The sequence below is a fragment of the Cupressus sempervirens genome, chromosome 3 (assembly GCF_028749045.1).
Source record: "Cupressus sempervirens isolate cs-2001-9-10 chromosome 3, ASM2874904v1, whole genome shotgun sequence".
Taxonomy (NCBI): Eukaryota; Viridiplantae; Streptophyta; class Pinopsida; order Cupressales; family Cupressaceae; genus Cupressus; species Cupressus sempervirens.
This window is the reverse complement of record NC_143120.1, coordinates 334,982,057-335,054,145: the sequence shown is the minus strand read 5'-3', so window position 1 is coordinate 335,054,145 and position 72,089 is coordinate 334,982,057. Positions and strand designations below refer to the sequence as shown.

The window sequence follows — 72,089 nt, the reverse complement described above, 5'->3', positions numbered from 1 at the left end:
CTTGTACAAATTCATATATTGATCAAAAGAGTCCTTATATGGAGGAGTTGGATTGAATATTAGTACTTAAAAACTATTCCTTGCACTAGGATTATTCGAAAATGCAGTAGATCCTAAAAATAAAATCACAATCAAAGCTTTTGATGAATAAAAAAGGACATCTAAAGGGTCGGTTGTGTTACCTATTAGATTTGGTCTTGTGGTCAAAGATGTGCCTTGTCAAGTCCTAGATATGGAACTAGCCTACAATATTCTTTTAACGTGTCCTTGGATTCACTTTATGCAAGCAATACCTTCAACATTTTAGTAGTGTCTAAAATTCCCTTATGATGGACAAGAGATACAAATTAAAGAGGATCCCAATTCTTTTCAATATTGCAATACCTTGAAGTCATCAACAAATTATCTAATAACATACAATTAGGTTGTATCCACATCTCTCAGTCAGGATCCTAGAAATATAACATCTACTCTAAAGTCATCAAATGTAAAATTTGATGTCAAAAAACATAGCATGGGAGAATATACCTTGGGGAAAATTTTTTGCATCACAGAATTACCCCTATCTCCTAGGTCATATGGAAGATCCTTGATAAAAAAAACAATAGTTATAACCACCTCCCACTACTATCTTTAGAACTTTTGTGATTTGGGGCACCTTAACTGAAGAAGCAAATGAAAAAAATGTTGAACACTTCCTTTACAAAGAAAATAAATAAGAGATCATCAAGTATGAACATATATCTCCTAAACATTATGGGAGAGGATATGTTATTTTAGTAAGAATGAGATATAAAAGAAGAAGACCTCTTAGCTTGCAAATAGAAGGTGTATTACTACCCATTTTGATAAATCCAAATTATCAAAGAGATACCATAGGATTGGGATACAAATCAGATGAAATATATGAAACAAAAGGGAAACAAAAGGTCACCCTAGAGTTTATAAATCAAATTAAAAATAAACAAGAAGATATTGATGAAGAAGAAATTGATTCCAATATCCTTATTGAAGATAAGAAAATTGATATTGTTAAGACTTATAGTGACACGTACCATGGGGGAGAAGGTTCACAGTCAAACTCATTAGAGTTAATCCCATATTATGTTAGTCGTGATGATCATCAAGAAGAGATTTATCAAGAACGAGACATTCCAGATGAGAGTATGGAAATTAACCTTGTTGATTCATTCCTAAACCTTGAAAACTTCTCTATTAATACCATTATCACCTTTGAACATAACCTAAATGATCCCTTACCACTAGTGCATCCTGAACTTATCGAGTGGGCTTCACCTCTTATTCCCGAACTTGATGTTTTCCATGATGATGACATAGTCATAGATTATATTGAGATTAGAGATCATATACCATGGGGAGATCCTAGGAAATTCTCATTCTGTGTTACATCTAGAAAATTGTTGAGATTTTTAGTTTTTGCAAAAGGAATAGAAGTAGACCCTGATAAGGTTAAGACAATCATGGAAATGCCACCACCAAAAAACATAAGTTAGTCAAGATCATTACAAGGAAGATTGCAATCCACTAGGAGATTTGTCTCACAATTGGAGGATAGAAGTCATCTTTTCATGCACTTGTGACATACGAATGTGTCATTTCACTGGGATGTCATGTTGGAAGAATATTTTGACAAGATCAAATAGTACTTGACAAATCCACCAAAGTTGATGTCACATATTCATGGAAAACCACTTTTGTTATACATACCAGTGATTGAAAATTCTTTGGGAGCATTATTAGCACAAAAAGACCATGAAGTAAAAGACAAAGCTATTTATTATATCAGTCGCACTCTAGTGGGATATGAAATTAATTATTCATCAATTGAAGGAATATGCCTTGAAGTGTATTTGCTACACAAAAATTGAGACACTACATGTTATCTCACAAAGTTATGCTAGTTGCAAAGATAGACCCTCTGAAATATTTTCTTAGCAAATCATCATTGGCAGGTAGACTAGAAAAGTGGGTTATGGTACTAAGTGAATTTGACATTGAGTATGTGGATTGAAAATCCATAAAGAGGCAAGTTATATAAGATCACTTAGCAACTACTTCACTTTCATATGACCATCCAATACATGTTGAGCTTCTGAATGCCAAGATCATGCAAATATCAACACAATCCTAGAAATTATATTTTGATGGTTCATTTACCCAAAATGGTTCGGGGGTTGGAGAATTATTTGTTACACTACAAGGATGCACAATACCTAAGTCCTACAGATTTTTATTTCCTTGTATGAATAATATGGCTAAATATGAAGCATTGCTCATAAGATTCAAACTGGCAATACAATGGAAAGTAACAGAGTTGCATGTTTACAGAGGCTCCAAGTTGATCATTAATCAAGTTAATGATGAATGCCAGACCAAATATGATAATTTATTACCATATAATTTGATCATTAATCAAGTTAATGATGAATGCCAGACCAAATATGATAATTTATTGCCATATAAGTACATGGCATATGGATTCAAACAATATTTCATAATGATCACATTTGAATAGATTCCCCGACATGACAACAACGTTGTTGATGCCATGGTCATGATTTCTTCCTTGCTCGATATGGAAAACACACAAGCTCATTTTGAGTTCTTAGTAGAACCTTATCTTATCCTTCTTGTGATGATCTCAAATCTTCAATCATATATCATCTGGTGAATCAAGATTCCCCAATTTATGGAAGAATCTAGACCTATCTAAAAAAGAATACCCTACCACATGATTTATCCCAAAACCAAAAGAGAAACTTCCTTCGCCAAACAACTTGCTACACATTAATTATTGATACCTTGTATCAATGAGGTCTTGATGGCACTCTCTTACATTGTCTTTAATATAATGAATCTCAAACTACTTTACAAGAATTACATGACGGTATATGTGGGTCACACTTGAGTGGTCTTTCTTTGGCTAAGAGACTTATGTGTATGGGTTATTATTGGCCTACAATGGACTCAGATTCCTTTTGATATGCCAAGAAATGAAAAAAGTGCCAGATACATGGGAATATAATTCATGCACCAACTTAGGAGCTTCATCCTTTTACAATTATATGTCCATTTCAGCCAATGGGGACTCGACCTCATTGGGGAAATTCATCCATCTTCTTCCAATGACCATAGATTTATCATTATAGAAACTAAATATTTTACCAAATGGGTTGAGGCCATTCCACTCATAACCGTTACAGATAAACAATTCTCCATTTTCATCCTTAACTATATCATCCGTTGATACGATATTCCAACATCCATAATCACAAATCATGGTAAATAATTCCAAAATAAGGACATCAAAGAACTATGCGAGAAGTTCATGTCACCCATCATTCTTCCTCCATATATTCCCCACAAGGAAATGGTCAAGCTAGGGCATCTAATAAAACCATTGTCAAGATCCTTAAAAAGATTGTCAATGATGTTTGTTGTGACTGACATGTTCAACTTAGTCCAGCACCATGGGCTTATTGCACATCCATTCACACACCTACTGGAGCCACTCCATATTCCCTTGTCTTCAATAATGAAGCTATACTTCCCCTTGAGGTTGAGTTAACATCTCTCTGAGTGACATTAATGGATCTTATTCCAGATGAAGACTACAGAGTATTACGCTTGCAAGAACTGGAATTGCTAGATGAAAAGAGATAGAAAGCTTTTGACCATTTGAAAGTGTATCAACAGAAGATGTCTCATCAATACAATAACAAAGTGAAACCTAAAGACTTTCAAGTGGGTGACCTAGTCCTAAGAGAAAATCCAATGAATCAAGCTAATAGAGAAAAGAAAGGCAAATTTGAAACAAATTGGCTAGGTCCTTTTGTGATCAAAATAGTATTTGGAGATGGGGCATATCAATTATCAACTTTTGACGAGGAGTTGTTGGATAAACCTATCAAAACCATACACCTTAAGAAATTCTATGCCTAAAATCCTAGTACAAGGGACAAAAAATATAGAAAAATCATTTTTTTTGAAAAATACCAAAAAGAAAACCCAAGAAAATAGTGGAAACCTAGCAACAAGCATCATCTGTGACAAATTAGCTCTTCTATCTCTTAGGATTGTTCTAGTTTCTCCATCACCTGGTCTATCCATCATCCCTTTATCCAAACTCATCATTTATCTTGTACATATCCATAATAAATCATCTACCATGTACAATATCCATAATAGAGTTTTATCATAGCTTGGTCTGGTTTGATCTTCATCCATATCTCCTTTCAAGTCTTTCTCCATCAATAAGTTAGTCCAATACCTAATTTGGGGCATGTCCTCAACCTAGTTCTAGAAGTGGATCTTTGAAAAACCATGTCTCAAATGAGGATGAAAAAGGATTCTATTTTAAGATTCTTCAGACAAACAAATAACAACCAACAATCCTTATCATTGGATTCAAATTGTTGACTCATAATTTGTAATGCTCAATCAAACTATTACCTACATCAAAAGCTTTGACTTATCCACAAAATATAAATGAATCCATCAAACAATAACATGATCTTTGGTAAGATATTTGTACATCTAGTGACATTTTTGATTGATTATTAGAGTAAATGCATTCATCAATTTGATTTCATTAGTATCATGCTCTTATGTTATTCCAGGATGTCTCACTGGTATGAGTTAATCACTCCCATTTACCATAGTGACTAGAATAACCAGGATAGAACATTATATTTTTCTTTGTTTGTTGTTTGTGGGGTGTTTTCTATTGTACTTGTTGAACATTTATTTTTGGATATCTGTGCCTAATGACCTTCATGCATCTATTGAGCACTCCATATTGACAACTTTGATTGTCACACTATTACGTCGATCATAAAGAGTCACACATATCTTTACCAAAAATCTCGATTCAATTATACATATATGCTTATCAACTTTGCAATATTAAAATCCATGTGAGGAATGCTCTGGTCATCTTGGTTTTATTATACCATGATGCTTGTGTTCTCTTACAATAATAAAGAGCCTAACGATGAAAACAATTCATGTTACCTTTAGAATCAAGATGTTTCAAGAAAATGAAGAATGTAAACTTTAGTGATACATTTATTGTTTGCATTTTACCTATCCATATTCATTTTCCATATTCATCCATATTCATTTCATTGTGTATGTGAGGTTCCTTTTATAGATTACGAGTCCATTCTTATAGGTCTTTTAATCATCTTTCATTAGGTGTTTTAAGGTGAGACTTTGTTATTATCATATTGAAGCCACTGGACATTAATCAAAACATTTTCATTTCTTATAGATTTTGTCATTATAAGATTCATTCGCTTTTTACATTTTGTATGTATCCATTTGTCAATTTTAGGTTAAGTCATCATTAACATTCGTTATCACTCATTTTCCATTAACACTTTCATTTTAGGCATCCATACATGGTAAAATAAAATGCATTCACAAATCACATAACACCTATCATTAACCATTTAGAAACACTGCATAACATGTATTTTATTTACCATATTTTGATCTCATCACAATAAAACATATAGAACATTAGAAAATCCAATTTCATACATCATAAACCATGTTATAGCTACAAATAGAATCATGACAAATCATATCACATCACATCCTACATGGTAAAGTGTTAGCACCCATCATATATAAGCATCATAAATCCATAAAGATCACAAAAATAATAAGTGTCCAATGGCCATAATTCCTACGTCTATAGATGATAAACAATAATACAATGTCCAATAGTTGATGACATACCATAATAATAGCACCATGTCTTGAAATACATAATCTGTCAAAGTACAAAATGTTTGTCCATGGTGTATACACAATGTTTGCTTATCTCACCATTGAGGTATAGATGATCTTGCCCCACCAGTATCCCTACCAGTCTCTGTGTGTCCTTCGGTCTCTGGCCTTGATGGTCTCAAGGCTACAACCTCATTATCTCTCTACAGCTTGGATGATGGTCTCCCATAATATGAACTCTCTTTGAAGCTCCCCATCCATCGATCCTCGGGAACAACTCTCTCATAAGCCTCCCTCCAATAGGTAATCTCCTTGTCTGCTCTCAACATAAGCCTCATGCTCTCTGCATTCAAACCCAAGTCACGAGTCCTCTCCATCTAATCCAAAAAGGTATCTTCCCTCTCTAATCTCTCTAATGCCCTATCTCACTCCATCAGAGCCTCCATCAGTTGTCCCTCCAATCTCTCTATCCGCTACTCTGCCTGCCTCTCTACCTCTACAAATGCCTCTACAACTTGATCCATCTCATCCTCTATGCCCACACCCTAAACATATACATCATCTCCCACCATCTCCTCATCCTAAGGCTGACCCTACACTAGATCATCCTGTCTAGGCCTCTCTACCTCCTCTACCTCTTTGGCTACTCTCGACATCTATAAGGACCCTGTCTCTGTATTGAATGAAGATGAGGAGTTAGTCTCTCTCCTAAACCTCATACCAACCCTCCACATGTTAGGACTCCCCCTGTCCGCTACCATCATCACCATCACCACCATCTCCACCACCATCATCTCCCCCCCACCTCTACCTTTGGCATCTCTCCTAACCCACCTCCTCCTCCTTTTTCCTCTTCGATCAACTCTCACTATTAGGGGTGGCTCATCTAGAGATGATATCTGCAGAATTAGGTGTCTTTACAATTACCTCTCATACTCCCCTGTCATGCCCAGATCCACCACATACCTCCTAATAGTCCAAGCTTGGAATGGTATGTACAAAAACTCGTGTCTCACCACTTCATAGGATGCCATCAGTCCCAAGTCCCTCCTCTCTTTATGTGTCCAGGAAAACTTAGTCATGCCTTGGGGCATCCGTTGTAGTCATCCAAACTGTCTCTAGATACCACCCGCTAAGTGTCTCTCTAGGATATGTGGTGTCTAACCAATCAACCATCTCATCTAGAAAAATATTCCCAACTCCATCTCATCATCCCATGCCTCACAATCCAATTAAGGTCTCCATGTAACCCCATCCAATGTGTCCAGTACATATCTCCAATACTTTAAGTGTTGCAACCTAGGTTGAGACTGTATCAAAGCATACAAATGAACATACGACTTCCCCACACCTCTAAATCTCATATGAATGGGACATGTCATTGCTATATGCTCCCACACCCGTACATGTAACAGAGTCACCCCAACTGATAATGATGCATCTCCATGGTAAAACACCTGATGAAAATCATGATATAGTTGGGCTAATACACACACTCCCTAAGAAAATTGGGTACCCTCCTCCAACATCTACTGCAATGTCTGTCCCCATCCCATGGGGAATCCTCTCGATCTCCTGTCAAGGAAAATATACCCTACTATCATACCTGCTAGTACTATAGGTAATGGAGCATAAGCCTCTACCATGAAGTCCCAACCAATCTCATAGTCCTCTAATTCCTCATCCCCAAAAACATCACGACACTCCTCTAATCCCCCACACTGATCATATTGAACCAAATCTCTATTAATCAAGAGTTCAAGGATCCTGTATACATCCTCTAGCATCACACTCATCTCCCCTGTCAACAGATGAAAGGTGCTCGTCTTTGAATACCACCTCTCTGCAAGCACTATCAATAAGCCAAGGTTGGCCCTGATCACGGGCCAAAACATAGCATGATATAGCCTACGTGCAACGATCAATATATGTGATCGCTCTTAGTCAATAGTGGCCTCAAAAACTGTGTTTGAGAATCTCTGTCTCTTGACATCAGAATATCTGACAGATCCTCCTACAGACAACAACATAATACGATATTAGCTATCCTGGAATACTTTTTTCTGCATGTTGTATCAAACAACTGATCCTATCACATGTTCATCAACAAATTAATAATTTTTCTATACCTATTGGGCTTTCTAACTAACATTGCTACAATGACTCCTACATGGGTCACATTAGTTTTTCTACCTAAACATTGTTTTATCCTATCAATTAACTCATTTTCTTCACATTCTTAATGCTTTCTATTCATTTCTACTAGCATTTAATGATGCGCAACACTATTTCACATATGCACTGTATTGCTTAACGCTTGCACATATACAATATTTATGCCAATATCAAACACAAATGTGCACAACCCTTACATGCATGGACATTTTTAACAAATGCACGTAATCCCTGAACCAAAGTGCAGGAGCCAAACATGCTTGCACTTTTTTAACAAATACGCAATATCTCTAAACATATGTGCTTAACCAATCTACAAATATGTATATTTATCATATGCAAGATTTTAATCTACCTATGTGCAACTTAATCCTACAAATGCACATAATCATCACTAAATGCGTAAACATGTAGTATACTTGCGCATTTATGCGTCGCAATTGCGCATCTATCCATCAAAATTGGAAAATTAATTTTTTTTCTAAACTAGCCTACCAACCTAACACAAATCAATCAAAATATATCAATCTATAAAAAATTATTGCTAATCTATAACTGACTAAGAGGGATCGACTACCTGCCAACTCTCCATAGTTGGTTGGTCACTGATATCTTCAGACTCGCTCAAATCAGTGCTCCGTGACTAGGAACGACATCTTCACTCTACTCACTCTCCACCAATCTCCTATTGCCAAGTCTGCAAATGACACATCTTCCATTTTGTCCACATCCTACTTATACCTATGGGACCCCTTACTTAGAAGTTAAACTGTTCATCCCCCCATTTGCATACTTCTTTTGACACCTTCACCATACATAATTCTTCTATTGAAAGTCTAAGCAAATTACTTTTCTCAATCTTTTGACGGGGCATCTCATTGAGTCCAAGTTGTTCAAAACATTGGGACATGGGCAATAGGGTTAAGATCTAGCTATCTTTGAAACAATGTGTTGTCCACACATTACTCCAAAGATGGGCAAAATGTATACACTTAAAAATTGTCAAGTCAATTAATTAAATATCTCAATATTTAATTAATAAAATTTCCTCTATTAAATTTAGTAAATTATTTAATTTATTAAGTTGATGTTAGGATAAAACAACAAACAAAAATAATAATTACATGCAAATATAACCAATAACAAAAAATAATAGATCTCACAAAAGAGAACACAAGACACCAAGATTTAACGTGGTTCACCCAATCCCTAGGTTACATCCACCAAATAGCAAGTCCAATATTATTACGATCTAGTGATTACAACCTGATTACAATCCATAATCCCTTACAACTCAATATTGCCACAAGAAGCAATTTTCGCATCACACCTTATAAAAAAATCCCTAACCCTAAGCCCTTTTATACAAGTATTTTGTCGCTTTAGGGTTAAAATTAGTTACAACATGTCAACCATAAAATGTCGATAAAATAGCCCTGAACCTCGCCAAGGAATTATGGAGTATGTAGAGTACTTCCCTGATTAGTCACCACAATCTAACAGTTGATTCACCTCTTTCTCAATTAATTTAATATTTTTATATATTTAAATAATAAGTATTCCTCTATTGACTTTAATAAATTATTTAGTTTATTAAGTTAATTCACTTTCTAGTAATTAATTAAATATTTCCTATATTTAATTAATATTATTTCACTATTAGTATTAATAAATTATTTAATTTATTAAACTAATTCACCTAAGTCACACTATCCTAAGTCTTCTAAATAACCCTATTAAGTAATTTATTTAAATTGCTTAATTATCCATTCACATAAATGACTAAGTCTTCCAGTCCATATAGTCAGTCCATGTCATGTGCCACCTCATGGTTGCACCAATAATTAATTTTAATTAACGATTAAAAATCCTATTTATCCTCACCCATGTGTCCTATTTAATGGGGCAAAGAGAGGAGATGCGACCTTAACTAAACCTCTAAGACACATGTCTCTGGGTCACTAAATCCTCTTTTACTTCCTCTACCAACTTGGAGTTAGCCAATCTACCTCATGAAGTCAATAGAGGCTCACAAAACACTTGTCCATGGAGTCCTCCCTAAAGTTGGAGTCCTCTTAAGAGGTCTTGATGAGATGTTTGCCAAGTATCTTTCCTCTCCCTAACTTTTCTCTCACAACTCAACTAAACCCTTGATCTCCAACCAAGTCAATCTCATTCGTCCATGTGTCCTTAATCATCTTTCCACCATCGGATGTTGCCATGTAGACTAGAGTCTTCCCAGAATTTATAAAATGAATCTCTATCTCCCCATTCCATCATCTAGAATTATATTCAAATTTCAAATTTAGAATCAGCATTAGAAGCATTTTCAAGAAATTAGCCATCAATTCCATAAACTCATTTGCATCTCAATTCTTTCATCATTCATCTCCATCTTGATTTAGCTATTTTAGGATCATTCTATTTGATCTTACATTGAAGTTCACAATCTCCAACACCTTGAAGCAATCTTGAAGAAGGGAGTTGATCACAATCTGAGGGCTCACGAATACCAAGAAACTCCAGACTAGGAGGACAATGGAGACACGTTACAACTTGGTAAGGAAAAGGTAAAAAATCTATTTTGATTTGTAATCCTTCATTATGTATGCATTTATTAGCTTAGATTAGTTGTTTAGGCATGGTTACATAATTCTGCATACAAAGTTCATAGTAAGATAAGCCACAACCCTAAACATGTACCAAGAGTTAGTAACTACAAGAATTATTTGATGAAAAGAAATGAATAATATACTCTAAAAGCAAAAGAATGAAAACATTTTGACATACCTTGTACAATTGTAGGAAGATCCAAAAGTCTTGAGTAGATTGAAATAAAATAGGGTGAGGCAATCCTATAAATAAACAATTCAACTCTAGGGGAATAAGCGACTTTTGTCCTATGAAAAGATATTCAATTCAATAGGGAACATATATCTTCTAAAATCATGCATTCCCACCATCATTATCTTGTACAATACAAGAAAATGGATTCCAATAGAGGAAGACCACAATAAAGGACAAAAGGAGTAAAGTTGACATATTCCCAATAGAGGAAGACCACAATAAAGGACAAAAGGAGTGAAGTTGACATATTCCAATGATCAAAAGATTTTTGCAATGCATAAAGTTTAGAACAAAAGATTTAGAAAATGCATACATTTCAGAAGAAAATTTGATTGATTTTTTTGAAGAAGCAAACAAAATACTCATTTACGAGTGTCGCATATCACAACCAATCATATAGGAGATTAACATCTTGTTTAGAATTATGAAAAATACTAAACATATCAAAATCATATATTTACAAAAAGATGAAGAAAAATGTAGCATTCTCATAGACAATGAAAATAAGCACTTGCTTTTGAAGAATGCAATAGTTTATTGCCATAGCACCAACTATAAATGTGTACAATTAAAATAAATTAAAAATTAAATGTTTAGAAATATATGTAAATGAATAAAAAATAGAAAACAAAATATTATGTTACACCTCAAACTTATATTATTTTATAAGAAAAAAAGAAAAAAAAAACTCGTTTCGTACTTATAAACACATGCGTGTGATGTGTTGGCAAGTAATTAATAGCAGTAGCTATCACTAATCCATAAAATCAAGATAGTTTATCGAATTTACAGAAGCTTGTGTCGCAACATATCTACGTGCTCACTCATATTTTGACGACCATTGACAATATTTGTTGAGCGGCTGGAAACCCAAAAATCACAGAGCGGTTGGAAACCCAGAGTTTAACGAAACTTTCGAAAGCGAAGGAGTCTCGACTTAAAATCAAAACGGGTCAATGTTGGTTTTGGTTTATTGATCAAAACGTCAGATTCCCCCTTCCCATGCGGTTGGCCGAAGGACAGCTCGGTGATATTGATCTTACACAATAGCAGACCAGAATCAGTACGGGGTCCACAAGGCATGGGATCAATGCAGGGGCTGATTTAAGGGTTTGGTCGGTAGTCTTAGCAACCGATGGGACCATCCAGTACTAAAGTCTTTGATATTGGCGGGCTTCTAGATGATGATTTTTCTTGATATGGTGTCCATCTCTTTCAGTGGGCTCCAGCTCGATTCCATTTGAAGACAACATTATGTGCCTCCAATAGGCGGACAGGCAGATCCCAGGTACGCCTTTTCCCTTTTTCTTGCATCTGATTTTGCATCTGCTCAGGCTTCCTTTGTTACTTCTCTTGGCATTGGTAAATTTACAACAGTAAAACACCATTAAAAACATATAAACAAGGCACCAGTGGGAATGATATGGTCCGCATGGACGGAACAAACGGGAAATCACAGAAACATCTGTAGAGAAGATACTTGTAAAAGTATCATTGACTGATCAACCTAAGATAAGAGAGGAACAGTCAGAACTTGATGGGTCCACCTTGCATAACACAGGATCTGATAGTAACAGGGTGGCAGAGAATCAGATAGTCAGGGCACCCGTAACAGCAGAACAGAAAACTAGTCTGGAAGAAGCTACGAAACACAATGACATCTCTAGCAATAGTGGCTTGGTCCTGACATACGGGGATAGTTTAATGCACAGCAACATCATCAAGTGGAATCAAGGGAGCTTCCTCATTCTTCCAAGACCCTTAGCCGGACACACGAGTTCATTCAATCTTGGAGGGACAAATGGTAATTTACCCAAAAACACTCTAAGCTTATCACAAGCCAACGAATCACCCACAGGAGGAAACTACATCTATGTGAATGCCAAACAATATAAAAGAATAATTAGGTGGAGAAAGATACGAAAGTTTTAAAATGCAAAAAGAGGGAAGTTAGCAGCTTTACTTCCGAAACCGATTCCACAAACCCTAGACAGCGCAAGGGAGGGAGAACAAAGTCTGAGGCTGACTGAAATCTATAAAACAATTAAGCAGTTTGATAATATCAGAGATATTAACGGTAAAGGGAAGCTAGATAATTCTCAGGTAATAGACACAGTGGAGGATGGGCTACCGAATAATTACAGCCCCACAAGGACACTTAAGACGTGGTATCCAGACATCTTTGTGAACGATTTAGTAGCTATGAAGGAAAGGGTGTGGGCACTTGAAGAGAGGAGCCAAATAGAAAGTGTCACAATGAAAAGAGTTACTGAGGATAACTGGAAGTTGGCAGTGGAGGTCAAGTCACTTAGAGAACAAATTCAAAAATTGCAATTTAATATGGAAAAAGGAGAGTATGAATTAATATTGTTAAAGAAAGAAGTAGGGGAAAAGAGGACAGCAGCAAGTACTACGAGAGAAGGAGAGGCTACAGAAGCAGACAAAAACTCGCAAATGAAAAATATACAAGATGCCATGGCCAATATGGAAATAAAAGAAAATCAACTCAGAGAACAGATCGAAGAAGTTAGATCATGGACTAACATAGTAAAGGGGCCAGCAAACACTCCTATTGACAACATAGAAAAACAAGTTCGGAGACAGATTAGAGAGGAAAAAGAAAGAAATGAGAAAGCAACAAATATCATTGTCAAAGGGCTACGAGACTATGGAGAACAGGAGAAAATAACGGATTTAGTTAAAGACATCTTTAAAGACCAATTAGACTGGCATGGAACAACCATACAAGCTCAAAGAATCAGAAAATGGATTAGAGGAGGCAAAGATAGACATGTTAGAGTGACAATGAGGAATATAGGAGATAAAAATAACATTTTCAGCAAGAGAAAGTTTCTTAGAGGCACACACTTATATCTTGATGATGACCTCACCGGAACTCAGCAAGAAGAAAGGAGGAAGGAATGGGAAAAAGTGTTCAAACAGCAAGAGGAAACAGCAAGTGGGCGTGGCTACAAAATGGCAAAGCCCAAATCAGCGACAAAATCACACAAAATAAATAGGAACTTGGGCCCACCCAGGAACATTTAACTATAGTTAGCTGGAACTGTAGAGGTTATCCTTGGAGAAGAGGACCTGGGTTAGGGCCGATAGCTAAAGATAATGACATCATTATGCTTACTGAGACTCATGAACATGATGGATGTAGGGTTCCAAATTTTGAAGGGTATAAGAAGGTATCATTGTGGAATGAAAAGATAGATAATGGTAAGGGGCATGGAGGCATCATCATTCTAATAAAAGAAACTTGGAGCAGATTTGTAAACTTAGAGAAAGAAGATGTAAACAAGCAGTATATTTGGATAAAAATAACAGAGAATCAGATTTTTACAAGGGTGGCTATATGTTACTTCGCTCCAAAAGGCTCAAAAATATATAAAAAACATAGATTGGATCGAGAAGACCCGTTCATTGCACTAAAAAAAGACATTGCAGCCTTTAGCTCTTTAGGGGAAATAATGATAATAGGGGATTTCAATGCTAGAACAGCAAACAACCAAACTCTCAATCTTAAGGAGAGTTACAATGAAAGCAGAGATCCAATTTGGCTCGAAGAAGAAGGGACACAAAAATGGGAAAGATCTTCACAGGATAGCATGGGAAAGATTAATCATTTTGGTGTTGAATTACTAGGCTTATGCTGCCTATACAACATGGTTATATGCAATGGTATGGAAAAGTGGCCTAAATCAGGTGGAATCACATGCAAAAGATACAATGGACAAAGTGTTGTTGATAATGTTATATGCTCGCAAGACTATGTCGCAAAGATAATTAACTTTGAGATAGAAGATTGCCCCATAGAGTTAAAATCTGATCATAACCCCATCTTGATAAGGGTGGCCACTCACTTTAAAGATCAACATATTGTCCCAAAACCTTTACAGAAGAGGAAGATGATTCTGACTGGCAAAGTTTTGATGACACAAGAAAACCATGATACTTTTCAAGACTCTCTTTTGTGGCTATTTAGGGTTCCGGAAAACCATCTTGAGTCTGAAAAACAACATTTCATGGACAAGGATAATCTTGTTCTTACTATCATTAAAGCATTGGAGGAGTGTAAAAGATCTAGGGCCACAAAAGAAGCCAAGAACACTTTTCCGACCAATCCTTGGTTTGATGAAGAGTGCAAAATGGCAAAAAGGAATTGGAAAAAGAACATGAACAAAGAAAGTAGAAAGGAGTATGATCAACTGATTAAAAAGAAGAAAGAAGAGCATGTGAACAAGAGAAGAATAGAGTTTATTAATCTTGGTAAAAACAACCCCAAAAAATTTTGGAAAGAGCTTCAGCAGAGAAAAACTCAGATAGAGAATAACATAACAGGAACCAAATGGCTGGAATATGCCAAGACTCTCTACGAATGTGATCTAAGAGAACGTAGTACCATGGAAACAGAGACTACAGGGGAGTTATTCAGCGAAAATGATATTATTCAAGGCATAAGGAGTTTAGCTGCTGGTAAAGCGCAAGATATAGATGGGCTACAGGCAGAATACTCAAAAGGGGGGTTGAAATCCTCACACCACACATCACTAAGATTTTCAACAGTGTCAATAGAGAAGGTTTCCCTGTAAAATGGACTACAAGTGTGGTGATCCCACTCCACAAAAGTGGAGATATAAACAATCTTTCTAATTACCGAACCATCATGATCAATCCACTATTTGGCAAGTTATTTGGCAGCTTGGTAGAACAAAAAATCAACAACTGAGCTGAAACAGAAGGCAAACGTGCAAAAGGGCAAGCAGGCTTTAGACCGAAACACTCTACTATAGATCACGGCATCACTCTCAGACATTTGATAGAGAAAGTTTGGGACACTCCGGGGAACGAGGCTTTTTGTTGTTTCGTGGACTTTAAAACAGCTTTCAACACAGTGCCACATAATAAACTATGGGATAGAATGGTAGAGCTGGAAGTCCCTAAAGAACTTAGGTCAGCGGTTTACAGATTATATGAGCAGGTCAAAGCTAAAATCAGAACGACAGAAGGGATTTCAGAAGATTTTGACATCAACATCGGGGTTAAGCAAGGGTGTCCGCTTTCCCCAACATTATTCGGGCTCTACATTGACAAGTTAGAAGAATGGATAAACAAGACCAATGGTGAGGGGGTGCAGCTGGCCCACTTCGTGATAAGATTGCTCTTATATGCAGATGATCTCATAATTCTTGCTAGAACAGCTAAAGGTTTGAAAGAGCACTTGAAAGCACTAGAAATTTTTTGTCATGATGTAGGAATGCAAGTTAACACTAGCAAAACCAAAATTATGATCTTCTCACTAAAGAAGAATAGGGGCATACAAGACAAGTTTCTGTTTGAAAATAGCCCCCTTGAGATTGTGGAAGAGTACAAATACTTGGGCATCGATTTTCATAACAAACTCAACTGGTATACTTGCAGATCGAAAAGGATACAAGGGGGCTGGAAGGCGTTATACTCTTTACAAAACAAGTGCAGGAACACAGAATTATGGGATTGGATGACCATGAAAACTCTGTTTGGTTTGCTGGTCACTCCGGTTATTCTATACGGATGTGAAGTGTGGGGCGGTAGTATGTCCAAACAGAAATGGCGGCAAGTAGAAAGAATTCAAAAACACTTCATCACATGCAATTTGAAATGTCCCTTTACTAATTTTAAATGATATTTCATGCCTCTAATCAAATTTTCAAAATCAAACAACCAATATCACAAAGATCCACCAAATTTCTCAAGAAACCCCAATTCGGGTATGCTAGAAATAGTGCCAAAAGCTTCACAGCTTCACCTATTATTAATAAATCTGAAAGTGAAAATTTTTACAGAAATTTGAGCAGCATAACAGCCTATAAAATGACATTTCCAGATCTAACATACACACAATAGCTCCCAAATGGAGGACAAAAACAATGCTCATCGGGCTCTCGAAAATAGCACAAAATAGCCCAGAATCACCACAAAAACTTAATAATCTATCACAGAAGTATAATCATATCCAAATACATATTTTCAGCTCTATTTTAACATTTAAAAGTCTGATATACAGCAGCAACCCAAACTGATATGAAATACTCAACCGAAAACACCAAACTCTTACAAAAAATACACCTGAAAACTCACAAATCTGCACTGTTCAGCACAAAGGCAAACTCTGCATGAGCATGCACATGGAATGGCTTCAAACTCCATTCCTTAGCCTTCCTGGAAATCTACAAACTCCCGTTCTTGGGTCTCCCTGGAAACCTGCAAACTCGCGTTCTTGGGTCTTCTTCTCCATAGGTTTGGCAGCCTCAGAAGAATAACAAAAAAATGAGCAAAAATCAAGTTTTGGAATGAGCCCAAAATGCCTCCAAACCCCTTAAAAGAGGGCATAACCCTAACTGATGTCCAAGAGGGGTTAATAAAACATATTTTAATAATAATTTTCATTTATTAGTCCATTCGCTTCCAAAGATTATCCCCCTTTGCTGAAACTTCACCTTTTTGGGCCTGCCTGCCTTAGCAAAGATTATTATTTTTAATTATTTGAAAAGGGGACATGACACAATCTTAAAGTCAAGACCACAGTTCCGTATGAAATCCTTTTGACGGAGGTGGGTTCCTTTCCATTAGAAGCCGTCGCATTGATCCGAATGCTAAGCTATTTAAAGAAAACCCAAGGTTTGGAAACACATCGTTGGCCCAAGTTGGTAATAGAGGAAAAACTTGTGAGGCGGAAAAGCACATGGATGAAACAAAATGACAAATGGATGCAAAAATGGGATATCAACATCCAAACTTGCCTGGATAACATTAAAGAAATAAAGAAGTTTGTCAATGAAAAATTTCGCAATATTCTGTGGACAAGGCACATAGGGCAGAAAAAATCTTATTACATTAAAGAATTTAATCCCACTTCTAGTCATGATGAAAAGGCCTATATAAGGGCACCTATTAATTGGAAAGCAAAAATGTTGATGACACAAATTAGAACTAGTTCACATCAACTGTGATGTGAAACTGGTAGATGGCAAGTTACAAAGGAAGAGTGGGCAGACAGAACATGTTTATTCTGCAATACGAGAACAGTTGAGACAGAGCAACACTTTGTCAAGGAATGCTTGGCTTACAACGACATCAGATCTGGTTATACAAAAATTTTGCAGAACAAGGACTTCAACTATTTATTCGAGGAAGATCAAGTGAAGAGAATAGTGGATTTGATTATCAAAATTCAGAAAAGAAGAGACAAGTTAACCAAAACTTTGCAACTGACTAGTTGGGCTCTTGACTCGGGAGGGTGATTGCATGGGTTCCATAGACTACTTTAGTCTCGTAAACGTCATTAAAATCTATCATATCATATCATATCATCGATATTTTTCAAGCTGCCTTCTTTCCGGACGAGACTGGTAATGGGAAGGTGAGTAGTCAAACTTCCAACTAGCACGAATTTTTTAATTTCATGTTTAAAGCTGCCCAAATTCTGTTTGCATTTTGATTGATCCTTTGTCTCCGACCAATTTTCTGAAAACCCCACTCTTTCAGTACTTCTTTTCTAATTTTAATTTTCAATTGTTTTCCCTGAAAATAACAAGAAAATTTGTATATAATTTTCTTGTCAGCATATTTTTCGCTCCTCCACGGAACCCCACATAGAGGTCTGCATTTCTTTTGGGTAATGTTAGCGTTATGGTGTTGCTGGGAAGAGCATAAACTCTGGAATGGCTTTTCTGGCAAAACGATTCCGAGCGGCAGGTGATGATTTTAACGAATTTTCGCTTAGGCTATGAAGCATGTTGGTATCTAAACAAATTAATCTACCTTGTTCTAGCAAGCAAATTTTAATTTCATGTACGCGATGGCTTATCGACGTCCACAGCATTTAAGAGTGGCGTTGGAGGAATTTTACATTTTGAAAAAAAAACACCCTTTCATTTCGTAGCTTTTCAACCAATTTTCAAGAAACCCCTCTTGAGGATTTCTTAATTTTTTAAATTTCAATTTTCTAAATTTTACCTGAAAATAAAAATTAAGTTTGTGGATGATGTTTATTTCAAACTCTTTTCCCCTTTCTTTATAGAACCCCATATTGCGGTCTGCGTTTTTTTTGGTGTCGTTAGCGTTATGGTGTTGCCGCAAGGGGCAGAAACACTGAAAGGGCTTTGCTGGCACAACGCACCCGAGTGGCAGGTAAGGATTTTAACGAATCCTTGCTTAGGCTATGAAACTTGTCCGTGTCTAGACAAATCCATCCACTTTGTCATTCATTCTTTGTCGTTAAAAGTCTTTGATTTTCTTCTCTTCTCTTCTTGAAAATGCCATGCACCTTTCATTATTGATATTCTCAATACTTTTCATGACTATAGTTAGGATTGCGTTCTATATATGCACATCATTTCAAAATAAGCGAGGCACATTTATGGCTGAATAAGTTATGTTTCTTTAGTTAGTGGATATCGACATCTAAACTTTAGTTATAATTTAAATGAAAATGCCTTGATAAATTTAGGCACTTGTAGCTTTCCCATGTCTTGCCTGCATCCTCATTCACAACTCACCTCCTCGTTTATTCATCAGTCCTATCCCTGGAGCAAGTAGGCCACATTGTTTTATATATGGTTCTCAGTGGCTATTTTCACTTTCAGTTAAATGCTTCTTATAAAATCTTCAAATAAATTCTTCTGTAAATGCATTTTCTGATACCATTAAAGTTATTCCATTCGATGGAAAATTGACGCAGTAACATTAGATCATATTTTAAATTTATCATTTTTTGGTTTAGACTGTAAAACACATGTTATTGCATGACAGAAATATACATGAATTTTTCAAAATATATCAATATGTTATATATAACTTATAATGACAACATTTATTTATGGTGAAATCGGAGATTGTCCGGTCTGAGACACAAAATAAGCATGCAACTCTTAACACTTCCGATGCTGCATGAAACATAGATTCAGCTTATGCCAGCTTAGAACCATTAGTTAATGTCAAAGTCTACTTGGATTTGTATCTACTTTGTTTCTTAAGAAAAACTGCATTACACTGACTTGTTTTTTATTTGGCCAATAATGTAGCATCCCTGAATGATTGCTTTCTGAAAAACATCTCTTAATGGGTATAATGTTCAGAGTCTGATAGAGAAGTTTAGTGTGATCCATATTTGATATTCACAAATCTTGGTCAGAAAATTCAACCCAATATAGAGTGTTTACAGATTGTTAAACTTGGTCCAGTGCATTTTATATGTGCAACTTCTAATGATAAGTTCTTTAAAGTTTTAATGTTTCCCAAGTTGGAAGTGTTCCTGTCTCCCGAGGTTGAAATGTTCCCTTTTAGATGGGGGCGGCTGCTGTCCCCAGTTGTGGGGGATGTTTTCTGTTGTCTCAAAGCGCATACGCTAGCATCTACCCAGCCATCAGAACCATAAATCCTATGAGTCATCTATCTAGCTATTAGAAATCTAAATTTTACCAAGGAGGGCCTTGGTTTTCTTAGTTTTTTTCATCCAACTTTCTTTGATAAGATTTTTTTTTTGATGGCTGGATAGATGCTTTTGACACAAAGGGGACAACAACTGTCCCCAATTGAAAGGGAACACTTTCATCTTGGGAATGGTGAAGCATCCCTTGATTGTTCCAAAACGGCAGGAAACACTTCCAACTTGGGGAGTCCTTAAATGGACAGGAACACTAAGTCCCTCCTTGGTAAAATTTAGGTTTTTGATGGCCGGATAGACGACTTGCTTTGCCTCCTATGAAATAAAAAGCCTCCTTGAATTTGTTTAGGTTTCTGATGGTCGGACGTCTCCCTTCACCTCTCCATTTGGGGGTATTAAAAAAACTTAGTCCCCCTTGGTAAAAATTGAGGTTTTTGATGGCTGGCTAGATGGATCATCCTCTTGTGTCCCCAATTTGGGATTTTTCACATTGTTTTGCTTAGTAAGCTCGAGCCAATTTCCCCTCATTTGATGTTCAGAAGCATTCTTGATACGAAAAGTGAACCTTGAATGTGATGGCCACCCCTACCCCTACCTATCATATGTATTTTTAATAATGGTTTGGCCATTTTAATAATGGAGAACTTTTGTAACTTTTTTTTCTTTTTTTCTGATAACTTTTTTAAGGTCTCAACCTTTTACTAGTAAAAAATCCTTCCTAGATAAGAGGCTCACAATTTATTGTTGTGTTGTAGGTTCTTGCCTAAAGATTATTTATTATTTATTATTATTTGTTTAGATTAATTATTATTGTGTAAAGCTCAAGTAGACTCGAGCTTGACACCTTCGAGATGAGAGACTCACAATAACTGTTGTGTTGTAGGCACTTGCCTCAAATTAATAATAATTTACAATAAATTATATAGAAACTTTTATTTGTAATAAAAATTATAAAAATAATCATAAATTAGTAATCTATGTAAAATTATCAAAAACAATTGAGCATTTTTCGAAGTTAATATCTTAATATGATTTTAAAAAAAAGGATTTTAAATTAATATAAATATTTAATGAATAATATAAAAATATGTATGTTGAATAGTAATATTGTAAATCGGCAAAGCAAGTTTCAAAAAGTCATATAATATAATTTAAAATAAATAAATAAATATTAATATATAATAATTAAAATAGAAGCGTATAAAGGTTTCCGATGGCTGGCTTCTTGTCTCCCATTCAGGATGTTCGCATTGTTTTGCAAATCGAGTTTCAACCAATTTCCCCTTATCTCATTTCTATAAATGAACAAGGGGACAAGGACAGGGGATTGGGCATAGAGGTTGCATGATTGGGTTTAGAGGATGCATCATCTTCTATTCTTGACGCGAAAAACAAACTTGGAATTTGATGGTCCCCTCACTTGTTGCATGAATTTTTTTTGATGGTTTGGCCATTTTAATGCCTTTTATTTTACATTTTAAGATTTGTTTTAGATTGTGATGGGCCGAAGCGTAGATTAATTATTTTTTTTGTTGAAATTAATTATAATTATGTGTTAAGCTAGAGTGAACTTGAATTCCTGCCTCGTTTTAAGAAAAATATTGATGGTTAAGTATGTTAATATATAAATTAATATAAATATATAATAAACAAAATAAATATTAAAACCTTTTACCAGTAAAAAATCCTTCCTAGGTAAGAGGCTCACAATTTACTGTTGTGTTGTAGGCTCTTGCCTGAAGATTATTTATTATTTATTATTATTTGAAGATTATTTATTATTTATTATTATTTGTTTAGATTAATTATTATTTGTAAAGCTCAAGTAGACTCGAACTTGACACCTCCGAGATGAGAGACTCACAAAAACTGTTGTGTTGCAAGTGCTTGCCTCAAATTAATAATAATTTACAATAAATTATATAGAAACTTTTATTTGTAATAAAAATTATAAAAATTAGAAAAATAATCATAAATTAGTAATCTATGTAAAATTATCAAAAACAATTGAGCATTTTTCGAAGTTGATAACTTAATATGATTTTTTTAAAAAGGATTTTAAATTAATATAAATATTTAATGAATAATATAAAAATATGTATGTTGAATAGTAATATTGTAAATCAGCAAAGCAAGTTTCAAAAATTCATATAATCTAATTTAAAATAAATAAATAAAAATTAATATATAATAATTAAAATAGAAGCGTATAAAGGTTTTCGATGGCTGGCCTCTTGTCTCCCATTCAGGATGTTTCGCATTGTTCTGCAAATCGAGTTTCAGCCAATTTCCACTTATCTTATTTCTATAAATGAACAAGGGGACAAGGACGGGGGATTGAGCATAGAGGTTGCATGATTGGGTTTAGAGGATGCATCATCTTGTATTCTTGACACGAAAAACAAACTTGGAATTTGATGGTCCACTCACTTGTTGTATGAATTTTTTTTTTGATGGTTTGGCCATTTTAATGCCTTTTATTTTACATTTTAAGATTTGTTTTAGATTGTGATGGGCCGAAGCGTAGATTAATTATTATTTTTTTGTTAAAATTAATTATAATTATGTGTCAAGCTAGAGTGGACTCAAATTCTTGCCTCATTTTAAGAAAAATATTGATGGTTAAGTATGTTAATATATAAATTAATATAAATATATAATAAACAAAATAAATATTAAAACCTTTTACTAGTAAAAAAATCCTTCCTAGATAAGAGGCTCACAATTTACTGTTGTGTTGTAGGCTCTTGCTTGAAGATTATTTATTATTTATTATTATTTGTTTAGATTAATTATTATTATGTAAAGCTCAAGTAGACTCGAACTTGACACCTCCGAGATGAGAGACTCACAATAACTGTTGTGTTGCAGGTGCTTGCCTCAAATTAATAATAATTTACAATAAATTATATAGAAACTTTTATTTGTAATAAAATTATAAAAATTAGAAAAATAATCATAAATTAGTAATCTATGCAAAATTATCAAAAACAATTGAGCATTTTTCGAAGTTGATAACTTAATATGATTTAAAAAAAAAGGATTTTAAATTAATATAAATATTTAATGAATAATATAAAATTATGTATGTTGAATAGTAATATTGTAAATCAGCAAAGCAAGTTTCGAAAATTCATATAATCTAATTTAAAATAAATAAATAAATATTAATATATAATAATTAAAATAGAAGCGTATAAAGGTTTTCGATGGCTGGCCTCTTGTCTCCCATTCAAGATGTTTCACATTGTTCTGCAAATCGAGTTTCAACCAATTTCCCCTTATCTCATTTCTATAAATGAACAAGTGGACAAGGACGGGGGATTGAGCATAGAGGTTGCATGATTGGGTTTAGGGGATGCATCATCTTGTATTCTTGACACAAAAAACAAACTTTGAATTTGATGGTCCCCTTGCTTGTTGTATGAATTTTTTTTTGATGGTTTGGCCATTTTAATGCTTTTTATTTTACATTTTAAGATTTGTTTTAGATTGTGATGGGCTGAAGTGTAGATTAATTATTATTTTTTGTTAAAATTAATTATAATTATGTGTTAAGCTAGAGTGGACTCGAATTCTTGCCTCGTCTTAAGAAAAATATTGATGGTCAAGTATGTTAATATATAAATTAATAGAAATATATAATAAACAAAATAAATATTAAAACCTTTTACTAGTAAAAAAAATCCTTCCTAGATAAGAGGCTCACAATTTACTGTTGTGTTGTAGGCTCTTGCCTAAAGATTATTTATCATTTATTATTATTTGAAGATTATTTATTATTTATTATTATTTGTTTAGATTAATTATTATTGTGTAGAGCTTAAGTAGACTTGAACTTGACACCTTCGAGATGAGAGACTCACAATAACTATTGTGTTGCAGGCGCTTGCCTCAAATTAATAATAATTTACAATAAATTATATAGAAAAATTAATTTGTAATAAAAATTATAAAAATTAGAAAAATAATCATAAATTAGTAATCGATGTAAAATTATCAAAAGCAATTGAGCATTTTTCGAAGTTGATAACTTAATATGATTTTGTAAAAAAGGATTTTAAATTAATATAAATATTTAATGAATAATATAAAAATATGTATGTTGAATAGTAATATTGTAAATCAGCAAAGCAAGTTTCAAAAATTCATATAATCTAATTTAAAATAAATAAATAAATATTAATATATAATAATTAAAATAGAAGTGTATAAAGGTTTCCAATGGCTGGCCTCTTGTCTCCCATTCAGGATGTTTCGCATTGTTCTGCAAATCGAGTTTCAACCAATTTCCTCTTATCTCATTTTATAAATGAACAAGGGGACGAGGATGGGGGATTGGGCATAGAGGTTGCATGATTGGGTTTAGGGGATGCATTATCTTGTATTCTTGACACGAGAAACAAACTTGGAACTTGATGGTCCCCTCACTTGTTGTATGAATTTTTTTTGATGGTTTGGCCATTTTAATGCCTTTTATTTAACATTTTAAGATTTGTTTTAGATTGTGATGGGCCGAAGCCTAGATTAATTATTATTTTTTGTTGAAATTAATTATAGTTATGTGTTAAGCTAGAGTGGACTTGAATTCTTGCCTCGTTTTAAGAAAAATATTGATGGTTAAGTATGTTAATATATAAATTAATAGAAATATATAATAAACAAAATAAATATTAAAAATTAGCTTAAGAAGTTTCTAAATTTATATCTTTTATTTGTAAAAGATTGTAAAATAATAATACAAGATAAACTATATAGAAACTTTTATTTGTAATAAAAATAATAAATTAGTAATCCATACAAATATGTCCAAATAATTAAGCAATTTTCTAAGTTGATAACTTCATATGATTTATTCTAAAGGGATTCTAAATTAATATATATACTAAATAATATAAAAATATGTATATTGAAAACTAGTATCGTAAATCAGCAAAGCAAGTTCCTAAAATTCATATAGTCTATTTTAAATCAATATTAAAATATAATAATCAAAATAGAAACAAGCAAGAGCTTATAACACAACAATAAATTGTGAGAATCTCATCCGGGATGTCTTGAGTTTGAGTCTACTTGAGCTTGACAAGTAATAATAATTAAATTGAATAACTAATAATATTAAATAAATAACAAATAATCTAGGCTTCAGCCCATTACCTATCAAAAAAAAATCAAAATAGAAACATATATATATATATATATATATATATATATATATATATATATATATATATATCGGTAAAAGGCAAAGAGCCTATATATTATATTCAAAATATATTACAAATTGTTCCCGTTCAAGGTGCAGGCACTAGAGGGAAAAGAACAGGGAAGAAAATCTCCAGTGTAGTCGGGGACATTTATGTTCTGATTTCATGCAAATTCATTCGCATTTGTGACTTAACAAAGGTCTTTGAGAGGGCATGCCCTCCCTTACATTTAAATCAGTTTAGAAGTATCTTTTTTTTGGAAAATATACAATCACCCAATATTAGGGTCCAGGATAGGCAATTCTTTCCTCTTACATAATTGAATATCATACAATTGGTGTTTCTCTTGCATGGATTTAAAGGAGGTTCATGGGCTCTGAATTGCATTCTTTGAAATGTTGGTGCTTTTTATTTGCAGCTGTTAACATGTTTAGATTGTCTTCTTTATGCTTCTGTTTCACATCAGCCAACAATAACACTGCAACTTCATTTACGCTTCAAGCTCACAAAAAAAGTTAGTCTCAAAATTCTATAATCATGGGTTCTTTATCCTTCGTTTAAGAGTTTCATTAAATGAATTAAACTTTCCTAATTATAATATGGTAATGATTGCTAATTTTTAAATTTTTGGTTTCTTTAGCTTAGTTTTTGAGGATGAAATGTGAAATGCCTTATTAAGATATTTTTTGGAAATTTCAGATTATGATTGTAGAATATTTAGCATATTTGTCTTTTTTATTGTGTTGGATGGTTCTTTACTTTCAAAAATTCGAATTTAAATTCTAAAAATTGAAGCACAGACACAAAAACTTATATGCGATCTATCTATCTAGAATATAAGAATTTTAGAGTTGGTAGATGTGCTAAGCTTTAGTCAGTCATGGATAACTAGATCACTATGTATATTATAAAATAACATATTTATATAATTCAATAAAATAGTATATTGGCATATTGCTTGTAACAAATTGACTGATTATTAATAAATTTAAGTGTCAGTATTTATGATTTTATAATAATTTAGCCAGTTAGTTTATACGTCGATTGAGTTTCCAGCTTGTGTACAGTTCAAAAGTGGAAATAAAAATTCAAATGTAAAGCTTGGGATAAAGGTCAACCAAAAAATAACGTTATCCAACTCTCAGTATTGCAAGAGTGAAAAATATTACGTAATGAGTTCAAATAAGAAAATAACAGTATCCTACCCAAAATCTGTTGGCCATTGAAATAACAGAATTGTTAGCTGACGACCCAAATAACAATAAAAGAATAGTCGATTCTGCACACAAAACAAACACATGTTTATCCAAAGGCGTTCTGTTGCATAAATTTACAAAAGTGAAAAGTGTAGATTCAATTAAGGGAGCTTAGAGTGCACTATGTAGAGGGTAGAGTACATTGACGATGTTTTTGATAGCAAATGTGCACTGCTTCTGGCGAATTATACTGCAAACATGCTTAAATTTGATGGTCGACCCTGCTTGAAGCAAATTTTTTTTATAATAGTAATTCATTTGATGTTGCCCTCTTAATAATAAGGAATGCCATATTTTGAATTATGTACACAGGTTAAAGAAAGGGGAATAGAGAGAAGTAGGTGAGGCATCAATGATGCTAAATGAAATACCCAATACATGTCTTCTGTAAATTTTTGAAAAGGTTCTTCCTGCACGTGCCATCATTTCTCTTTCCTTCTTTAATATTACAGTCAATTAGGATGCTGAACGTTTAAATATACTGTCATTCAAATTGGGGTATATACCATGACAAGTTTTATGCCACCTTCTCTATCATGTGAGCTGTAGTTCTTACCAAATTCTATGAACATCAGTTGTACACATACACATACACACATACATGTGTACGTGTATGTCTATATACGTGTATTTGTTGTTAATGTATACATGTTTGTATGTGTATGCGTGCATGTGTGTTTATATATATATATATAAAAGTTGCATATACACAAATATGGATACAGATAAAAATATGGATACTGCCATTTTTAAAGACTCCCAATATAGATATGGTTGTATACAACATTAATAAAAAATACATTCACATATATTTAACACAATCTTCTAACCAAATAGAGGATATTTTCACTACTTAAAAAGCAATATAGAGATATACATGCTACATAAATATTTATAAGTTAGTTTAACACTTTACAGTATGCAAACTAGTGGAAACTAGCCCCCCAAAATGGGTTACTGAAATAGAAAATCATTTACTTTGTCTTTCTCATTTGGAGTGGGTTTTGTTTAGACCTATTGCTTTTTCACAAATCTCTTGAATATAAATGCTACATTAGTGTTATAATTTACTTCAACTCTTTGCAATAGCAAAATATTAGAGTTGTGTTGGAAATTAGTCCCAAATACACTGAAATAGAAAGCATTTCCTTTGTCTTTCTCATTTGGTGTGAGTTTTGTTTATACCATTTTAAAAAAATTGCATGTAAATCAGTGCTACGTAAATAATTATAATTTAATGTGACTCTTCACAATATGCAAAATAGTGGAGTTGCATTAGAAATTAGCCCCCCAAGATTGGGACTAAAATAGAAAAACATTTCCTCGTTTTTCTCATTTGGTGCGGTTTGTTTATACCTTTTCAAAAAAAATTGTATGAATGATTTTTTTTATAAATTTATTTTAGGAAGATTTACATTAAAATTTCAATCGCATAGTATTTGGCACAATTGGAAATTCAAGGCTTTTAGGGCACACATGGGTATAATATTGGATGCGAGTCTTGACAATATCTTATACATATCCAAATCGGAAATGGGAATATGAGTGCTTGAGCAGCGACAAAGGAGTTCCTGACTACTCTGGTGTTTACATCTATTTTTTGACAGTGTGGTGGCTTTCTGTACATGCATGTGTTTGCAATGTATATGTATGTTAATGCACAAACATATACACATACATATATGCATGTACACATTTGTATGTGCATTTATATGCATGCATTCATTTATTTGATATGCCATTTGAAATAAGTCTTATGCTATTAGAATAGCTACTAGGTTGCCATTAAACCCTACTAGTTTTTGGCAATGTTGCTTGGACATTGTGAAGGATACAATTTTAAGTATTGCTATGGTCATTTATGAAAACTTCCAATATAAATATTGCTGGTTACAATAGTCATAGAAAACATAGACAATGCATTTAATTTTTGTATTAGCCTTCTGTACTCTAATAGCATGGAATTTGGGTCACCATTCCATCCCCTAGTCCACCTTGGATGTTGGCAAACATCCTTGATCAAGCCCACAAGCATGGATGGTAGGTTGTCCATTCCACGTCTTGGCCTATTGGCATGGAAGATTGGTCATCCATTTCATCTCTAGGCAACATACTTGATAAGAGCATGAAGGTTGGTTGTCCTTTCACCACTTCTGGACCAAGGAGGCTCAATGTCCTTTTTATTTGCATGTCCTTTTTATTTGCAAGAACTTTGATGAATGTTGAATTGATTGTTTACGAAATTTGCCATATCATTGCTAAAAAAATCTCTTGGCACTTTTACATTATGGAACATTTTTTGACAAATGTTTGTTGGAATTCAGACGATAAACTGTCGATGGCGCGATGTAATGCTTATCTTTTTATCACCCAATTTTTGTCAAAGGCTTCGACAAACATTTCAGTGTCTTTTATCCAATGATATTGTAGTCGAAAGTCTGATAACCACTTTGTCGAAACTTGTGGGCCAAAACTTGACATTTCACAATGTTGGAATATCGACAACAATCTGTAACAATGTTCAACGAAAATGTTGAAACCGCGACACACTTCTTCGTCGCAGGTTCAAACATTCTCGTTGGAGATTATTTGTGGGTATTGTTGGAATTTCGACGACATGTTGCATGGAGATTTTAGGGCCTTAGGGACCAAAATAGTTGCTTTGAGTATCACCAAAACCTTTATAATTTTGCAGCTCATCAACACTGAGGTTTGAAGGAATTTAATACAACAACTAACACATTGGGACAACAAGGGAGATAAGTGTCAGAATTTCTAAGATTCCGAGGAGAGGTATGAGTGAAATCCGATAAGAACATTGTTGAAGGTGTCATTGACCACAGTTATTGAATCATATCTAGTGCTAGTACTCAGTCTCACAAGCTTCCTCTTACTTTTGTCCCACCTCTGCATATTGAAGAAGATCTTTGCTAGAATTTGAGAGATCCAACCAACATCTTCTTCAATAAGCTGAGGTGGTGCATAAGTGAGGATGAGGGTTGCAAGATCGAGTATTAGTGCATGGATGATGAATCAATAACCTAGGTGAATGACACATTCAACAATGTCCTTGTTGGATTCCACTCATATGGCCTCTTCTCACAATCTTTGAACGTCAGACATTTATTCCCCTTGGTGTCCCAATTTGTGAGTCATTGTATATAATTCCTTCCGACTGCCAGTGTTGATGAGCTGCAGAATTATAAAAGGTTTTGGCGGTTACATGATCAAAAGCCTAGGAGCAATTATTTTGGTCCTTGGGGCCCTGAAATCTCCAATATTGAGTGTCTTTGTTTCAAGAATAGTTTAATACCCTTTACATCACCATTATAACATATCCATTTACTGATCACATCCATACAAATAAATTCTTCACAAGATTGATGATTTGCCGGTCATACTAAACTGTAACAAATAGTCATTAATAACTTTTGCTAGACTATTTTTTTGATCAATCTCTCCGGTCAGTTTGTAGATGGCCTAGTTATGCACATTATATCCAATTTATATGAAAATCCAATGGTGGAATCTAAGTTATGACCCTTTTCCCAAAACTGGGAATGACTTAAATATAACTAGACGATTAAGACAGAGATCATTGAACAAGATCAAAATAGATACACTCAATCTTTACCCTGTGGTTTAAAATGTTCACTTAGGATCCTTGAAATCTACTCTCACACCATTTTCCATTGGCAGTGTTTGGGAGAAAGTATTTAATGCGAGATCATCACTTGCTGTCCCTGTTTTGCCCAATATCACTGTCTTCATGCAATCAGCGCCCTTACAACCAAAACCAAGGTGAAAACTCTTACTCCAAACCATATAGAAGATGTACAAGGCTTTATTTATCCTTTCTTCAATCAATTCGAATAAACGCAATCACTTATTTGATCTGTTATTGTCAAAAAGAATGAAATGCACAGTCACAATCATAATTTTTTTTCAATCTAATGTGTTAGGGCCTGCATTTTCTTCCTGAATGCAAATCCAATCAACGTGAAACCAAATGCAAAAGAAAGTGCATTCAAAATTTAGTTAGATGGTTCAATTCAATATTGTCAGAGCATCCAGTATTTAGTGAAGCACTTGATAAATATGTTGGAAGAAGAGGAATTGGTAAGACAAAGTCAGTAAGTCTGAAAGAAAGTAAGCCTAATGGTATCAGAAGTGAAAGCAGTGAAAAAGCAAAGGAGGAAGGTTCTTTTGACATCGATTTACCAGATGCCGAATTGGAAAAAGTTTGTACTTGGTTTTCCGATGCCAAAAATAAGAACTTTATCTTTTAAAACTACTTCACGTTTCTATTAAACCTAGTATTAATTTGTTGCTTCAGAATAATGTTAAACCTAGTGTTAATTTACAACTTCAGATGGTACTGTGTCAATTGTCCAACTGATGATTCATGGCATTGTGAAATTTCAAAAGCCTTTGTTCTAGGAAGCAAGTGATCTGTAGGAAAGCTATTGAATAATCTAACCTTGTAGCCAAGGCAAACATGGTTCCATGCAGACTTGTGTGTGACATAACATGAATTAGTTTTTGAAAATATTCTTTCAACAAGTGTTTAGACTCATTAGAGATTTTAACATACCATTAGAGATTAAGACTCTAGGATGCAACAAATTTCAAGAAGCTCACTAGTTTAAATTCCAATTTGTTCATCAGTTGGATAACTGCCACAGTGCATCTGAAGTTGTAAATTAACACTAGGTTTAGCACTATTCCGAAGCAACAAATTAATACTAGGTTTAATAGAAATCTGAAGTAGTTTTAAAAGGTAATATTCTTATTCTTGGTTACAAGGGAATATCAAACCTCATGCTCTCTATTTTGTTTTTATTTTGCCTTTGGGGTATATATAGGTTACATCAAGACATCTAGTTTGTCAAAAGGCTGTTTTTTGTGAACATCGTTTGAAGATCTACTATTAAACATTGAAGATGCAAGCACTGAGTCTGCGGCACCAAAATACTACTTAACAACATATATCCAGGACCTTCATACTTTTTATGCCTAGCCAGAATCCTAACAAAAGGTTCCTCAGGCCCATTTGTTAAGCATAGAAGAACATGATTCTCAAAAAGAGCAGTGCCTTGGACACACAGGATCAATGATTTTTTTTTATTGAGTGCCCAAAGTTTGTCCCACTCCATTAGATCAAGATTTCTGAGTTTTTGATGCTTCCTAAAACAACAATGCTGAAGAAAACTCAGCTTTAAAATTCTATTCAGTACAGCTTATAAGGAACACTATGAAAGACCAAGGAATGTTAAGTGAAACAATTTTATTCCAAAGAAAATCCAACATTTGAACTGAGTTGTGACAGAATGAATTTCTTTAAAGCCTTTACTGTCAATCCTCTCTGCAATGTTCCTTTCACTACAGGGAATCAAGGATCATCCTAACCCTCCACTTTTCCATAATTTACAAACCACTCGTGTTTGCTTGCTCAGGAGAGTATAAACAAAATTCAAATGACTAAAATCGTACACATATACTATCTGCTAACCCATGTCTTCTAAGACCCTATAATATTGATCATTACAAGCATGGTATTCACTTGACCAGAGTGCATGTGTCACACCCTCGATGCTATCTACATATGGACATGCAACATCATATGTTGGATAGCTTCTGTATTTAGATCCAACACAATGATGGGGAATAATGCTATCTACATATGGACATGCAAAATCATATGTTGGATAGCTTTTGTATTTAGATCCAACACAATGATGGGGAATAGTATTGCATCTATAATAAATAGGATCCTGCAGTAACAACTTGCACATTCAGCTTACCTCTTAGACAACATTGCAAGCCCTTCTCAATAGCATCAATCATTTCTTTCCACCGACGCATGTTTTTCTCCAAAGAGTTATTCCTATTTATGGACTCAATTTCATCCATTCTCTCTTTCCGCACCTTCTCTCAATGTGTGCCATCCACATAGGACTTCCCTACAGATATCAATTTCTCAGCCATCTTTACCAACTGGGGGGAGATAATTTGAAGTGTATGTAGGTTCTCCTCCTTTAATGTCTAGCATATCAAGATCATTCATGATGTTCTCTAGAAACTTGCTACTTTCTTTAGCAGGGTATGTCATAATCAAGCGCCCTTTATACCTTTAAGCAAAGTAGTGGTTAAGAACATTAGCTTTTAAAACTACTTCAGATTTCTATTAAACCTAGTATTAATTTTTAGCTATAGAATAATGCTATAGCTAGTGTTAATTTACAACTTCAGATGGTACTGTAGCAATTATCCAACTGATGAACAAATTGGAATTTATATTAGCAAATTTCTTGAAAATTGTTGCATCCTATAGTCAAACATCTCTAATGATATGTTAAAATTTCTAATGAATCTAAGCGCTTGTTGAAAGAAAGTTTTCAAAAATTAATTCATATTAAGTGACTCATAAGTCTGCATGGAGCCATGTTTGACTTGGCTACAAGGTTAGATTATCAAATATCTTTCCTACATATCACTTGCTTCCTAGAACAAAGGCTTTTGAAATTTTACAAAGCCATGAAGAAAGTATGAATCAAATTAAGTTTTGTCATGTTTGAGTACACTTTTGACAGCAATGGAGGACTGTATTTTCGAGGTTTTAAAACCATGAGTGGGGAGGCAATCATGGTCAATAACGTTTTCATGGATAATTTTTAATCATTGCAGATAACTGTGATGGTATATTGAAAAAATAATCATGACATTACAGTAAATCAGGATTGTGCAAACGATCGGTAGATGGTTTCAAAGGGTTATACAGGGTGTTAAAAGAACTAGGATAATAGTGTCCTATATGTGGTTGAAGTTGAGGTTCTATGGCATAAGGAACGTTCCAAAGTATGGGTCTGTTGAAGGGGTTGTTTAAAGGGACAGTCGCAGTCCATTAAGTGATTATTTATGTTAGAGGAGTATGAAGTTGACAGTGAGGGTTATTGATGTGTCAAAAAGGAGTATTGGTGTCATAGGGAATAGTATGATAGTCATGAAGGTATGTGATCAGTCTAGAAGATGGGGTTTGTGTTTGGATCAGGTGTTGATATGTTCAATGGGAATGCTACGAGTGTAACCAAAGTTGGTGAGAAGTGTGTGAGGGTTTTTAAGAGTGTTGAGGCATAATGCATAAAGCCTGACCTTTGGGGTCATTGTCAAGATCAAGAGTTTATGCAACAGAGATTGTGATCAGAGATGAACTGTTGATGGTATGTAAGGGGAGTATTGTCTTAAAGGACATTGGAAGAGGTGACTTATAAAACAGCAAGGGCATACCATACCAACTCTCTTCCTTCTCCTTCTTTGTCCTGTATTAACACACACCTATTCATTGTCCCCCAAGACAAAACTCCCCTTCTTCACATTTCATGACAAACACTAGACTCCATCTCAACCAAGCGAATAATGACCCACTGATTCATACCAGACCCTGAACTCATGCACTAATTTTTTGATTGCTTTCTTTTCTTGACTGATCACATACTCTTCGTCTTCTTCCAATGGCAGCACTTTGCATCTCAACACCTTACAATGTCAACTAGGACTTCTATCCCTCTCAAGGCTACACAATGCCTACTGAAAACATCAACTTCTTTAACACATGACATTTAGTGGACTGTGGCTGTCCCCTCTAACAATCCCTCAACAAACCCTTTCCTTACATCTTAGAGCCCAGACTTTCTAGAGAATACTAAGAGTCAAAACCACATCCACTCTGCCCTAGAATTATTTGTTTACAATCAATGGTGTATTCCAAATAAATGGTCACAGGTCACAATATCCTGAATGGTTTCGTGCCATGGAACAATATCTTTTAGATGATTTAATTAAAACAATAGTGGCTCAACCATATTTCTGCATCTCGTTTTGCCAAACAGAGGGTTGCCAATCATAATCTTTGACAAAAGATCTTCTTCGTGATGATATGTTTTGATGCATGCCAGTACTTGAGTTGGAAAATAACATCTTGAGTGGGCATGGAACTTTGCCCTAGATTCATTTGTTCACAGTCAATGGTTTATGTCCAATGGCTGGTTATAGGTCAGAGAATAAATATACCTATACTGAAATCAACATGCCATAGAAGGATTTTTTTTAGATGATTTAATTAAAACTAGAGTGGCTTAACTGTAATTCTGCATGTCATTTTGCCAAACAGAGGGTATATTTATTGTGACCTGTTAACCATTTGCAATTCTGGAAAAGAGGTCATGGAACTTGATTTTGCACAGTAAGCTGTGTGACATATTCTCCAAAGCACAACATGAATAGAGAGAATATAATGGATAGAATGCATATAACCCTAGTATTTTACTCACCAATTTTTGATTGCTCTCCTTGCAGAGATTGCAGACGGGCAAACTATTCACATACCCTCATCCGGGTATGGCAAGATATGCCAGATCCTTGCAGTGATTGCTTGAATTCTTCTGAGAAAACTAGTCTTGACCCATGGCATTCACTACCTCTCTTCCTCCTGTGTGCATAAATGAAAATGAGTTGGAAGGTCATTAACATTTCATTGAAGTTAATAATATTTCTTTAAATTTCTTTAATTTTTTGAATGTTAATTTTTTTTATAATTAGCCATATTTTTATTTTATTTTATTTATTAATAATATTCTTTTTAATTTATTTCAAGTGCATCATACATCATAATAGGAACTTATGGTTGCGATCATGCATGCATGCGTTGCATAGATATCATAACCATTACCCATCCATATAGGAACATGATAACATGATATGATACAGGCAACAATGATAATATTAGCATAACAAAATGAGTGGAAGGATTCACTAGTACTAGAGCTGTGCTCCATTATCAAATTGCAATCAGTTATCACCAAAAATCAATTAGCACGTGTGTTGGACATCTAAAATTAGGACACCTGCCTTGCTCCAAATAAAAAGAATATAAGGATATAAACGATTTTCTTTTGATGAGGGATAATGTTGTGTGTAGAGTTGGAGTTTCAAATCTGCAGCAGCATAGAAACTTACAATTAAACTTTCAGATACCATTGGTAATCTGTGACAACTGCTACAACTAAATATGGAAGTGTGTGCATTCATTAATAACCTCTGTTACCATGTCTGGTTAAGGGTTCATGATAAATATTTAAAACTAGCAAAAAAAGAATCTGCACAGACATGTACAGATTCACATATATATCATACACACGGGTTTATTTATTGCCCACTGGATAGTTTGTAGTTATAATATAAATGTTTTTGTAGTTGTGCCATAATTAGTTGTAGGTAGTATGCAGTTATGGTACACATGTATGCACACATTTGTTTAATTTCTTTTTCTGTTTTTGCAAGTTTTTGAGTATTAACTTCAACCCTATAGCTAACATTTCAGCACATAAATTATTTAAGATTTTACATGCTTGCATTTCAACTGCTGCAGCTGAGGTAGATTGCCAGTGGTATCAGCAATCTTCCAGGTTTAAATGCTGCTGCTGTGACTATTGCCAATGGTATTAGGAAGATTATATAGGTTTCCAATGGTTTAGGAAGGCTATTTAAGTTTCTACACCATTTCAAGTGCTGCTTCTGTCATACCTCAGCTGTGTGACAGATTGCCAATGGTATTATGGAGCTTATTTAAGTTATCACACCATTCCAAGTCCAAGTGTCACAGTTGTGACATGTTGCCATTAGTATCGTATATGTGTGTGTGTGTCTATATGACACATACACATCTATATTTCTACACATATGCATATATATGCATGTATGTAAATTTAAATTTTATATAAACCTTAAGCTTGATGTTGCACCAAATGATGTGGTGATTGATATGCATACATATATGTCTGTGTATGTGGAAACATCTAAATAACAAACTAAAACACATATCTCACCAAGGGGGACAGTTTTTTTTTGAAACTATTTTAACATGTTATGTGGTTTATTTGGCTGCATAGCCACATATTTCAAATTCATTGGGTTTCAGATTCCTTGTGGCCATTCCCTTTGACATCGTGCATTCCATGTTTATGTTTTTGTTCTACTGGATGAACCTACCAAAGTATAATATGTAATTGTATCAGGGAGATGCCCCACCTTTTTTCCAATTAAAAAAGAAGTGTAAATGCTTCCTTTTCACTTTTAATCTGACATAAAACACTAATCAGAATGTTGTAGGTAACAACAGTTGGGGCGTCACAGCCTTACCACATATTTAAGCAATTTTTGTGCCTTTTACACCTCATGCAATTCTTATAGGATATATATCAAAGAATTGTAAGTAGCGTTGCACCGTCTATAAAATTTTGTTCAAATCAGACATTTGTTCAATCAGACAGCTTAACATGACTGTTAGGAGTCAAACCTCCATCTAGCATCTTGTTAATGAGTGAATGTGCTTCAGAAAGATCTCCTGTCATATACAGATCGTTGATTTTACTGTGGTATACGTCACTTCATTGGGTTTCAAATTTTCTGTTGCCATCTTGCTTGCCATGTTTATGTATTTTGTTCATGTAACATGTTGAATAGACAAAAGTACTATATGTAATGACATCAGGGAGATGTCCCCGCTTTTCCTTCTTAGAAAGAAGTGCAAATACTTCCCTTTCGCTGTTAATCTGACATGAGCCACCAATTAGAATGTTGTAGGTGACAACATTTGGGGGCGCCCTTCCCTTGGTACATTTTAAAGCAACTTTTGAACCTTTCCACCTCATGCAATTATCATAGGATACATATCAAAGAATTGTAAGCAGCGTTGCAAATTCTATCAATAACTACTTCATTCCATTTCAATGGGCACTTTGATGGTACACAAATGCCACTTCTAATGTTGAGGGGTGCCACACGCCACACATGCTATTTGGTGTAATAGTTGCCTTGCTAGGAAGCATAACATAGGAATGTCTGTCAAGGTTTAGCCAACAATTGGGTTTTCTTCCTGTAGGGATCTTACATGACCACCATGCTCCAGAGGGCTTGACCTCAACACTTCGGCTTTGATACCAAGCAAGGAAACTACTATGTCAAAAGCCCAATTTGATGGTGAATGGTGCACATTGACGTTAAAAGCAGCACTTTTCTGCCACAAGAGTGTCAATGTATGACAGGCCCCTCATGTATACATGGTAGTTGACCTCACTATCTGGTCAGTACATGCCCACCAGTGCAACAAAGTAACATACAGCAGGGTTTTATCCAACATTTTGCATTTTAGTCCTACAGGGACATTATGAAGTAACATTGAAATGAATGCACAAATTTTAATTTCTAGAGCTTGGAAAAAATATAACCAAGAGCAAATCTAATATGACCAGCACTCAGCAAGAATAACCATGCTGCCCTAGAAATAATAAAAGAATCATCATTTACAAAGTCTCTTAATATTTTCATTTGACTAACTTCAAGCAGCCAGTTAAGAAACTGGACAGTCACATCACTTGGAGCCTAACTTCTTTATTTAATATATTGCCAGAAAGCTTTTTCACTATCATGTCTTTTGCTGAAGTAAAGTAATATATTATACATCCTTTGCTCTCATCTCATTTAGCATTGTCGACTTTATTTTCCTTGGAAATATAATCAATCAATATATAATAGGTTATAACTGTCCTGATTACCAATCACTTTCATGTTTAAAAAATATTTCAAGGCCTTGTTTATTTCACCAATTTTGCAATGGGCATCAATCAATTATCAGATGGCTGTAAATGACTGCATTAGGAACCAATCCTTCTTCTGGCATCTTCATTCATGAGCGATTGTCCTCTGGAAAGGTCCCTGTCTTACACAGTCCTTTGATGAATGCGGTGTATGTCACTTAAGCTGTTTTAACATTGCTGTCATGTCCTCAGATATTTGGCCTATCATGTTTAGGTCTCCTGTTCCACAGGATTAACATACCAATGTATTATGTGTAATGACATCAGGGATTTGTCCATTATCTTAAAAAGAAGTGTAAATGTTTCCTTTAACCTGATCAATAAAAATGTTGTAGTAACAACATTTGTGGGGCTCCCTTTCCTTGAGCATATTTCTTAACAACTTTCATGCCTTTTCCACCTCATGCGATTCACATGGGCTACATATCAAAGAATTGTAAGTAATCAAATCCACCTGAAACCATTTTTGGACATTTTACAAAAAGAATCCCAAGCTTTTTCCATGCTGCCATATTTGCATGCCCTTTTTGGACATATGAAAGAATCCCAAGCCTTTCCCTTTCTGCCATCTTTGCATGGTCCATCAATAACTCAAATAATGTCACTTCAACTCATCAACCCTTCCCACCTTCCAGAGACCAGTAATTACTAATTAGGATAGTGTCTGTAATAATTTTAAGAGAAAAGCAGCTTTTGTATTCCAGCAAATAAAACAAAAGCTTCATCTACTCTACCTCTTTTGTAAATGCCATCAATAAGTGTGCTGTATGTAACAATATGAGGAAGATATAGTGCCTCATTCTATCCAAAATCCGGAGGGCTTTCTAAATTTGACCCCCTTTATGCAAATCCTAATAATATTATAACATGTGGATGTGTTTCCATGTTTTCATTTTCAGCCATAAGGGAGTTGATCAAAACAGGCTACCAGAGTTTACAAGGCCACCTAAAGGTTGGTGAAGGATAAGACATCCGGAGGAAGGTATTCAGTTATGGCTGAATGTAAAAGGCTCCAGGCCTTGTTTGTGTTTCCCATTTTACGGTTAATGGACTGGGGTTTTCTTCTGTTTGTGTGTGTGTTGAGATGAGGCGGTGTATCATTTTGTACACTATGGAGGAAAATTTCATGTTTAAACATGGGATGTATCCATTTCACGTCATGCATAGTGAGTAGCAGACAGCTTATCAGAGAACCATTGTCTTATGCAATGCCCAAAATGTACCATTTATTGTAATTATTAATTAATTAAAAATTAGAAGTTGTGTAGTTTTTGAGTCAAACTTATTGACCCATGTTTCACGAGTATTGGTTCACCTGAACCCATCTCTCACGAGAATGAATTGAACAGATAGCACTCATTGCATCATGAGAGATGGGTTCGTGTGAACCACTATTCATGAAACACGGGTCAATGAGTTTGACTAAGGAAACTGCACAGTTGAATCCTAGTAGTAATATCACAATTTGATTTGCTGTATAAACTGGAAACTACACAGTTGAATCCTAGTAGCAATATCACAATTTGATTTGCTGTATAAACTATCTCCTCCTTGTCATTATAATCATTAAAAAATGGAAATATTCATTGTATTATAATTTTTAAATAATTAATAATTAGTGTAAATGGTACATTTCACAGATGTCTGTAGTGGCACTCAAAATGTGTCATTTAGCGTAATTATTAGTTATTAAAGATTAGAAAACTGAAGAGGACAAGCCTGCTTTGGACTCCTCCTTGGGCAACGGTAAAGGGTCCCTTACTTTCAAGTGTAACAAAAACCCGAAGCACCCGCTGCGCGTACACACTTGAGTACCCCTGCTGGCCGAAAATGCGCTGCCGCACCTCGGCTGCACCGGTCGAGCACCCGGGTGCTCGGGTGCGGGGGTGCTCCCAAGGTGCTTGCGGGGTGTTCCGGGTGCTCGTGGGGTGCGGCTGGCTGAATGGCCCAAAAAGTTTTAAAAATAATAATTTTCTCTTTTCTTTTTTAATTTTTTTTTTATGCATGCTTAGAGAGCACTTGGGATGATTCCATTCTCATTATTGATATTTTGTCATTTTGTTGATTGTACTCACTTTGATATGGCTACGATACATTATTTCATTTCACCGTTTCATGCTACTTGGCTCATTGTCATCATGAGCATCTTTATGATATATCATATATGATATTCATATTTGAACAATGAATTTTGAATCTTGCATCTTGAACTAAGTTAATTTGTTAAAAGGCCATTGGTAATGGTTATGAAGTTTCAAGTTTCAAGTTTGAACTTATGGTTTGTGAATCGCATTTCAATTTTCTCTATTCAACTATACTTGGTATGTTATATAATATATTGGGTATGTTATATAATATATTGAAGTATCATTTCATAATTAGCATTTTCAGTCATATATATTATATATATACTATGCAACCACCTCCTCCCCCTCACCTCCCTCCCTCCCCCCCCCTTCTGCACCCCCACCACTGCACCCCCACCGTCCCCAAATTGAGGCTCTTTTTTTCCCACACCTGAAATTCGTCCCAACGTCCCCCTGCACCACCGCACCCCTGCGCCGGGGTAACACTGTTAATTTCTGATGTAGCCAGTGAAAATTGGCTACAAATTATGATCTAGTACGTATGTACATTTCAAAAGGGAGTGGCTGTGGCACTCAAAATATGTGATTTAGTGTAATTATTAGTTATTAAAGATTAGAAAACTGAAGAGGGCAAACCTACTTTGGACTCCTTTTTGGGCAATGGTAAGGTGATGTGGCTGGTGAAAACTGGCTACAAATTATGATCTAGTACGCGTGGACATTTCAAAAGGGAGTGGCTGGTGAAAATTGGCTACAAATTATGATCTAGTACTTATAGACATTTCAAAAAGGGGAAATGTCTGCAACAAACTAAAATGCATAGCTTACCAAGGGAACACTTGACATACACTTGTTTTTCTTTTAAAAAGATTCTCCTTATGCCATAAAGGCCTTAAATTTGATGGCCATAATGGCCGTTTTTGCACTTTGGACTGTGTATAACAACTTGAAAATTTATTGCTACATATCTGGAATTTGACAGCCATAATGACCGTTTTGCACTTTTGAACTGTATACGAGTCTATGACAGCTTGATAATGACACAAAAAATTATTAATAAAGTCAAAAAATTTATTAGAGGATATAGTATTTTATATATGTTAATTTATAATATTTATGATAAATTATAAATTTATTTAGGAAATTTTAAAATGGAAGGATGTGAATGTTTGAATTTTTCCAAGATTTGTAATATGCATTCAAAAACTTTGGTGAACATTGTCTAATAATTTGATTGCCATAATAAATGTTTTATCACTTCTGGACCATATACGACACCTTGAAAATTTAGGTACAGCTCTGGTATTTGATGGCTGTAATGGCCATTTTTGCACTTTTGGATCATATATGACAGCTTGAAAATTTAATTGGAGCAGGTTGTAAATATGACACAATAAATTACTAATAAACTCTAAAACTTTATTATAGGGAAAATTGTATTTCAGTATTGGTCATAGTTCTTTATTGGTCATTTCATTTTCATTGCTGAAGTTCTCTACAAGTTGAGGAGATGGAAATCTCCTTCATTGTCACTCACACTAAGTAGCAGAACCGTTTCATGGGCATAGTAGAAGATTAAGTCTGGATAAAATGTCTACCCTTTACCCACATTCATTAGAAACTAAGTTTCCAGATTCTCTCCTGGATGTAGAAATTCCTAGTTAAATTCTCTCAAAAGTCTGGTCCTTGTCAGATTCTGTCAAAAGTCTGCTACAGCCTACAAAAACCGAATTTTGTTGGGAATTCTCTCAAAGGAACCCTCACAGAATTCAGATGACATTTGAGCGACTTTGGATTTTAGCATATGAACCCGGACATAATTTCGGAGAATTTGGTCCAAAAACACCTTTTTCTTTACTTTTTCAAAAAGCTTGTAATGCCAAATTAGACTCAAAATTGGACTCAAGCACATGATTAGACTCAAATCACTAATTATATTTAATTTGAATTAAATGCTACTTGAGAAGAATCACGATGTATAGAAGTTCACACATCTATTATGGAATGTATGTAATACACTATAATTTGTATGGGCTAAGATGTATAGAAAGCTATGGATTGAACAAAATCAAAAGAGATATTTATTGTGGTTAAATCTGGATCCAAAGCTGCTTTCTCTGAATCATCGAGTATGACAATTAATATGTGAAGCTTACAATATGACACAATCACAACATTGGCCTTAAATGGGCCTATAGCATTACTTTTTGTGCTTCTAATTTGCAACTGCAGAATGATGATGATTTGCTTGATGGTTTTTGATGATATTTGGTTGTGATGGCGAATTATTAATGTTGACATTATTGTTTTTGAACTGAAACATTGATATGGTGGTGCATTTTGCAATGTTGCTTTAAAATTAGCATAATGGTGTATGAACTTATTTGCTTCTGCATATTTGTACACATATACATACGTACATACATACATACATGCATGCATACATTCTTGTACAGATGAACCAATAAGATCCGAACCCAACCCAAAAGAAAATTGAACGAGTTTCAAACCCAAATCTCGAACCCCAATCTGTACTCAATTCCGAACCGGCAACTTGGATTAGAAATGAGTCAATGACAGAAATTACAACTTGTCATATTGGGCTAAATTGTTAAAGTATATAATATTCTGGAGGGTATATATATATATATATATATATATCTTTAACCATGAATGATATTCCTCAATATTTGAATCCATAAGCTTGAGAGGGGCAAATCTGCATATGCTGGATTGCTGTAGCTCTTCGTTTGACCTATTTGATGTGAGAATTGACTCTTAGCCAGCATTCATCAGCCATTTACCATTAACGATCACCATAACTTCGACAAAACTTATGCACAAAAGTTCAACAAAGAAATGTGTTTTTTTTCATGTTTTCACTCTTAAATGATTTCTGATCGTCATTTTCCTTTTAGTTTATGTTGTATCTTGGGATTTTCATTAACTTTTAATTTTCTATTTACATCCTGGAATTAGGTAGTTGTACATTTGCTTACTTTCCAAGATCTATTGAGATTCATTTTTATTGATCGTTGATAAGATTTTATTGAAATATCCACACAAAATGAATGCCAGTGGTTCCGTGTGCTATTTCTTCTGCAGAGTCAAGTCTGTGAGATTTGATTGCTCCTTGTAAATTGTGCATTGAATTGTTTTCTATAAGGAAGCTTTTGTTTGGGCACTGTCCAAGTGAGCCTAACACCCTTTTGATTTTATAGTTTCGCAGGTTGCTTGATTTTGAACAAATTTGACCTTGTTAGCCTATCTTCGAGTAAAATTGCTTCAATTGCTGTATTGAATTGCTCAGAGTGTGAATTGAAGCATACTCAGTGGCTGGGCTTAAAAAGCACATATTAAGCATTGACTTAGTGTGTGCTGCTGCAGGTATGGCCCACATTCAACTCTGCCTGTTTGCAGATATTGCCATTAACGTGTTCTATTTGGAGATACTACTATTAACATACTTAATATAAAAAAAGTTGTTCTTAAGTGATGTTGCTCCAAATTAGTAAACAAAATTAAAAGCATTATATTTATACCATTGTTTTAATTGGAATGTTTAATTTTGTTTTGCAATTATATTTAATATGGTTAAATCAATATATAATAACAATTAAATAGTGTAATTTCATAATTAACAATATTGATATTATATTTGTAGGCAAGAGCCTACAACAGAATGGTAAATTGTGAGCCTCTTATCTGGGAGGTGCTGGGTTTGAATCTATTCGAGTTAAATAAATTAACAATAATAATTAATCAAAATACATAATAATTAATCTTAGCTTCGGCTTCTTACTGATTCAAAAAAAATAAAAAATTGATATTATATTGAATATTCTATAATGACAACGATAAAATTATTATTAGTCGATAGGCTATTTCTCTAGGGATCCTTTGCCGGGAAGTGTCCTGTTCAGGCCGGCAAACGGTTCATTCAGGCAAGTTTTGGGAATTGACTGAACTTAATTTCAACTCATTTAAGCTGAAACCAAGATGAGTAGTCAATTCCTGCAGAGAGCATGACACAGAGCTGCGTGGTGGTAAGAAGCAGCGGGGAGTGGGTCATGTGGACACGAGGAAGCTTTCGTGGCCGACTGTTGTGGCTCTGTAGTCCTGTTTGGGTAAATGGATAAACACACCACCACCGCCACCGTCTACCGCCACAGGCTGTAATAATGAATCAACCAGTATAATAAGATGTTGTTATGCTAGATAAAATCACCCCATTTCAAAAGACTCTATGGAACATGTTAGTTTGTAACCCTTACATTTGCGTTCTGTTGGACTGACGTGCCTATTTTAGTATCTAGAAACAGTTCCCATTACTAAGAAATCTTTGTCGTAATGAATTGCAGTCATTCACTTTCAGAAGCTTCTGTTTTCTTAAGTGTAATTGCTACATTCTGAGCATATGGGAAGGTGTACAAGGCCAAGGATAGAAAAACATGGCAACTGGCTGCCCTGAAGAAGACCAGGCTTGAGTCTGGTGAAGAAGGTGTCCCTCTCACTGCTCTTCGTGAGATCTCCCTTCTGCAGATGCTTTCTCAGGATCTTCATGTTGTCAGGTATATTATCCTCCTGTATATTATCTTCTTGTAATTGCTTTTGTTTATATCCTTTCTCTCTATGTGCCTTCTGAATTTGTTTTGGGATAAGGGCAATGTGAAAAGTTGGTAGAATCTATATTTACATGTTTAAGGGAGAGACATATTCAATATGTATGCATGGCCTCTTTCTATATTTGTTTTGTGTGCGTGTCTCTGTTTTAGGTTCTAGACCTAGTTTGTAGAAAATTCCTTGTAAATTGTTCTTGGAACTTAAATCTATTTAAGGGAAAATAGAATAGATTCAATGGGTATAACCATTATATATGCCTGGTCTTGCTTTGGATTTTTAGCCGATAGGTTACTTCTCCGAGGATCTTTTCCGGGAAGTGTCCTTTTCAGGGCAGAAAAGGAAAAGGCGGTGGTTCAAGTCGGATTCAGATCGGATAGGGTGGTGGTTGCAGAGGCATCACTATTAGGAATGGCAGAGGAAGTCTGAGCCGTTCATGTTTTCACCGCTTCCCCTATGGTAATAATACGGCAACTGACACATAGCTGCTGCACATCCAGAATCATCGGCCAGGAGTCAATCGTCTGGGGAGATAGGTGAAGTTGTGTAGTTGTTTCACTTCTTGTGGAGTTACTGGCATGGGTAAGTCAGAAATCAACCACCACTGATTGCTATAAAACCTCCCATATGTTGTTGTTGCTGCAAAAGAATGCTCTTCATCCAAATTCCAACAAGTATTGTTATGGTCATTTGGTGTCATATTCTAGTGTGACAATTTCCACCGTCATCTCTCTGATGATTTTTAAATTGTTGGTTGCAGGATCAAATAATCCAAGGCCGGCAACAGCACGCTCTGCGTAACCGGTATTTTATGTGTACTTGATAGTGCTTGCATTCTTTTATATTTTGCAGTTGCTCGAGACTACTTGTTTCCTGTGGTTATGCTTTTAATGGCTGATTATGGAGTTTCATTTTCTATCATACTTATACATCTGTCATTGAGAGTTTTATCTAGAGCTGTCATCTTAGGGTTTTCCGTGTTATTTCCATGAGGAGTTCTCTTTCTCAGAAGAAACCCTTATATGTTGTAGTTCGACCGCCTTTTGTTGGCTCTGAAGTGGCCTCCTCTTGCAAATGGCATCCCCTGCCATGCGTGCCTACACCTGCAACCCTTGTTTGAAGTCACTGTTGAATGGTTATGCTTGCATCAGTAGATAATAAACTTGGTTTCTATCTAAGTTGGATAACAATTCCGGATTGTATCATAATTGAAGCTTTCAACAATTTCCATGAACTTGAGACATATTCAATGGCTCTCACGTTAATTTTTTTAGCTAAGCAAACAAATACAAATTCCACACTCTAAATATCAAATATGCTACTCATTTTACTTTCAATCCTCTTCATCATTTCACGTATAGTGCCCCACGACAACATCCTCATAAGAAAGTGGATTTCTAAATGTCTGGAAGTTTGTGTCTCCGAGAGAAGTAGAAGCTGAATTTGACCATGCCAAATGTGAATTTAGAAACTTCTTTGAGAAAATAAAAGAGTTTGGGGATTCCCCATGTTTATATTTCTAGACCTTCTTATCCTGGGCAATTGAAATCAGATTCTACCCACCGCCAAAGTGAAACCACTCTGCCCAACCACAGGAGGAAGCTTTGTGCGGAGTTTTGTTTTTCAAATCATCCATCTTTTGCAGTGTCCAGTGAAAGTCATTTGAGATTTATTTGTTCCCCTATGAGTTAAGAAAATTGGGAAATCATAGCCCGATATATTTCCAAGCTTGATCCTAAGGCTCTCTTTCAACTTTTAAGGTTTGGTAATATAGTCAAGTAAGCTTCAAATTTAACACTGAAAAAATGACTTGAAGGTAGAGAAAATGTTTTTTCCTACGCCTAAAAACTAATTTTAATTTTATTTCGCAACTGTTTATGTTTAGGAGACTGCAAAACCTCAAGATTTTAGTAGCTCTAAAACCATGATATTCTCTTATATACTTTTTCACTTACTCTGAATTGATTGAAGTGGCAACTGTAGGGAGGGTGGTGGCTTTGGGTCGTCTCATTTTTAAAAATATTTTAGTTTTTGTAGGGTTTCATATTTTTTTTCCTCCAGGCTCTACCCATTTTCTTTCATTGGTATCATCGACAGCATGGCACAATTTTTGCCGACTCCTAAAGTAGGTCGCTTGTAATGGTTTTAGTTATTTTTTGAGAATCTGTACCTGGTCGCATGCCACATCAATTTTGATGCATTTTATTTCATTCAAAAGCAATTCTGTAAAAGCTACAGTTAGTTCCCCATTTTTTCCTCCCCGGAGTAAAGATGTTTTAACTATGAAATGAATTTTGTGTTTATTTGGCAGTTTTTTTTTTGTTTACTTTGTTTTCCTTGTCTTTGAGATTGTTTTTGTGACAATTTTCTTGGCAAATTATTTAGTATCTGAACAGACATTAGATACTTTTTATGCTGTAAATGCAGTTGTTGTTAGAGCTACTCTCAGACAGAGTGAATAGCGGAGACCAGCCCATTGCACCATCGTCATATGTTTAACAACTTGGTTTTCCAGATGGGTACATCCTTTTGTATGGTTTGTTGCATTGTTAATACTCTGTGATACAATTAGGTGTCAACATGCTTTTGATATGATTGCATTCTTCTCTGAAGATGGATGACTATGACACTTTAACTAATAGGGGTGCTATGTTCGATAGAGCATTTTCCCACAGACAGAGCTAGCCTCTCTTCTTTTGCATCCTTATAAAAGCTGGTATAGACATGACTGTGTTTGGAAGGTATATCCTTTAAAGTGCCCTAGATCAAACTGTAACATGGATCTACTTTATCATCCTAACTTAAATCACAATTCCATGAGAACGAAAATAATACACCGATCAAAACTAGCAGTGGGGTTAGCATATTAGAAACAAAAATTTGTCAATAAGAGAATTATTGGGTAGATCGAGAAAGAAGGGAATTGAAACAGAGCAATCTTTGAAATCTACTTATTTCATTTTTATATAAGGAAAAATAACTTGGAAATATTTTTCAATCAAAATCAAAATTCACAATCAAATTTAGACTGTACATGTCATATAGCATGATTTCTTGAAATAAAAAAGTACCTCTGTGAGGGTGTCGGACAAGCTAAACATTGCATCAGAGCCTGGGCGGAGTCCAACTTGAACAACAATAGGCCAAATTAACAGAACATTGCATATTATCTATACAAAAAAGTAGTAGGCAAGAAATCTGAAATTGGAAAGGAGTCTAGCAAAAACAGAGGATCAAACCATATAGACCTCTGCAGAAAAACTCAACTCAATGCCACTTAATGCTTAAGTGGCCCCTAGATAGAAAATATCAATTCACACATTAAATCCCTCTTAAATAAAAAAGCTCTAATAAAATAATAGACAATATGAAAGCAAAAAGGAGGTTCAAAACAAAATTTAAAATACCTTCAAAATGAAAGGGGATCAAACCCTTGGTGGACGAAACTCCAAAGAAAAGTTGAGGAAACAAGAGTCACATTACCTTATTATATAGGCACTTTTTCTGTGGTAACAGCTTTTGTAGATGCTCGCTGCAGCCGCAGTTCATTAGAGTATTACATTGCATCTGTAATATTATTCAGTAGTATTTGCTAATTTGTTGTTTCATCTTATACATATGGGCTCTAACTTCATGGATCAGACATACCAGATGCAGCTATATGGCACTCAACAGAATGCCACAACCTCCTCTTCAGATCCTGTTGGTGTGAGATGTCCACAGCCGGTTCAAATGGTTCCACCCTAATGTTTTTGAGTCATATATTAAGTGGTGAATCTCATGTGAATTGCTATCATATTTGTGTCAAGTTTATCATTCACAATCTGAAATAAGGTAAGGCAGGCAGTTCAGTCACTTCATGACTTGAAGGATTTTGTTGTACACATTAAACCAAATCTGATTCAATCCTATTGTTTTTGTATTTTGTTGCATTCTTCCGGGGGATCAAATAGTGATAGCTGTCTTTGTATCACATGCATATGATTATATCAAATTGAATGGAGTTGTTTTTCTTGTTATCCATCTAAATTTCCTTTTCAAATGAAATATGATTATATCAAATTGAATGAAGTTGTTCTTGTTATCCATCTAAATATTTAACATTCCTCTAATTCTATGATGTGCAATTACATTTCTGTAATCAACTGATTTTGACCAGTAGCTTGTTCAAATGAGGAAATCCAATTATAGAGATAAATCTAAACTAATTAATTTCTCTGATTAATGGCTGACCCACCTGTCAGCAGACTTGTTAACAGGAGGATGGTCAGCTTGTCCAGATAGATTGGCCTACAATGACGTTTCATGCAACAAAATAGTGCTACAGCTGCAAAAATGTTAATGTCTGGTCTTCGATATATGTGTTTCAGCTTGTTGGCACTGTTTTACATATAGTAATTAGTAAAGGAGCAGCTGCTATTGGTCTTATGAAGAAGGCAATGGCTGTAGCAACATAATTAATACGTTTAGTAAACTTTCATCTGAATTTTATGGAGGAGTTTCGTAGCAACTAGATATGATCCAACTGTAATATGAATAGGCACAGCTGTTACAATACCAGCAGTAGTCAAGACAACCGGATGGCAAATCAACCACATTGCTCTTTATGAGGATTACTTGGACTTACATTAGCTGTCTTGTTTATGATATCATCAAACCATGATGCCTTCCATTATTATTGATGCCTCTTAATTATGTCATCATGTTGATCCCATATGCCTTCTGAATCTTATTGATCGCTGAAACTATCCATTTGTAAATAAAATCTTTAGCATAACAATCGGCGTAATCTTGGGCCTGCAGGTACAAGTGCTAGTTTAAATCACTATATATTATTTTTAATAGTAGATATAGTTGATAAAACATTAATAATAGTAGATATAGTTGATAAAACATTCCAAAAAGAGATGATTGTTTTTGGTTATATAAGACCAGTCTGGAACATAAAAATGGGAGTTGCGTCAGATGTCAATACTACATAATGAACTCAAAACAAAGACTAAATTTCCTATTGCATCAGACAATCATTAGTTGTTATCATCGAGGGCCTTCGAGTGTTTATTGGTTCCTTGAGAGCTTTCTCTTGTGGTATCCTTGTTGCATTTTAATGAGGAGCTGTAGAAGGCCTTACATGAAAGGTTGATTGTCTTTTTGGCTTGCCCAGGTCTACCACTACAGAAATTCAGATGCGTTTAAGGTTACAACACCATTCTCTAGTAATTTCTTGAATTTCCTCTTGGTGATTTTTAGTGTAAGAGTAACCTGCTTAATAATATGAAGAAACATGAGGTTACTGCACGATCCTCTAGTAGTTTCTCGAACTTCCTCTTGGTAATTTTTTAGGGTCACCGTAACCTGCAAAGTAAAACGAGGAAGTGTCCTCTCTTTACCTTGATGTCTTTCCTCATTTTTAATATTTTCAAATGTGCCACAATACATATAGGATTTATATTCATTAACTCAGAACCATCAGCCCAAGCTACATCCACACTTCACCTTGATGTCTTCCCTCATTTCTATATTTCCAAATGTGCCATAATATGTCTCGTATTTATGTTCATTAAATTAGAACCATCAACTCAAGCTACATCCATTAACTCATTCTCCTTGTGGTTTCCGTGGGGGTTAAGAGTAGAACAAGAATCCTCAAGAATGGAGTACAACCTTCGTTAGGTTGCAGGTATTGTTATTTCTAAGTATATGTCTCGTATTTATAAATCCTCAAGAATGGAGTACAACCTTCGTTAGATTGCAGGTATTGTTATTTCTAAGTATATGTCTTGTATTTATAAATCCTCAAGAATGGAGTACAACCTTCGTTAGGTTGCAGGTATTGTTATTTCTAAGTATATGTCTTGTATTTATATTCATTAAATTAGAACCATCAACTCAAGCTACATCCATTAACCCATTCTCATCAACCCAAGCTACATCCCTTAACCCATTCTCCTTGTGGCTTCCATGGTTTATATTCATTAAATTAGAACCATCAACCCAAGCTACATCCATTAACCCATTCTCATCAACCCAAGCTACATCCCTTAACCCATTCTCCTTGTGGCTTCCATGGGGGTTAAGAATAGAGCAAGAATCCTCAAGAATGGAGCACATCCTTCGTTAGGTGGCAGATACTGTTATTTCTAAGTATATATTTTCTTGAATTTTTTTGGTAGAGGAAGAAATGATTCTTCCTTTATACTTTTATTCGTGGTACTCTTTCACCAAGGATCACCACATTTCCCTTACTATAACAATATAATATAATAATACATTTATTATATTATCAACTATTAACTCAATAATAATTATATTATAATATATTATAATTATATGATTATAGTAATTATATCTCAATTTTTATGTTATCACAATAATATAATTATATTATCACATATATATATGGTATCTATGTCGGCTTGAAAGAATCTGACCGTAGCTACAATAACATCAGCAAATGATTCTTCCTTTATACTTTTATTGGTGGTACTCTTTCACCAAGGATCACCACATTTCCCTTACTATAACAATATAATATAATAATACATTTATTATATTATCAACTATTAACTCAATAATAATTATATTATAATATAATATAATTATATGATTATAGTAATTATATCTCAATTTTTATGTAATCACAATAATATAATTATATTATCACATATATATATGGTATCTATGTTGGCTTGAAAGAATCTGATAGTAGCTACAATAACATCAGCACTCCCTCTTAGCATGGGAGAAATTTTTCTTATCATTTACACATTACATTACCTTATAGTGACGATTGACCACAATGGCTATATTCATACGTGGAAAGATATCACCTCTTTTGATATAAACCATTATCATTTATCCATATATATCACCTCACGTGATATCCACCATTATGACTTTCCATAAATATTGCTCATATTAGGTGGATACATATTGGAGGCACCTCATTGTGAGTCAATGCGACTCAAAATAATTTAGCTTGATGATAGAGATGCCATATTGGTATGGGCATAGGTAGTGATAAAAATCACTACATTATTAATATTAATTAATTGATATAATTAATATCATTTAATAAATTTGTAATTTATTGTTCAACTATATGTAGGATAGTTTAATTTAATAGATTAATAATTTATTATTATTTGAGGCATTATAAGTTAGATATGTTGGCCTCCTAACGCTAATTTTTCAACACTCCTTTAGCTAGGGAGGATTTCATATTAGGTGGAGACATGTTATTAGATATCAACTTATGCAATATACACCATAATGGATTTAGAAATTACCTATATGGCATGTCATTAGATATCACCATATGAGCTATCCACCATAAAAGATTTAAATTACTTACCATTATTGTATGTCGTTGGGTACCAACACACGTGTCCCACCATAATGGACTTAGGATTTTAACTATTATGGCATGTCGTTAGGTACCATCTTAAGTATTACCCACCATAATGAATTTAAAGAATTTCCTTTATGACATGTTGTCGGATATGACCATATGTGTTATCCATCATAAAGGATTTAGGATATTTACCATTATGGCATGTCATCAGGTACCATCACATATGTTACCCACCATGATGGATTTAGAGAATTAACTATCATTGTGAGATTGTCATCTCATAATGAAGGTTAAATGCACAATTGTACATCATTGTGAGATTATTACCTTACACTGATATTCACCATGGCTCATCCACAAGAACACAACACTACAAGAAAGTAACCACAGATTCTCTCACGTGGTGTTGTCACGGCATCACACACATGACATCGACCATGAACCATATGAGAGGGTGGAACAAGGGATTTCACATCAAAATCCTCTTTTACAGAGAACAACCAAGTAGGTCCTTTCTAAAACAAATATCAACCTTTTGACATCTTCTTCCAAGGTTGCTTCTCATGAAATGTCAGACTCCCTCTGAATCTGATATCAACCTTCGGACCTCATCATCCAAGGTTGATTCATATGAATTGTTAGACTCCCTCTAAATCTGATATCAACCTTTTGACCTCCTCATCCAAGGTTGTCCCTGATGAATTGTTTGACTCCCTCTGAATCTAATATCAACCTTATTACCTCATGGAAGCAAGTAGTGTATATATTCTTTAGCCTACATCTAGATATTTTCTCGAATGCCCCTTGATCCAATAAGTATTCGTCTATCTTGGATATCATGACCTAAAATTTTGGATATCATGACCTAAATATCTGCATAAAGGCATTCTAGCCTACATACATGGAACTTCATCATATGAATCATAGTCCTTTGATTACTACAGTTTCTTGTGTCACTAGAGAAAATATCTGAACATGGTCTACTCCTCTAAACCAATATGATCAAAATCCTTGATAGTCATTGAAGCAAATCCTCTAGTTGCTCCCTCTGTTAGAGAAGTATACTTTGCTCAGATAGCCCCAATCGTGGAAGATATCTGGTTCCAAGTGACTTTTATCATCTGACATGATTCACATGCAGTTGAAGGTTGGACCTATTGTCATAAGAGCAAGCCCTAGATTAGACAATTATATGACTACCTTGAGGTTTGAAGAGAAGCCCCTCACCTTGAGGTTTGAACAAAAGCCCCTCTTGGTCTGCTCCCTCTCACTGGAAGAGCCCCCTTATCTCGACTTTGTGTCATAATCCTAGATGCTACCATCACTTGCATAAATGCCTCATCAACATTTCTAATGCACCATTCTTTTTTTCTTATCGGAACATCCCCAAGGAAGGCAAATAACTCTTATAATACATATAGGAATACAAAAAAGAGACTGCAAAAAGAAAATAAAGGTAATACTCAAGATATAATAATCAGAAAATTCTTATCTCATTATTCAGGAGGAAATGCTTATCAACATTCTTCTTGATATAAGCTGCTCCATGAAGGTCACCAACGTCACCTTGGCAACTCGACCAATTTGAAGTCACTTTCATTCTTCTCAGCATTGATGAAATCTGGGATATCCTAATGGAAGCATCAAGACCTTGGCACAAAATGACATTTCAACGTTTGAAGTCACTTCAACATTACACAACAAAAATTCTGAGAAGGTTCCTCTCCAACTTATTATTTATGAAGATTACCACGTTGAATTATACTTCACAAAGTCCATCATATTCTTGAATATTTTTTATACTTTGTATATATGTCCACACAATTGCTATATATACAAACCTTTTTTTGCATTTCCATTCTTATTTCTCATATACAAACAGTTGTTTGCATTTCCATTCTTAGTTCTTGTATATGCAGTAAGAGAGCATCGTTTCGAGATTTTCCGCATCTTGAGGTCATATAAATGATTGACTCAGTGCAGTATACGATTGATTTCGGCAAACATTCTTTTGTATCGTAGTAGGTGTTGGGATTTCTTGATCGCTACCATTATATCTGTCAGAGTGGATTCCACCCATGTCTCTATTTTGTTTTGAACAACAAACTCTTTCTTTTCTACTTCACTACAGAGACGTCCTACTATTCCACACTTTTAGAGCATGAGTTATATCAATCAAAATGTATACACAACACACTGTACATTTCACACGACATACTCAGAACTTTAAATTTGGCTTTTAGCCAGACCCATATACTCACATTTTTATTTTTATTTAAAATGCATCAAACTTGTATGGTTGTCTTGATTTCAGAAGTACACCTCTTTAATCTATTGAATTCCTATCCGCCTTATATATTTTTAACAAGATTATGAAGTTGTAACTACTTCCACCTATGCATATTCTAATTGCCACATGTTCGCAGCAAAGTATTGAATTTACTGAAATGGAATTGGTTGGTTACATGAATAGTCTTCATAACAATTTTAACTACTTTGACTAAATATGTTTTTCCTATGTCATAATGATGTCTTAATAACAAATTTAACTACTTTGATAAATATGTTTTTCCTATGTCATAATGATTTCTTATACGCGTAAAGTTATTCTCGATAACAATAGATGTTTCAAAATTGAAGTTAACATGACTCATCTCCTGAAAATGGCCATTAGCTCAACCATCATTTGATACCATGAATGCCAGCTAGGCTAGAATTCAAAACCAAATAGTATTAACTCAGTTATATTTTGTTGGTATGTTTGTCGTTGTACCAAAAGCTCGAGCTGTCAATGAACGTCACAAAAACTAGACTTACCTAGAACCATGAGAGACAGTTAAGCCATGTCACGAACTCCGAAGGAGGGATGGTTAAGCCATGTCACGAATCCCGAAGGAGGTGCTGACCACCAAGTCAACAATCTCTCCCTCAGCACCAACTGAGGGTTCTGCATCGATGGAATGAAGGAGACCTCCCGAGATTCGAACCTGTGACGCAAGGCTCTGATACCAATTGTTGGTAACTTGGTGTATTTGTTGTTGCACCAAAAGTTTGAGCTGTCAATGAACGTCACAAACACTAGACATACCCAGAGCCACAAGAGGCGGTTAAGCCATGTTGCTAACCCCGAGGAGGTGCTGACCACCAAGTCAACATATACTACTATTGTCTGCGTCTGTCTTGAATTTAGGTTCTCTTCCAAGGTGCAGATCTGATTGCAAACATCAATCTTTGAGGATTCAACTGCAAAGTGGTAAAGCTTAGTTTGGGATGGGAAAGCCTCCCAACTTCCAGGCAGACTCTTGTATTTCAACTTCTTCTTGTTGAAATCTGAATGGTTCCTTCACAAAATTATCTATCTCAATTCCCCCCATAATCTGAATACCATACACCAAGCAACATATATATCTCAGCGGCAACAGTGTCTACTGGGATGCAACAGATTGCAGCATAAATAAGAGTAGAAGATTTTCTGCTCATATTCATGGATGACTTTCAATGATGAAAACTTTTGTAACTGGCAACCTTATACTTTCCACTTTCCACAACAACTATCATATTCCCCCATCTTCAATACTTCCAGACTGTTGGCATTCATACCAGTTGAAGGGAAAAGGATGTCTACAGTTCATTTGTTGTATACTAGTGTAACACTTGCAAACTTCAGAGTAACGACAAGTGAAAGTATCTAAATAAAGAACACACAACAATATAAGAGTTCGAATAAAATTTTAAAAACATTACGAGGCATATATTTATTGACACGTTCATTGCAATGCACATATTTATTCACGCATCCTCCATTTCCTTGCCACACGAATATAATATTTTCTCTCGCAACGTAAATATTAAACTTGCTTTGAAGTTCAAGCGTAGAGACGGAAGACGAAACCTGCAATTTAATATGAGATATCACACCCCAATCTGTTTGCTGAGGTTTTTATTCACGATAATGTCATTGATAAATAAACATAGATATCAAATATTAATCTTTGGTATTGAAGGAGCGAGTAGAATAAGATCTTACTGGGTTCCACATGTATGTGCCAAAGCTATTAATTCAGAATATGAACTTTATTCTAGAAGGGGTAAATAGCACGGAGCAGATTCGGGCTCGCCCAATTCCTTCTCATGCAATTGGTCTCTTGTAAGCAGCATTACTCGTCAAACATTGCATTGAATGAAGGGAATCCACTCTGATACCATGTTATTTTTTTTGACTATATATTTCTTAAATTTGCTTTGCCCTTTATACTTATTGATGGTGCCCCTTCACTAAGGGTCTTCACATTTTTCTAAACATAACGATATAATATAATAATTATATTACTATATCATTTAATATAATAATATTATCAATTATATTAACTTATAAACCTCTTGCTTTGACCAAAGGCTATTCGGCTAGATTTTGGGCCAACAAAGGTGTTAAATATATCATGGACATCTTTGAGCACAATCAGCTCATCAGCTGGGATGTCCTTGCCAATCAATATAATCTTCCTGCTTCTCATAAGCGTACTTACAATCTTATCAAAATTGCTTGTTCTCAGCTTAATTTTCCCCATAATACTGATGTGGATTCTCACCGATTTCTCTCCTTTAGATGGCAAGATGGTACTCTCCTCACTTCTGTCAAAGCTAAACATATTTACAGATTTCTTAATCATGATAGCTCTATTTCCCACCATCTTAATGGCATTTGGTACTGCTCCTTTACCTCCTCAGACTGGCATAAATTTTTTGATAAACTCTGGAAAGCTCCTATTCAGCCTAAAATTCAATATTTTAAGTGGCAGCTCCTGCTGGACAGACTCCCCATAAGAAACCAGCATGCTAATCTTGATATTTGTTCTATCTGCAGAGTTCCTGAGACTATGAGACATATTTTTTGATTGCTCTTTTGCTAGAGAAATCTGGCTCATGTTTGGTATATGCGTCACTCATTATGTTTACACTTTGGATATTATTTCTAGTTTTATTGAGGGCCTTAGAAAAGATGCTAATTTGTTCTGGCAGATTCTCTCATCGCTCGTCCTTTGGCATATATGGAAATTTAGAAATGATGCTAAGTTCCAAGGTTTTACCAGATCTCTTATTGGATTTCATAGAAATCTCATACATTTTAAAATTGCTTCATAGGTTTGCTGCGTGTTGAATATGGAAAAAAGGAAGTTGCTTAGATTTTTGAGGGATGGTCGGGCTACCATGTTTATCTACGAGATGCAGAATGGTTACGAGCTGGCCAGTATAATAGACAATCAGGTGGCGTTTGATGAAGCCCTTGCCAAACTCATGCAAGAGATCAAGAACAGCAAGAACCCCTCTGCGGATAATCTCCACGTCTTTCACCAGCTGCTAAATCAGAAAAAAGCCATATGGATGGAGGGACCCCTCGGTTGGAATTCCTGGATCAATAAGTTTGAAGATGCTATCTCGTAGCTTTCCATTTGCTATGACTCTGGCTCACCTTTCTCCTTGTATTACTCTGATGTATTTGTATTTCGGATAGCAGTCCCTCTTGGTGGACTGTTTCTTTTGCTGTTTTTTCGATTAGTTGGTTGAGGCTTTGCCTCCCTCTTTTTTGATGTACCTTTTTGATCCCACGATTTATAATATAAAAAATTATATCTCAATAATTATATTCTCACATAAACATAATTATACCATCACAACGATATATGTTAAGTTGCTAATTCGGTTTTAGGGACGGATTTGGGTTCATGAGTTTGGGAATTTTTTTTCCATTTGGGTTTGTAGGTGGGTTCGTGAGTATATACACACATAAAAAGAAACGTGCATAATTGCAAAACAAAGTCATTTCACAATATGAATATATGTTGCTTGATCATTGATCAATGCCAAATATCAACGATAAATATTAAATACTTGGTCATTAATCTATCTTCGTGATTGTAAAAAAATCATACATTGAATTACTAAATTGCAAAACATAAACTAGTTTGAAACATAATGATAAATGACTTCATCCCCAGCTGCAACTATATCTAGAGCCTCATCATTGGAACCCAAACCTGTTTGACTAGTCCTAGATGCTACTATATCATATTCCTGAACATGAGAGATTAGATGAGTGAAATATTTTTTACTGGGTTCTTTTTAGGGTTGCCTAAAAAATACATTTAAAAACAACACTCTTTAAAGTTGTTTTTATCTTACATTTTGAACCCTATTGCCTCAAGTCCTCTCGTGTTCGCTATGGGTTTGAAGTCACAATTCGAAACAAGGACCCTAGTTGGACTTGAATCCGGGTAGGAGGGGACGAACTCGGTAACAAAGGATATATGTTATCTATGTCGTCTTGATAGAATCTGACCATAGCTACAATACATTAACATTGCCTCGTAGCTAGGGATGAATCTTTTTGTTATCTATACATTACATTTCCCTATAGTGATGATTGACCACAATGACTACATTCATATGTGGAAAGATATCATCTCTTGTGATATCAATCATTATGACTTATCCATAGGTATCACTTCACATGATATCTACCTAATACATAATGGAGGCGCGTCGGTGTAAGTCCACGTGACTTAGAATAGTTTAGCTTGAAGATAAAGATGCCACATTAGCATGGACATAGGCAGTGATAGAAATTACTACATTATTAATATTAATGAATTAGTATAATTAATATCATTTAATAAATAAATTTTATTATTCAATTATGTAAAGTATAGTTTAGATTAATAGATTAATAATTTAATGTCTCAAATAATACTTTGTATTTTTTGAGGCATTGTTACAAGTTATATATATGTTGGCTTCGTGACAATGCTTTTCAACAGGTATATCATACTGATCTAAGAGCCCAAAATTTAAGATGCCCGTTACCTAAAATCTCATCAAAATATCTAATGCTTTTCCTATCCTAGTTAGCATCCAAAATTTAAGATGCTCGCTACATGAAATGTAGTCAAAGCATTGAATGCCCCTTTTATCACAATTCTTGGCTAAGCATCCTTGTGATGAAGATTCCACCATATTGGTCATATTATCTTTTAGCGATTTTTCCACCATTATTCTTTTATTACGGAGCAAAAAATTGACATGTTTCCATGCCTTCCAAATGCTCTTAAAGACAATGGAGCCACTTAGGAATATTTGGAAGGTAGAGGAAGGTTTTGATATCCCTCTAAATTTCATTGAATTGACAGGCATTAAACAACCATAATGAGGAATAGTAAATATTATACAATGAAAGATTTTTCTTGCAATCTTGGATTCTTCCTGCCATGGATAAATAGTTATCATTCAGTGTGCTTATCCAATCCTATGTCTTTAAGAGAGTTTATTTCTCACAATCTTTGTAGGGCCTAGATTAATCCATAGTGAGGGAATTGTTGAGGGGGTTTATCTTTCCACCATGACAGATTTTCATCTTTGAGTGTAAGACCTCCTAACGGGGCATTCAACTCAATTGTAATGACATTTGATGTGATATGCTGGTATCACAAAGGGACTTGCACTAGCTTAGTTAGACTTGTCAACTTGATATTATGAATGATATGGCTTTATGATGCAATAAAGTATTTTTATTTTGAACTTGCAATGAAGTATTTTTACTTCTAACTTGCAATGAAGTACAAATGAACTTAAGAATCTAAATTACTTATGTTTTATAATACAAGGGATCGTGAATATCTTGGTGACTCTGCCAGGCTTGTCATCAAATCCACCGAACTAGTGTAATCTTCTAAGTTGAATGAATGATTTTAAAATTACTGCCACAACACTAACACCATCCATAGATGCATATCTCGATCTTTAAGCAATAATTGATGTTAAGCTTTGATACTCATTCAACCATGCAAAACATTAATAAGAAACAAGTGGTTTGGTTTAAATGAGTCCAAAACCGATGCATCCGCAATAACTTTCATCTAACTAATCTACTTGAGCATTTCTAACACTAAGTACTTTGAAATCAAATTCTCTATTCTTAATTAGAATTATAAGGAATCATGCAATATTCCAAACATCATAACATTCACTATGTAATCCAACAGTGGAGAAGGATTAATTTGGACAATCTTAAAGCAATGGTTTAACAAGTTTCTGATGTCTTGTTCCAACGCTTCTCAACTTTTTAATGTTTTATATCATCACTCAAGCTTGTATCTTGCCCTTGTTCCAAATGACAAGGAGTGATCCTAAAGAGATATGTGGCTCAACTTTTACTTCTCAAGCTTAAGTTATTTTCCAAGTCTTGTTTCAATGCTTCTCAACTTTTTGATGTTTTATATCATCACTCAAGTTTGTATCCTATCCATGTTCCAAATGATAAGGAGTGATCCTAAGGAGATTTGGAGCTCAACTTTTACTTCTCAAAAGTAAGTTTTAGTTTTGTGTGCTAAGCTATCATAATCTTTTTTCGGTAACTCTTTCATGACATTCAACAATTTCAAATATATTTGAAATTTCTAGAGATAAGATAATTTATTAATGTCCAACAGGACACCACAAATGGGTCCAAGGGATTGAGAATACAAACAGGAGCTAGAAGGTAGCTAGACCACCAAACAGTGTCCAAGTACAAAAAAAACAAAACAGAAACAAGCAAAACAAGAAGTAAAGAAAGAGGAATAACAACAAAAAGGGGGGTTTACAAAACCACAAAACTAATGGTTTGTAACCATGGAAAAGTAGCTCAAAACAAAAGGATAGCTAGCTGTGTGCAGAGAAATCTGAGCCTGATGCTTGGTAGAGGAGGCATGCTATTGGTGGTGGTGCAAGTGGTCTCTACGTAGTCTCCTCGATTTGGTGAGAGTATCTGTGGACGGGCACCGAGGCCACTTGGTTCCCCTCGGAGAGGTAACCAAAGTGAAAAAGTGATAAGCAAATGAAGAGCTGCAAACCTAGGGGCGAACAACTCCCGAAGACAGAAAGCCTCCTGTAGAAAAAGAGCAAGGCACCATTGGTCATCATACTTGAAAAAGGAGGACAAGAACCTGCAATCTCTGAATAAGCAATAGAACATGCCTCTAATCTCATAGTATATGGGACAATAGAATATAAAGTGTATCTCGTTTTCGACCACATCCATGTCAGATGACTGACAAATCCTCTCAACTCTACTGCTTTGATGATCTGTCTGAATATGATATCGTCCTAGATGTCAATAAAGTGCTCCGCATAAAAGGCCATACGAGGACAGAGACCCCTTGGTGGGTCGACCCAAGTCACTTGGATATACCTCCTGTAGATGTCCATCCTGGTGATCTCATTCAACTCCGACTGAGGGGGAAGGAGATGAGGAGCATCCAACGAATACTGAAAAGGGGGAAGGTGATCAGTATCAATACCAACAATGCTTAGGAGCGTAGAAACTTGAGCATACCAACAAGAAGTATGTCTAGTTAGATTTGAGGTAGCAACCAAAGTTGAAGAACAATAGGCCAGGTAAGAATAATGGTATTTTCCATCAATGGAGTTTGCAAAATCCATGAATCTGTGAAGTAACCTAACTAGATCAAATTTCGTGCAGAGTTTGAAGGGATAAGCACCGAACTTGGCTAAGATAATATTGGTAGTAGTCAGCTAACAACGGATAAGGCGCCACAGAAGGAGAGTCCGAAACTCTCTCCACCGAGGCCCAATTGATGGTTGAGAGGGAGGGCCCCTAGACGATCAAACTATAAAGGACAGTAGGTCTAACCAAGGAGTTTAAGATAAACATCTTAGACGTAGTATCCTGGAAATGATGTTTGAAACACTATTGCTCAAGCAAGGCCAATGAACCCAACCCCTTAATTACCCGTGACGTCATGGCTAGTCTCAAACTGAAACATGGTCTTGAAAACAAAATGCCTAAATAGGTGTAGTTGGAGGTCCTCTTGACCTTGGTCCCACTGAAAAAGAATCAACGATCTAAGGTTTTCGAGCTATTGAAAACCATAACTCGAGTCTTACCTAAGTTGACCACCAATTGCCGAGAATCACAAAAGGAGGCCAAACCATCCAAAAGACTCTATAACCTATTAGGTGAGGAGGACAGAAGCACCACATCGTCCACAAAGAGAAGGGTGGATTCTCAAACCTCGTGAAGATAATGTCCATCCTCAGGATGTGAAACACCCCTCAGGAAAGTCTCAAGCTCATTAATGTAGATGCTGAAAAGCGTAGGGGAAAGAGGGCAACCCTGCTTAACACCAATAAAACTCTGAATGAAGTCAGATAAGCCCTGTGGAGTCCTAAGACATCCAACAACACTCTCCTAAAGTCTTATGATGACAATGAGAAGAATCTCGAAAACCCCAATATCCTTGAGTCGCTAAAATAACACCACTTGAGGGACCAAATTAAAAGCTTTGCGAAAGCCAACAAAGCAGCAATGCACCTTCACAGGGTGGTGCTGAGTCTCCTCAATAATGGCCCTAAGGGTGAGAATATGGGCGGTAGTCTAAAAATTTGCTCTAAAACCAACCTGACCTCTAGCCCTGCATCCCAAACTATCCAGTTGTCTCGTGAGAGCAATATGTAGCATTGTGGCATAGAGTTTGGCAAAGGTATGGTTAATCATAATAGTCCTCTGTTGCTTGGATCAGATGTTAGACCAACCTTATGTATCAGGTGGATAATATGGTGAGACAAAGAAGGCAGAAAACCAGTGAAAACCACTCCATTGAAAAGAATAGAAAGAGATGATCCAAGGACCAATATCCCCATCTTGAAGAGCTCTACTTGGAATCCTTCCTCATGAGTAGCCTTCCTACAACCCATGCTTTTAACGACCTCAGAAATGGTAGAGACGGTAAAGATGTGGCAATGGAGTAGCGGAGTGATGCAAAGAGGGTTCTGGTTAGGGATGTTGTAAAGGGTGATGATGTGGGAAATGAGGGAGCCAAAGTCTAGGTCCGTAGGAAGAGCGAGGAGGTAAGGAAAAAGTGTGCGCAAAAAGTATTTCGGGGAGACCCAAGGGAGGAGTTCAGAGACCTCCACTGCTCAAGGTAGAAGAGATGCTTCTTCCAGTGAAGAAACTACAGTAAGAGTGCCTGACTAGGGGAAAGGAGGGATCCAGAGTAGTGTGCGTGGAACAGAGTAGGCGGTGGAAGGACTTGCAATCATCATCAAACCACTGATTCTAAGGATAAGAACTGGGGCAGGAGGGATGAGCAGTGAGAGCGACAAAGGAGTGAGGGAAGGAGAGGGTGGTTGATTCACGGATCATTGTAGAGATAAGGTCAAACATGCTAGAGGCACAAGGCAAGTTGGTGAGGGGAGTAGCCGGAAGGAGGTGCCGAAGGTGGGTGAGGAAGAGGTCAAGATTGACATCGGTGAAGGAGAAGGTGGTGTGAGTGGGCAAGGGTAGAGTCGAAGGACAGAGGGGTTGGGGGTGTATGGTGGGAGAGGAAAGGGGTTTGAGCAGAGAGGCACGAAGGGTGAGACAAAGGAGGGAGTGGTCCGCCAACAGAAGGTGGGAAACAGACAAGCGACTAATGGTGGGGATGAAGGAGGTATAGAGGACGTAGTCAACAACACTAGCCCCACCACAATGGGGCCAGTAGGTGAATTGGCCAGAATCAGGGAAGCAAGAGAGCTCGTTAAAAACCACAAGAGAGGAAGATTCACAGAGCTAAAGGTGCCGACCATATTGTGTCAGAGGGCCTTCGATGTCCTCAGATGAACGTTGTAGATTAAGATGATCCCTGTCAAACTCAGAAGTGTGTAGAGTTTGTTTGCCGATCATGAAAAGGGGCTTGAAGATCCCTGGTGTGAGCATTGAAGTCCCCTAAAATGATTAAATTCCCTAGGGTAGAGAACCTATCAATCCAATCACAAAGATCACCATAAGGCCCCCCCTCAGAACCATGGACCGTGTAAGGAGAAGTAGCCGGAGGGAAATAACATACCACAATGAAAAGATCTCTAACCAACATGCCTCTAATACAGACCCACATGAACTTGGCAAGGTTTTCAGAATGCATAACGGTCGTTTTGTTGACAAGGCGGTCATAGACAAGACATGCGACCCCACCACATCCCTTGATACCTCCAGAAACCGTAACCTCATTATGATAAGTAGATAGCTAGTGAATCCAAGAATCTCAAGAAGAGGACGAGTAGGAATCTTGTGAGTCTCTGTAACAAGAATAATATCCGCAGTACCAATGACATCCATGAAAAAGATTAGGAAGGGACTAGAGAGTACCATTACCATTCCAACAGTGGACAATCAAGGAGTCCTTGCACTCCTTCCTTTCCTAAGCCTGCCATCATCATTTAGGCTTGGGGGTTGATCCATAAATTCAACCAGGAGGACTGTCTCTGATAACTACCTTAAGGTTACAAATAACCACCCATTTACCCTCAAGGTGGTGGTGTTCGGGCATGTTTGAGTTCTGTAACCTGTGCTTTAGTGAGATCTTCATCAAGGTAGATTTTTGAAGGAAACAAGAAGTGTTTTCTACGGGCCCTTAGGACCTGTAACATGTCTGATGTGTTGTGGAATCTGATGAAAAGCATGGAATTGTACTCTACCCAAGCCCTATCAATGAGAATCTCGAAGAGCTCTAGCTAGTTGCGAAGAAAGGTATAGGCCTTATCCACTGGGTAAGCAGTGGAAGGTGGGAGACCACAAACCTCAAGGTTAAGTTCCCTAGCCTGTCAAGCCTGTCCATCCAAGAACTTGGACTAAACAAGCTCCTCAACTCCCTTCAATGGAGGTTGAAGTTGATGTTGTTGTTGTTGTAGTTGTTCAATGTTACTTTTTAACATGCTATATCAATCAAGGAGTTCATCTTGCATATCCTTAATGTCTTTGATCTGGGCAACATGGATGGGGATCTAATCAAGGTGTTGCTTCTACTGTAATTCAAAGATAGAGGTAGCGTACTGAAGGATTTTAGTTTGGAGCTCTGAGTTCTCTTTTTGTAGAGCATCCATTCTCTATTTGAGGATTCTATTGTCATCTTCCAATTTCTCTAAGTTGCTGGCCTTAGATTCAAGCGCAAGAACCCGCTTGATTATCATGTGAGAGAGGTGGGAAAGAGATCTAATAGTATCTGTCAGAGCTTTATTTTTAGTTTCTACAGCTTCTAACCGGTCGACAATCTATTGGAAATTGACAGAATCAAATGGAGGAGGATTCATTCTATCAAATGGTTAGCGTGAGACATCTTAGCTCATAGTAAAATTTTCGCTGATCAATAATTGGATTGGCAATCTACTTCAAATGTAGTGTTGAGAGTGACTCCTCTTGAGATTATGTTACATCCTTAAATATGCCATTTCTTTCTTACAATGTATTGATTGAATTGTTCTGTGTTCCTGCTTGCATAAGTTCACACATGCTTTCTTCTATTAAGGACTTCTCACCATGTAGCACAAGTATGTGTTCACATTCTTGATTCATTTGAAGTTGGTTTTGATCAACACATTACTCTTATGAAACTGGATTTTTAATTATTTTTATCTTGTTCTTCCTTTTATATGTTCTTGGAATCACACTTACTACCTTGAAATGCTTGAAAATCTTCTAAGTCCTAACATTCTTGGAACTTTCCCCTTTACTTCAGTTTTCTTTGCCCCAAATGGGAAATAAATTTTGAACAATGTAGTGATCTTTTAGTCTGATTCCTTGTCTTGCTTCCATGAGGGCAAAATCTTTGAAGTCTTCAAGTGTAGTCTTGCTTCATCTAGATGATGAATAATGCAACATCAAAATCTCTTCTTTCTTTACCCAATTTTGACCAAGGTTTGTTTATATGATTAAAATTTCATTGTTCTTCACCTACTCTATGAACATCAATTTTAATCTTATCATGCCTAATCCCTCCGATTCTATTTGGGATTCCTCTCCAAGATGACCACATATGTGATAAATATGTCACCATAAATTTGTCTTAGATATCTATGGCATAAATGTTGATAAATTGCTAAATTATTGGATCAGTTGCTAGTTGCATGTGGGATGAACCGATATTGTTCATACCTCTAATTATTGGGACCCCAATCATGTCTAGTTGATCTCTAGTATATGTTTAATGTTATTTGTGGCTCTCGAATCTACCAGACAATTATGTGGAAGTTCCCCAATTATCCTTAGGGAGCGAACAAATGAGGCTATAGAACAAGTATCGTGCATGGGGTCTTTCTTCTCAAAACTTATGCAATTGTGGAATTTTCACTTTTCCTTGCATTTTGATTTTGTACCATCTCTTCATTCCTTATCCCACCCTGAGTTGTGGTCATATTTTCACTTAGTAAGCTTTGTCCAACATAGATTAGAGTTGCTCTATCTTGAATGCTACTGTGCACCCCTTCACCACCATTTTGTGCATCTTGAGCAACATTGAGTTTTGAAGTGTGTTGCATGCTCTTCAGATACTCAATGTTTTGTGTGGTATTTGATGGACTTTGAATACAATTTTTGCGAGTAGCATCACCTTCAATAGCTCGAGTATTGGCAGGCTCAATTTAACATTCTTTGCCTCTTTAGTCACACATTGTCTCAACCTCTTCAATCCAGGGTAAGTGCACAAAGTTGTGGTTCCAAAAGGGGGGTATAAGTGGTCACTTTTTTTTTTAAATCAACAATTTTTGAACTTCAACAAAAATTTGAAGATAGTTACACTCAAAATTTTAAGATCTGACAAACAAAAGTAGTAGTCATTTGAATCTAGTTTCTAAACTATTAACTTTTTTTCAAAATGGTTTAGTTTTAGGCCCTCATAAAAGGGGCCCATTGAAAGTGGTATTATTTTTTTCAAAAAAACATAACATAAAGAAAAGTATGGTCCCCCTAAAATTTTAAATATTTTGTTTTGTTTTGTTTTGTTTTCTAAAATTCTTTAATCACCCTGGTCAAAAGTTACCTAACATTGTGTAGTTTATCCTTGATTTTTGGGTAATTTTTGTAAGTTTTCTGCAAATTCTGATCAACCAATACTGATATAATGTCTTTATTCTTGTTGAAGATGGTCTTTAAATATACTAGATCGTATATTAAATATTCTTGTTGTGATGTATAGTTCTGCAATAAAATATTCATCTCTGCTATAAATCGTATTAGGCAGTAAATGCTAAAGGAGCAGAATTGTATTTGTTGTATGTCCTGTATCCACATTCACACCCCATATATGTATAACAACCAAGGGGCATGTCCTTAGAAAGGACATGTCCTTCTCTAGGTCAGCCCTAAATCAATTATTTTCATGAAATCAACGTCTCTTGTGGATGATCATTAGTTAATAATTAAACTAACCAAGTTTATGCAATTAGACTAACAAAAGTGCCCCAAGAAGATGTCGATCACAATGAAGACAATAGACAATTATATAGGCTTGTTCAATCAGACATTTCATGCATATATAGGATCAGTTCGATCTATAGATTCATATCAATATGATATTAGTGTTACCTCATATAAAATTAACACTTCCTCTTAACTTGATAATGATACTGAAAGATAACATATCTAGCACCATCAACTAAGATGAATAAGCGTATATTGATATTCTATATCTATTTGAATCTTCTAAGCATGTGGTATCATTGAACATATGATACTATGTCATATTACTATACCTGTGATATGATTTATCACTTATACTTGTGATAATATAATTGCATGGAATAACAAAATGGCATGGAATGCAATTTACGGGATAAAATTTGGAGAGTGATTAAATTCTTCCTTTATCCAAGTTGTGACTCATAGGTACTAGCAGGCCTATATCAACATATGATCTTGAGTTAAGATCTTCCACTACACATGATAAAATCCAGAGAATGATTAAATTCTTTCTTTATCCAAGTTGTGATTCATAGGCATAGAAATGTCTACATCATAATGTGATCTTGAACTCATCCAGATCTGATAGTAGTTCTCTACTGTTGGGTACATTATCTTAGATATCATCATCTCTCATAATGTCTTTTATATAAGTGTTCATTATCTTAGAGATTTTCTTCTCTTAGATAATGAATACAAATGGTGAAACCCATAATAGTCAATAGCCCGACAATAATAATTTTAACACAAAATTATTTCATTAATAATTAAAGAATACAAATGTATTCTAATTTGACTATACCAAGTCTTTTTTTGAAGTGATCTATCTTCACTCGAGAGAGAGGTTTGGTAAGAATATCTGCTATCTAATCTGTAGTGCAAATGTATTATAACTTGATAGTTTTCTCGTCTATCATATCTCTTACATAATGGTAAGGAATTTCAATATGCTTGTATCTGCCATTAAAATTGGATTCACAGAAAGCTTGATGGAACTCTGATTATCACAGTGAATAATAGTGGGATTCATGGGTTGACCAAATAGTCCCACAAGTAACTTTCTAAGCCAAACCGCTTCCCAAGAAGCCATTGCAACTGCAATGTATTCAACTTTTGTGAAACTATGTGCTACTAATGCCTTCTTTTTGCATATCCATGATATCATTGTTGAGCCTAAACTAAAACAACATCCTGAAGTGTTTTTCCTATCAGTAACACTCCCAACCCAATTTGAGTCTATGAATCCATGTAAGTCTAAGTCAACTTTCTCATACTTGAGCCCAAGGTTGAGAGTGCCTTGTAAGTATCTCATAATGTGTTTGACTACAACCAGGTGAATCTCCTTTGGCTCACACATAAACTAACTTAAGGCATTAACAACATAGCAAATATCAGGTCTTGTATTTACCAAGTACATACAAGACCCAATCATCTATTTCTAAAGAGTAGAATCTATGGAGGGTGATTTTGTTGCTGCTTTCTTAAGTTTGTGTAGATTAATCTCCAATGGAGAAGACATAGGTCTACAGTTCCACATTCCAAATCTCCTCAAGATGTCTAATGTATATTTTCCTTGATTAAGTATGATGCTCTCAGGGTTCTGCCACACTTGCAGTCCTAGGAAGTAATGAAGGAGTCCTAAATCTTTCATATCAATTTTTTTTGATTTGATCTTTCTTGCATTGATCTATAAGATGATCATCACCTGTTATTAGTAAATCATCAACATATAGTATCAAAATTATCATATCATTTTTATCCCTTTTATAATAGAGAATTCAATCAGCTTCATTCTTAGAGAATCCTAAATTGGTGAAATATGTATTGATTCTTTCATACTATGCCTTGGTAGCGTGTTTAAGCTCATAGAGAGCTTTCTTGAGTCTACAAACAAAGATTTTAGGATTATGAGATTCAAATCCTTCAGGTTGTTCCAAATATACCTCTTATGCAATCTTTCCAATAAAAAATGTTGTTTTCACATCCATCTGATGTACTTTCCATCCCTTCGATTTTGCAATAGCTAGGACTACTCTTACAGAGGTGTATCTGGCAACTGGAGAAGAGGTTTCTTCATAATCAATTCCCTCCTTCTGAGAGAATCCTCTGGTTACAAATCTGGCTTTATATTTTTCAATGCTACTGTCAGCAACATGTTTGATTTTAAATATCCACTTAGAAGAAACAACAAATTTTTTCTTAGGCCTTGGAACAATTTCCCAAACATCATTCTTAATAATGAATTGGTATTCTTCCGTCATAGCATCCTTTCAAGTTGTATGTTTAATAGCATTTGGAACATTGGTTGGTTCTTATTTAGATAAATCACTCATGCTTGCTGCATAGCTAGAATATTTTTTGGGTATTTTGCTTTCTTTGAAGGTTCTAGATGGTGCAATGAAGTCTTGTGCTTCCTCTACAGTCTTAATAGCCCAAAGTGGTCTTTTCTTAAGATTTTGAGTTTCCTCAAGATTAAGATTTTGAATTTCACCTTCAATTTCTTCAATAGAACTAGAGCGCATCCTTTGCATATGCTCGAATGATCTTTATTCAACTTAGGTAAACCAATGACCATCTTCTCCATAGTCGATAAGGCTTTGAAGTTTAGATGTCTTAACCTTCAATGCCACATTTCATTTATATCAGCAGCTTCATTAATTAAGGCTTGAATGTGTTCTATATTTAATTCATACAAGTATTCCTTTCTTTGATGAATCAACTTTGATGTCTTAAACGAAGAGTTCTTAGACTAGCTCATTACTTTACCGACCATGAATGTAGCCTTATGTCCATCATCTTCAAGTGCTGTGATAGAGATTAGATTCCTCTTGGTTCTTGGTACATAGAGTACTCTTTTGAGATGAAGAGAATTACCCGACTTTAGTTTCAAGGTGCAGTTCTTAATTCCTTTGACAGAATGAGTGGAATTATCACCTATGGTAACTTTGTCATTAACTTCTAATATTGAGTCTAATACTTCTTCGTATCCTGTAATGTGTCAAGATGATCCACTATCAATTACCCATGCTTTTCTTGATACTTCATTTGATAGTGTTGAATACAATACACGTTTCTCAATATCATAGTTTTCATCTTTCCTAGTAACGTTTGTACAGTTTACTTGCTGCTTTGTATTCTTAGGGCAATTAGATTTATAGTGTCCGAATTTTTCACATTTGAAGCATTTTATTTTGGATAATCTCTCTTAGGTTTGTCATTTCTTTGATTGCCCTTCTTATTGAAGTGATTATTCTTACCTTTATAGGAATTTGTGTTGAGAACATGAAGTTCTTCATCTTTAGTTTTCAATTTTCCTCCTTTCTTGAGTTGCCTAGATTCTTCTTGAAAGCAATCTCCTTTAATTTTATTGAAGTCTAGAAGTTTGTCTCTAGCACTTACTCCTTGTGAGAATGTTTCCCATGAATTCGGTAACCCATCTATAGCCATAATTGATAGCTCTTTGTCTTCAATTATGGTCCCTATACTTGCAATTTCATCTCTTAGACTAGCCACCCTTAGGAAGTATGAATTTATAGATTCTTCCTTCCTTATCTTTATATGATCTAGTTGTCTTTTTAGTGCAAGGGTTCTAGTTCCTTTGTTAACCTCATATGCACTTAATAATGCACTCATCATATTAAATGTTGTTTGATGTTTCATTAGCCTATTTCATTTTTAACTCCATCTAATATGATTTTCATGGCTTTCCTATTTCCTTTAATCCAGATAGTTTTATGAAGATTAGCATCAGGTTGCTTGGATTCCTTATCAAAAAATTGTATTACATCATTATCTTCAAGAGTCATCATAATTCTGAATTTTCAAATAACGAAGTGTTCTTTTCCATCAAACATGTCTTCGAGTCTGATTGTGGTAGCCATTGAAGGTAGAAGGATGTTGCTAAATATTTTAAATTTGATTTTCAATTTGCAGAGCCTAGGTTCAACTACCAGAGCTCTGATACCATGAAGTTTTCTACAAATTTTGATCAACCAATACTAATATAATGCCTTTACTATTGCTGAAGATGGTCTTTAAATATACTAGACCATACATTAAATATTCTTGCTATGATGTATAGTTCTGCAATAAAATATTTATCTTTTCTATAAATCATATGATGCAGTAAATGATAAAGAAGCAGAATTGTATTTTTTGTGTGTCCTTTATCCACATTCACACCCCATATATGTATAACAAACAAGGGGCATGTCCTTAGAAAGGACATGTCCCTCTCTAGGTTGGCCCTAAATGAATATTTTCATGAAATCGACATCTCTTGTGGATGATCATTAGTTAGTAATTAAACTAACCAAGTTTATGCAATTAGACTTCAACAAAAGTGCCCCAAGAAAATGTTGATCACAATGAAGATAATAGAAAATTATATAGGCCTATTCAATCAGGGAATTCATGCATATATTGGATTAGTTCGAT

The 72,089-nt window shown here is 35.2% G+C and overlaps 1 long non-coding RNA gene across 10 annotated transcripts; it reads left to right on the top strand.

Moving 5' to 3' along the window:
- Positions 1-18,068: 18,068 nt before the first annotated feature.
- LOC149566348 (uncharacterized) lies at positions 18,069-58,029 on the top strand. 10 transcript variants are annotated; one of them, XR_016362161.1, is made up of 7 exons: positions 18,069-18,187; positions 18,390-18,522; positions 18,848-18,957; positions 44,778-44,987; positions 45,320-45,618; positions 45,797-45,840; positions 48,679-49,009. It is a non-coding gene; the product is annotated as an uncharacterized LOC149566348 (long non-coding RNA). The 10 variants fall into 10 exon arrangements; XR_016362162.1 differs by lacking the exon at positions 18,069-18,187 and adding an exon at positions 43,638-43,803 and having other exon boundaries at positions 18,243-18,522; positions 18,888-18,957; XR_016362168.1 differs by lacking the exon at positions 18,848-18,957 and having other exon boundaries at positions 18,092-18,187.
- The last annotated feature ends 14,060 nt before the right edge of the window (positions 58,030-72,089 follow it).